The sequence below is a fragment of the Solea solea genome, chromosome 6 (genome assembly GCF_958295425.1).
Source record: "Solea solea chromosome 6, fSolSol10.1, whole genome shotgun sequence".
Classification (NCBI taxonomy): domain Eukaryota; kingdom Metazoa; phylum Chordata; class Actinopteri; order Pleuronectiformes; family Soleidae; genus Solea; species Solea solea.
Genome location: NC_081139.1, coordinates 709,694 through 766,677, shown reverse-complemented (window position 1 = coordinate 766,677; position 56,984 = coordinate 709,694). Strand labels below are relative to the sequence as shown.

General features: G+C 39.9%; 3 protein-coding genes across 5 annotated transcripts; 1 reads left to right on the top strand and 2 right to left on the bottom strand.

Annotated features, from left to right (window-relative positions):
- Positions 1-1,160: 1,160 nt before the first annotated feature.
- Positions 1,161-10,398, top strand: si:dkey-43k4.5 (potassium voltage-gated channel subfamily S member 2). The gene is made up of 10 exons (XM_058632904.1): positions 1,161-1,247; positions 3,803-3,979; positions 4,691-4,824; positions 6,032-6,196; positions 6,268-6,439; positions 7,417-7,500; positions 7,618-7,779; positions 8,505-8,588; positions 9,171-9,263; positions 9,412-10,398. The coding sequence occupies exons 2-10, from the start codon at positions 3,809-3,811 to the stop codon at positions 9,847-9,849; spliced, it is 1,503 nt and encodes a 500-aa protein (XP_058488887.1). The 5' UTR covers positions 1,161-1,247; positions 3,803-3,808; the 3' UTR covers positions 9,850-10,398.
- Positions 10,399-12,167: 1,769 nt separating this feature from the next.
- LOC131460757 (serine/threonine-protein kinase 4-like) lies at positions 12,168-48,877 on the bottom strand. Of its 3 annotated transcripts, none has more exons than XM_058631534.1 (12): positions 48,474-48,877; positions 42,836-42,916; positions 41,637-41,765; positions 40,975-41,089; positions 40,168-40,332; positions 39,412-39,579; positions 38,828-38,965; positions 38,612-38,737; positions 38,158-38,371; positions 25,756-25,907; positions 17,578-17,781; positions 12,168-12,276 (listed from the first exon to the last, which is right to left on the bottom strand). In XM_058631534.1, exons 1-11 carry the CDS (start codon positions 48,515-48,517, stop codon positions 17,623-17,625), a joined length of 1,491 nt encoding a protein of 496 aa, XP_058487517.1. In that variant the 5' UTR covers positions 48,518-48,877; the 3' UTR covers positions 12,168-12,276; positions 17,578-17,622. The 3 variants fall into 3 exon arrangements, with proteins under 3 accessions (XP_058487517.1, XP_058487516.1, XP_058487515.1); XM_058631533.1 differs by lacking the exon at positions 12,168-12,276 and adding an exon at positions 12,848-17,446; XM_058631532.1 differs by lacking the exon at positions 12,168-12,276 and having other exon boundaries at positions 12,848-17,781.
- A 3,397-nt stretch (positions 48,878-52,274) lies between these two features.
- On the bottom strand, positions 52,275-55,193 carry LOC131460328 (cytochrome c oxidase subunit 6C-1). The gene is made up of 4 exons (XM_058630709.1): positions 55,041-55,193; positions 53,421-53,536; positions 53,201-53,333; positions 52,275-52,411 (listed from the first exon to the last, which is right to left on the bottom strand). The coding sequence occupies exons 2-3, from the start codon at positions 53,523-53,525 to the stop codon at positions 53,208-53,210; spliced, it is 231 nt and encodes a 76-aa protein (XP_058486692.1). The 5' UTR covers positions 53,526-53,536; positions 55,041-55,193; the 3' UTR covers positions 52,275-52,411; positions 53,201-53,207.
- Positions 55,194-56,984: the final 1,791 nt, after the last annotated feature.

Genomic DNA, 56,984 nt, shown 5'->3' with positions numbered 1-56,984 from the left:
TTAATTTATTTTACAAATACTAGATTTTAAAATAACTTTGCAGTATTTTTCAAGTACTGGATTTAACTGTAACTTCACATTCTTTTACTGTAATTTCCACTAGTTTTTTTCGTATTTTTATAAACACTGGATTTTACAAATTGTATGACAACTTCACTGTATTTTTTATGAATGCATAATTTAACTTTAACTTCACAGTATTTATTTAGTTGGATTTTATAATAACTGTAATTGGAGCTAACTTAACAGTATTATTTTATTTTTATACAAATACTACATTTTATAATATCTTTTTAGTATTTTTTAAATACTAAAAAAAACTTCACAGTATTTTATGAATACCTAATTTCATTGAAACTTCACAAATACTGGATTTTATAATAACTTTGTAATTGGAACAAACGTGACGGTATTCTGCTTTACATAAATACTGGATTTTTACAAAAAAAAATACTGTCACAGTATTTTCTATTAAACACTTAATTTAACTGTTAACACACACACACACACAGATATATATATATGTATATACGTATATATCATTTCACAATAAAACACAATAATAGAGTTTTCTGAATTATTAGTGATGATGTAACTTTTTTGTGAAATTTACAGTTAGAACCTGCACTTGTAACCTACATTAACAAGCCCTTGTGAGCTGATGCTGAAATGTCTCCATAAGTCAAATGTCCTCACAACGCAGGTGATTTATCAAAGAATGAGTCCTCACACGCAAACCCACGCATGCTCGTAATCCCTGTTGTGACATTGTATATTATTAAACTTTTTATTGACTGTCTGGAGATTAAATTAAATTAAGTGTCGCCCCCCCACCACCACACACACACAGTATTTTGAAAAAGTGATTGTTGGTCACGTGGTCTGGCGAGCTCAATAGACTTCTGAAGGTATGTCTCTGCGGTCACGTGGGTACACGTTCGACCCTGTTCCGGAATGTGACGGAAAAAGCCGAAGGTTTTCTCTGACGCGAAACAAACGGAGGAGAGGAAACACGCGAGTCCAGTGCTGACACAGAGGGACAGACAGAGGACAGAAAGACTCAAAGACTTTCATGATTTTAGATAAAAAAAAAAGAGAAGAAGAAGAAAGGACGCGTGTGTCCCCGCCCCCCGTTTTTATTTCATTGTTTTCATCTGTGAAACTTGAGTTAGAATCATGGGATGAACGTGATTCTGCTGCCGGTGAAGATGATGATGAAGATGATGATGATGTGACAAAACTCGCACGTGAGTATCAATAATATATCAATAAAAACCTGGTTATCAATAGACGTTAAACCAGTATTCACCATGAAAGTGACTCACAATAAGACTTAATGTTTCATCCGGATTTTTTTTTATTTATTTATTTATTTATTTATTTATTTATTTATTTATTTATTTAATAATCCGCACCAGACGATTTTTACTCATTTGTGTAGATTTTCAAATGCTGCCAAAGTCTCTTAAACTTTATTTATGTTTTTAAATCAACAGTTTAGTTAACAGAGTTTCATCCATGTTTTTAACACTTAGTTTATACATTATTTTTTATTTAGTGCATTCATTTAAAATGCAGACTGGAGACACGGAGCATTAGTCATGTTCGATAAATCACTTTTAATGAAATCAGAGTTATAATGCAGTTTCTTGACATTTTCATGAATGATATATGAACTTTAATGTACAACATGTAATATTCTTCATGTAAATGATTTAATATCTTTATATTTGATATCATATACTGTACATAACTGATTCTAGTCTGTTTTTACTCATTCCTCAATTCATCTCTGATTTTATTATAAATACTGTAATTTACTCGATTTGTCACAGTATTTTCATAAATACTGAATTTGAACAGATTTTACACTTCACAGTATTTAAATAAATCCTGGACTTTACACTCATTTGATGTATTTCATTATGGAAAAAAACTATAATATACTATAAATTATTATTTTACCGTTGCTCCGCCTCCTTGTGCTGAATTATAGATCAACTTTATTTGTGTTATGTGCAGAAACAGCAGCAGCAGATCCCTCAGGTCCCAGTATGGCTCCTTTACAGGGGGGGGGCGGAGCAAAGTGTCTCTGCTTTTACTCTTCAATCTGTTATTTATGTTATTTATGTTATTTACTATTTACTTCTCTGGCTGTGTTTCATCCTGAAAGCACTTGTCTGTAATCTTCTTCCTGTTGCTGCAACATATTATAGTAATATATATATATATATATATATATATATATATATATCTTTAAGTATGTGAAATCGGCTCATTTAGCGACATATATATATATATATATATATATCACTTACATTTGTCGTACAAACACGATCAAAGTCACTGCTGCACACACTGGTGCTCTCAGTGGATCACCATGTAAATGTCCTGATTCATCGCACAAACAAACTCTCACACAAATATACCGACACGTGTAGACATGCAACTGGGTCATGTGACCGGGTCATGTGACCACAGATGAGTGCGCTGAAACCTGATTACAGAGCAGCAGCAGCATCAGCAGCAGCAGCAGCAGCAGGAGATGGGTGAAGTCAGGCCGCTGTGCTTAAAACAACATTAAGTCCACATTAGCTTCACACCTGTCTGCCCATTTCCTGCAGTCAGACACTATATATAACATCATTACAGGCACAGTTTACCCGAACCCAGGCACTTAGTGGTCCCTCCTCTGTCCTGTCATGTGATCATATTTACGGCTTCACTCGCGTCGAAAGATGCCTCATAAATTGCCCTCGAAACAAGGCTGGCAGCAGGGAAACAAGGGCAAACTGGTTTCAGACACTTAACCAATAAGTCTGCTTGAGTCTATTCAATGTGAAGAATATGTTTGTTTCTTCACCGGGGGGGGGGGGGGGGGGGGTTTGACTGGAAACTTGGTCACTCTCCCACACCAAAGTCCATAGAGAAAATCAGTGAGACACAGGAGCTGGAGTGGAACAACAATTCCTGTGAGCTGTGATGTTAAATCGTTGATTTTCTTTATGGACTTTGGTGCAGGAGAGTGAGCGTTTACAAACTTCTTTATAAAGTCACTCAAACTTCTGTTTGTGTGGTTCTTAGAGCAGCGTTGACTATGTGTCAGCACATTACACTTCAATCAAAACCCTGAATTATCCCTTTAACGTTGAATTAAAAAAAAAAAAAACAGAGATAATTAGGAATAATCAGAAATGTGAGTTACAATTATGAATAAACAGAAAATGTTTAAAGCAGATGTGGACGATCTGGATTTCAGTTAATTTGGAGAAGTTTCTGGATTCACATGAAGAAGAAAGAACTTTCTTATCAAACCTTGTCCACACAGAAACACACATTTCCCTAAACAATCTGTTTTCTTATCTGTAGAACACCAAAGTAACATTCTTGTTGTTTACATGAAAACAAAAGGGTTTGGGGGTCTGTTTTCAAAACAAGCGTTTCAAAATGCTTCCATGTGGACACAAAGCCGAGCTCGTTTTCATATGTACGGCCCTTTAGTTTACAACAAAAAAGATACCCGAACTATCCCCTTAACGTGAGTAACTTCCACAGAATGTTTTTAATTTGTTTTGAATTGAAAACATCGTCATTTTCATCACAGCTTGAAAACAATGAACTTCATGACTGAAAACAAATAAAGATTCAAGATGCAAAAATCTTTATCATCAAACATTTCATGACAATGCAACATCATTACCGGGAATTCAATTCCCAGTGAAAAATCAGCTCCGCATCATGAATAGATAATACAAACAAAGACAGTGTTCCACTCACATTTGTCGTGTCTCTGCCGACCCAGGTAACCATGGTGACGGAGAGCGTGCCCAGCTGGTTCCACCGGGACTCCGACGAGGGTCTGGTCCACGTGAACGTCGGAGGTCTGAAGAGGAGCCTCTGCTCCAGCACGCTGAAGAAATTCCCCGACACCAGACTGGGAAAACTGCTGGCATGTGACTCAGAGGAAGACATCCTGCAGGTGAGAGGGGGCGGAGTTAAAGGGACGGTTCAGGTATATGAGGTACTGACACACAGTGAGTGCGCCCCCTGTGCCGACAACGTGCAGGTACTGGCAGGCTCGCTCTGAGTGACAACATGGGAACAACAGGATAACCCAATACAATCTAAATTAAACTTTGTAAACCACTCACTATCCCACACCAAAGTCCAGAGAGAAAATCAGTGATTTTAACATCACACACACACACACACACAGGAGTTGTTGATCCACTGCTGAATCCATCACTAAGTTCAAATGTCTTATTTTGTGACTTCAGTGTTTGAAATCCTTCTTTCAGGTTTACATCAGTGACTCAAACTGACCACACGAGGCAGCAGTAGACCAGTAGCTAAAATCACTGATTTTCTTTAAGGACTTTGGTGTGGGAGAGTGAGCAGTTCATAAACTTCAGAAACCAGAGATGAACCAGCAAAAACACTCAACCTCACATAGATTTACATGGCTTCTGTTCAGTGGAGACATTTTCCGCTGACAGCCATGTTTTCACCGAGTGTGTAAGCACCTCATACAACCACATTTAAAATACATGAACTTTACCTTTAAAGCATATTTTGACAGATGACTGACAGATTGTTATGTTTCCATCTCAGCAACCATAGACCATTTACAGTCCTCTTCCTCCTGAAAAGATTTATCATTTATTAATCATTCTCCTCCTCCCTCCTGCAGGTGTGCGATGACTACGACGTGCAACAGAAGGAGTTTTATTTTGACAGGAATCCCGGCCTCTTCCCGTACGTCCTCCACTTTTACCAGACGGGGAAACTCCACATCATGGAGGAGCTGTGCGTCTTCTCCTTCAGGTCAAACTGTCGTTGATCGTCAAACTGTCGTTGATCGTCGAACTGTCGTTGATCGTCAAACTGTCGTTGATCGTCAAACTGTCGTTGATCGTCGAACTGTCATTGATCGTCTAACTGTCGCTGATCGTCAAACTGTCGCTGATCGTCAAACTGTCGTTGATCGCCAAACTGTCGTTGATCGTCAAACTGTCGTTGATCGTCGAACTGTCATTGATCGTCTAACTGTCGCTGATCGTCAAACTGTCGCTGATCGTCAAACTGTCGTTGATCGTCGAACTGTCATTGATCGTCTAACTGTCGCTGATCGTCAAACTGTCGCTGATCCTCAAACTGTCGCTGATCGCCAAACTGTCGTTGATCGTCAAACTGTCGTTGATCGTCGAACTGTCATTGATCGTCTAACTGTCGCTGATCGTCAAACTGTCGCTGATCGCCAAACTGTCGTTGATCGTCAAACTGTCGTTGATCGTCGAACTGTCGTTGATCGTCAAACTATCGTTGATCGTCAAACTATCGTTGATCGTTGAACTTTCGTTGATCGCCGAACTGTCGTTGATCGACGAACTGTCTTTGATTGTTGAACTGCCGTTGATCGTCGAACTGTCGTTGATCGTCGAACTGTCGTTGATCGTCGAACTGTCGTTGATCGACGAACTGTCTTTGATTGTTGAACTGCCGTTGATCGTCGAACTGCCGTTGATCGTCTAACTGTCGTTGATCGTCGAACTGTCGTTGAACTGTCGCTGATTGTTGAACTGTCGTTGATCATTGAACTGTCGTTGATCGTCGAACTATCGTTGATCGTCGAACTGCCGTTGATCGTCGAACTGTCGTTTATTGTTGAACTGTCGTTGATTGTTGGACTGTCGTCAAACTGACATCAAACTGTCGTTGATCGTCAAACTGTCGTTGATTGTTGAACTGTCGTTGATCGTTGAACTGTTGTTGATCGTTGAATTGTCGTTGATCGTTGAATTGTCGTTGATTGTTGGACTGTCGCTGATCGTCGAACTGTCGTTGATTGTTGGACTGTTGTCAAACTGACATCAAACTGTCGTTGATCGTCGAACTGTCGTTGATCGTTGAACTGTCGTTGATTGTTGGACTGTCGTTGATCGTCGAACTGTCGCTGATCGTCGAACTGTCGTTGATTGTTGGACTGTCGTCAAACTGACATCAAACTGTCGTTGACCTGTTGTCTCCACAGTCAGGAGATCGAGTATTGGGGCATCAATGAGTTCTTCCTCGACAGCTGCTGCAGTTACCGTTTCCATGACCGCAAGCTGGAGAGCAGCCGCCATCGCAGCTGGGACGACGAGAGCGACGCCAGCAGCATCGACACATCTGTGGACGAGATCTCTGACTTGAACAGGTGGAACACTGGAGCGCCGGCGTCTCTTTGCGAGTCTGCTCCTAACTTGTCTTAACTGTCTTCCTCCTCAGAGACATGCAGCACTTCCAGAGGGTATGTTGTGGGAACATCAGGAGGTGTTTGTGGCTGACGCTGGAGAATCCCGGTTACTCCATCCCCAGCAAGCTGTTCAGTCTGCTCTCCATCGCTGTGGTGATCACGTCCATCGCCATCATGTGCATCCACAGCATCCCGGAATATCAGGTCTGTACGACTGGACAGTCAAGACAGAACCAAACTAAAATAAAACAGGAAGTTCATGACCTCTTCTCAGAGTCAAATCTCAATACGTGTTTTGTGAAATATCACATTCCCTGACATTTTGATTAGTTTTCTGAAATGTTGTTGTGAGTTTCCTGACCTAAAAAGTCTTGTTTTGCAAAATGTCGCAGTTCGCCGGAAATGTTGCTTTGTTTTGTGTTTGCTTGTTGTTTTTTTCCTGTATGTGGATTTTTGCTAACACAAACAATGAGTTGGGTTCTCTAAAAAGTTCTTGCTTTTTCAGAAGGATTGTGTTATATGAAATGTTGGTTTCCAAAAGAGTTTTTGACATTAAGATAAGATAAGATAATCCTTCATTGTCCCACATGGGGAACATTGGCAGTGTTAAAGCAGCCAACACTCACAAACAGGTAGAAATTTATAAAATTAAATACTATTAAATATTTGCAAGAAACATAAACAATATGACAATAGCTTTGATATTAACAGTTTATATCAGTAAAACAGTACTCTCAGCATGCAGGGCCACCGTACTGGCAGTCATGACATCATGTTTGTTGTCTCTGTAACCATGGAAACTAAAATAGAATAGAATAGAATAGAATAGAATAGAATAGAATAGAATAGAATAGAATAGAAATACTTTATTCATCCCCAAGGGGAAATTGTTTTAACATAGCAGCAATACAAACAAATATTATAAACATAAAATTGAATTTAAACATAAAATGTAAAATGTGCAACAGTGGGGAAAAAAAAAATAGTGCAATAGTAAAGGAATGGCATAAAGGAGTGCAATGGCATACCGTATGTCACGAAGAGAAATGTGCATAGTGCAAATGAGCATTTTTCTGGTTATTGTAAGGTAAACTGTTAACAGCTAATGCTATGTATTTAAAGTTGTATGCAGTGGTTTAATTTGAAAATAAAGTCAAATATTTCATCTCGTTCACTCTCAGACGTTTGACTCTGACGGGAAGCTGATCGAGGACCCGACCATGCAGACCGTGGAGGTTTTCTGCAGCTGCTGGTTCACCTTCGAGGTGAGGACACAAACTGAAAGACTAAAACAGTCTCTTTACAGTTTCTTTATGTGTGTAAGTATTTATTATTCTTTTTGTCTGTGTGTGTGTGTGTGTGTGTGTGTGTGTGTGTGTGAGGTGGTGACGCGGCTGCTCCTCGCTCCAAACAGGAGGAAGTTCTTCCGTCATCCTCTGAACATCATCGACATCGCGTCCGTGGTTCCAATCTACGTCACGCTGATCTTTGACGTGGTGCTGGGCTCCGAGTCTGAACTGGGAGACCTGGGTCGACTCATACAGGTCAGCTGACTTTAGCAACTCGATGACGTGATGTTCGCTCGTCATCAGCGTAGAGAACAAACAACTTTTTTTGAGTTTAAACTCTGATTTTCAAATCTGACTTGATTTTAAAAACGTGGTAGACCACAGACACAAGCAACTTTGTGACACGTTTTTAATCCTGACAAAGCACAGATTAGACGATACGACACAGGACCACACACGAAACGCTCTCAGGGAGGAGATTCCATGGGTTTGGGATCTCACAGAAACTCACAGTGTAAGAATATAAACACTGTCTATAAAACTGTCCAATGACGTTAGAATGGCGTCTGTTAATCCCCTCACTCTACAGGATAATCTGTATGAATCAGACTAAAATCAGAAGTCGGAAGGACCAGATTGGGACCGAAATCTGGCCAATTATCCTCTAGTGTGGGGCGGGGCCTAAGAGAGTGTTTTGATTGGCAAACGCTAATAGTTGCTGCTATGAAAATCCAACATTTCTCAACGTGCAGTAAATCAGAGGAGGTTTTACATTTTATACAAACACATTTTAAGAAGTGGAAAACATGGTGAAACTTCACGGTGAGAAAATCAGCAGCGACTGAAGCAACAGCAGCTTCTTCTGCACATTTCTCTGTGAACGACACTTTACTCCAACATAGTTTTGAGATACATGATCTTTGTTATGATTAAACTTAAACATTGTAAAGTTTGATTTAAACCTGGACTTTTGTCCTCAGGTTTTCAGACTGATGAGGATCTTCAGAGTTCTGAAACTGGCCCGACACTCGACTGGACTGAGGTCACTGGGAGCGACGCTGCGAGTGAGTCCACACACACAGAGTCTGAGTTCCCTGACTTCAGACCATACCAACGTGTCTTCACCTTAAAATGTCAGAATTTACATGATAGGAATTTGATTTTTGTCCCCTTAAGGAAGACAAGTCCCCATGATGTGACTGTGAAAACACATTTAGGTCCCCACAACATGGGTAATACCTGAAACACACACACATCCACACTAGTTTACACAGGTTCTGTTTCCATGAGGACAACTGGTCCTGACAAGGTCAGTGTTTCTGACAGGAAAGAGGTCATTAATGATTTTAAAATGTGGCCTTTGGTCAGTTTTTAGAAAGAAAGAAAGAAAGAAAGACTTTGGACGTGAGAGTGTGTGTGTGTGTGTGTGTGTGTGTGCGTGTGCAGTCCCATGTGTAACAGTGTCAGTGTATCACTTACATCAGCAGAGAGTCAGTGTGTAGTACAGCAGCTCATGTTCCACTCTCATCTATCGTAACAGAATTCACCTGTGTGTATTCTACATATATAAACCATTACCTGAAATATTTATGGTTTCCTCTCCCGTGTCTCTAACGAGGTCTCCTTCCTCCATCTTGTCTCTGCAGCACAGTTACCGTGAGGTGGGCATCCTGCTGCTGTACCTGGCCGTCGGAGTGTCTGTCTTCTCTGGTATCGCTTACACTGCAGAGTATGAAGAGGTGAAATATCAATATTCAGCTAGGTTTATTTATGTAGTCAGCGATGACTTCACTGCTGCTGACGCAGTCACTGTTACTGAAGAAAAACATTAAAACAAGCATTAAGACAAGTTTAAGTAGCGCTCTCTGTCTCTGTGTCTTGTTCCAGGACGTGGGTCTGGACAACATCCCCGCCTGCTGGTGGTGGGGCACCGTCAGCATGACCACTGTCGGCTACGGGGACGTGGTGCCCGTCACGGTGGCGGGGAAGCTGGCGGCCAGCGGCTGCATTCTCAGCGGCACACTGGTGGTGGCGCTGCCCATCACCATCATCTTCAACAAGTTCTCTCACTTCTACAGACGACAGAAAGCTCTGGAGGCGTCGGTGAGGAACAACAACCACAGGGAGACGAGGATGAGCTGCGAGGTGGACGAAGAGGACGAAGAGGAGGAGGAAGTATCAGATGAGGACAGCTGCTGCCTGGACGGGGATGATGATGCAGATTATGAGGATGATGGTGGGGTCATCAATTACAGCTACGTGGAGTATCCGTCACACACGTCAGTGAAGAAGAAGTTAGTGAAGAAGGAGCCGCGTCACCAGTGAGACTGTGTTCACACTGGAAGGTATAATCTGCTCAGACTGGCAAATCTGTTCACACTGGAAGGTATAATCTGCTCAGACTGGCAAATCTGTTCACACTGGAAGATTTAATCTGTTCAGATTGACAAATCTGTGTTCATACAGGAAGACATAATCTGCTCAGATTTGAAAATCTGTTCACTTTGGAAGACATAATCTGCTCAAACTGACAAGTCTGTGTTCACACTGGAAGATATAATCTGCTCAGACTGAGAAGTCTGCGTTCATACTGGAAAATATAATCTGCTGAAACTGGCAAATCTGTGTTTACACTGGAAGACTTAATCTGCTCCGTCTGATAAAGGCTCTTTTCACATTGGAAGATTGAACTGTTAAGACTAATCAAGAGTGCGTTCACACTGGAAGATATAATCTGCTCAGACTGAATGTGACAGATTCTCGTGTCGCTCTGTGATCGGTCTCTGTTGGACTCAAACCTGGAGGAATATAAAGTCGCTGCTTCTCAAACATTAACGTTACACTTGACTCTGAGTTGAGTGCAGCTCTTTCTTTCTGTCGTTTGCTTCCTTTGGCGCGTGCATGTCACTTTGTTCAGACCATGTGAAACTGAGCTGCTGTGAAGTAACATGCATGCTAATGAACTGAAATAAACTGAATAAAAACAAAGATAAAAGTGTGAAAATAAAGTCAGTCTTTGCCATGATCGACACTCTTCATGTTCTCTTTAAACTTCTTTGGTCACATCTTTAAAATTGTTTTTTATGTTGAGGATGCTGCAGCTTCTGAAGGACGAACAGGAAAAACTAAATGATGAAAAGTGAAAACATGAGCCAGTGAAACATGAACTGGTTTGTTTTTATGTCTGAGTGAAATGTCGACATCCTTTTTCGCTCTGTTTCCTGGAGAATTAATCAAACATGTCAAACTGTCATTTCATATCACTGATGATACTCACACACATACACAGTCCACACTTCAACTATTTTCAAACGTATTTCCACAGTTTTCTGTCTTGAAAACTGATGATTCTAAAACTTACCCTCAGATTTATTTTCTGCATTTGAAGCACTGCTGAAATTTGGAATCCTATGCTTGAACCTGAAGTACAAACTAAGATAAAGCCTAAGGTAGAACCCTCTGGTAGAACCTATAGTAGACCCTAAGTTAAAGCCTAAGGTAGAACCCCCTGGTAGAACCTATAGTAGACCCTAAGTTAAAACCTATGCCAGACCCTAAGGACGAACCTCTGGTAGCTGTCCTAGAACATAAGACAGTACCAATGCTAGACCCTAAGGAGAAAACCTATTCTAGACCCTTAGAACCTATGCAAAGCCCTAAGGTAGAACCTATGCTAGGAAATAATATACTGTAGTACCTACGGTAGAGCCAAAGGATAAACCTATAGTAGAGCTCAAGCTAGAATCTATGGTAAAATCAAGGTACACACTATGGTAGAGCCTATCCTAGAAGATGAGATGGTACCAATGCTAGAGCCTACAGTAGAACCTATGCCAGAACATCAGATGGTACCAATGCTAGAGCCTGCAGTAGAACCTATGCCAGAACATCAGATGGTACCAATGCTAGAGCCTGCAATAGAACCTATGCCAGAACATCAGATGGTACCAGTGCTAGAGCCTGCAGTAGAACCTATGCCAGAACATCAGATGGTACCAGTGCTAGAGCCTGCAGTAGAACCTATGCCAGAACATCAGATGGTACCAATGCTAGGGCCTGCAGTAGAACCTATGCTAGACCATAATAAAGTAGCTATGCTAGACCCTAAGGTAGAACCTGTTAGTCTTTAGTTCACATTTAAAGTACCAGGAGTTAAGTTTGTTAATTAAAAACATGGTGGTCTAAAATGGCCATAAACCTTAAGTCCTGTTTCAGTCAGACTAATGTAAACATACATTATGACTTCAATTCATTTGAACAGACTAAACAGTGTTATCACTAACATTAACCTAACCACAATTTAAATCTTGACCAGTTACTCAGAAACTAGGTTGTGCCTCATTAGGACTAGATTTTGGTCTCCATGGGGACTAGTGGTCCTGACTAGGCCAGTGTTTATGACAGAAAACCCACAGTCACTCTGTATTTGGGTGGACAGAAACATCATGTGACCCTCAGTGAAGGAGACAGATCAGATTCATGGTCAGTGGATTAAAAATTAATTCCTTCTATTTTGGCCGACACAACTGTGGACACGGAGAAAAAAAAACAAGAACACGAGGAAGAGGAAGAGGAAGAGGAGCCGAGTCTGGAAAAAAGAAAACGTTTCTGTGTGTGTGTGTGTGTGTGTGTGCGTGTGTGATGGATGTGCCGGGACAGGAGGAGGCTTTTAGAAAACCTCAGTGAGCTCTGTGGTCGAGTCCTGAAGTCAAACCTGATGACCGTCGTCAGTGAAGTGGCTCGAGAACAAGACTCTAGGAGAGATAGAAAGAAGTTTTTACTTACAACTTTTTCTCGCCGTTAAAGTTTTTGCCGCTTTGGTAACCACTCATTCTCCTGCACCAAAGCCCATAGAGAAAACCAGTGATTTTAACATCCAGTGCTCACTCCATCAGAGTTAAACGTGTTATTTTGTGACTTCAGTGTTTCAAATCTCCATTCAGATTTACCTCAGTGACACAAACTGACCACACGAGGCAGCAGTAGACCAGCAGCTCCTGTGTTCCAGCAAGCTAAAATCACTGTTTTTTTCTATGGACTTTGGTGAGGGAGCGATTTACAAACTTAAGTTTCCGGATGAAAAAATACTGCTAATGCAGAGATAAAGCAGCACACATATTTTTAAGATATCGTAGACGTACGAAGGCTTAGATTTTGTTCAGTTGAGATTGGACAGTTCAAAATACACCTGGACGGAGACAAAACAAGGAATCAAGGCAGGAATCTTCTTACTGTGAGGTGCCAGTGTTTACCATCATAATTCATCCTGTAAATGGTGGAATTAAGTGTGAAACTGGGGGGAAAAAAAACACACACAAAAGCCTTAAAAGTTTCCTTAGTTTTTTCTTTATTAGCCGAGCAAACAAAAGAGAATCAAACACACGACCATCAGAGACGTGAAACATAAATGTGACTCACTGCATCCTTTAAGGCAAGTCCTCACACAACCAAGAACAGGAAAATCAATGTTTTTTAAAAAGAGGAAGACGGTGAAAAACAACGACTCCTCGTTCACCTGCGACTCATTTAAACATCAGATCAGATCCAGCAGAAATAAGTCAAAGGTTTTGTTTGTTTTTGTTCAGTTTCACCTCAGTTTAAACCAACTGCTGAAGGCAAACTGTGAAATTAAACAGTGTTAGTAACACATGAGAAACAAGTCCAAGGCTTGTGAGTGATTGATCGAGTATTAATCGACGACTAATCGATTACTCTGGTTTTTCTGTGATTTTCCAGCTTCTTTTATTTATCTTTTGCTTATTTTCTGGTTTCTTTGCTCCAAATGACAAAGAAATCATTAAAAGTGTGAATGTGGACAAAACGAGACATTGGAGAACATCATCTTCTGACATTTTATGGATGGATTAGTGGTTAGTTGTTGTTTGTACACAGTGGCGACTGCTTGTTGTGGTCGTTGACGTTGATTTAAGACCTGCAGGTGAGGGACGGCTTGGACAATTCCCGTTTCATTTAAATTCACTGTGATGTTTCAGCATCTTAAAAAGATCCAGTTTTAACCAAAACCAAAGCGATTGTGACAGAATGATGGACAAACTGTCATGTGACGTTATTTCATGGCTCGTGCAGCTTCTTATTAGGGATGAGCTGACATGATATCGGTCCGATATCGGTCCAAATCACTAGACTGGATATCAGACAGATAAAAATGTGGCAGAAGATGTTTTTTTCCACTTTACGGGAGAAGAACATTTGTTACACAGTTGGAGAATTACGTCTTTGAAACCGCTTCGTAGTTTAAAAGATCAACAATGACTGTAATGGATGGATATCTGTATTGGCAGATACTTGAGTTTGTGATATCAGTCACAAAAAAGCAGTATCGTGCCATCTCTTCTTATCATGTAAATGTGAGCTCAATTTCTCCCCAAGTCTGAAAAGTTTCTTTCCCAAACCTCAAAAAGATCACGTCTTGTTTTGTCCCCAAACCAAAATCAAGCAGTTTTTAAATATTTCTTTACAATATGAAACCAAAGAAACCAGAACATATTCACATTTAGGAAGTTGGAAGCTCAAGAGAACGTGTTTTAATTATTAAAAAACACACACAAATCAATAATTGATTCATCTCAGCAGCCCCTTTAAAGTTAGCAAAAAAATCAAACTACAGTGGCATTAAAAAAAACTCTGTGTTCTCCAGTGATTCCGACTCATGACGAGCACCAAACGGCTCGAGTGTCAAACTAAATAACAATCAGGCTTTTTTCTGCGTTTAGATCACGTGTCGACGCAGTCCGTGACGCAGAAACACACACGTGTAACACAACGAGAGAGAAATGAGTCTAAATTAATCTACAGCATTTTATCTGCATGGATTTTAAAGGGATGATTCAGGATTTTATTTAAGTGAGGTTGTCTGAGGTAGAGGAAAGTGGCCGTGTTTGGGGACAAGAGATCAAACTCATTCTAACTTAATCAAACTTCTTTGTCAACTTAAGTCTATGATATCTTAAGAATAAGCTCATTGCTTTATTTCACTGGTTTCACAGACTTTTCCCACAGGAAACTGAACTTTGTTTTTGTTCTGTCACTGCACACAAGGAGCTGCTGGTCTACGGCGGCCTCCATTAGTAAATCTGTGTTAATGAGGTAAATCTGAAAAAAGGTTTTCAAACACTGAAGTCACAAAATAACATTAATGAGTTCACTGACGGAGGTCATGACATAAACTGATGGTGTGGGAGAGCGAGGTGGTTTACGAAGTCACACAAACGTCAGTTTCATGTTGGAAAAGTTAAATAAAGCAGTGAACATGCAGGGTTATCAAGAATTCATAGACTTAAAATGATAAAATCAGTTTCACTTGTCCCCAGTGTCAGACATGTTTTCACCGACCTCGCGCCGGCGACTTCTCAGCACGTGGAGCAAACGCAGCTACATCAAAAATCCTGAACTCTCCCTTTATCTATAATAATCCATCTGATGTTATTATTATAATTATTATCATCATTATTGATATCCCAGTGAAATTCATCACAATATACAAAAAGAGCCCAGAGTTGCTCATATATATATATATATACACATACATATATATATACTGTATATATATATGTATATGTGTACACACAGACATGACTTTTAATGTGAAGGAGCTCCAGATTATCTACAGTAATCACTCGTCACTATTTGACAGCCCTGAGGAGTTGAATGACCTGAGACGTTTCCTCCCGACTCCCACTGCGTGTGGTCAGGACTAATCTTTTCTCCAGGCTCGCTGTGTAACCACTAAACCTTTGGTAGAAAAATAAATCTGTGTCATCTTCTGTGCTTTCTGGATGAGAGTGGAGATGATATGTCTGGAGCGTCCGAGCGGCTCCGAAAGAGGAATGTTAGAAGTAAAGTTGGATCACGACTGAGCCGACGTCAGCTGAAAGAAAACAATGGCTGAAGCCATGGAGTAAAAAGCTTTGTTGAATCTGTTCCATAAACCTGTCAAACCAGGTCTTTGTTCAGCTCATTGGAAGAAAAACAAGTCGGACAGTGGAGTAAGAACAACATCAAACACAAAGAGTTTCCCGATGATTAAACTGCATCTTGAGATAAAAAAAACAACACACATCTGAATGTAATGAATGAATGAATGACCTCTGACCCGGAGGAACAAAAGCAGCACCAACCTGCCAGCGATCCTCACCGTGAGGGTGTGGTACCAGTTCCTCATTGGTTAGTACCCAAGTATCGAAAATCATCTGGATAAATAGTACCGCAAGCTATATTTATGTTTTATTTGTTCAAACTTCTGTGAAGAACGCAAAGTTCACTAATCTGATTCTGATTCCTTTACAGCTCAAGTTCACGTAACATGATTTCAGAGTTGAGGAATTGTGTCAGAGCAGTAATACGAGGAAAAGAAGGAATGAGGCTAAATTAAGCTTGACTTCATGTCTACAGGTTCAACCGCTGAATTATTGTCATGGAGTAACAAACAAGTCATGAATTCATGTTACCGACTGGGCGGTTGGACCGAGGTGAGACCAGGTTTAACGCTTCTGTTAGCGTCCTGTCGCCGCCATACTATTACCATCACTCGTAGACTGTTTGTGATATCTCGAAAATACTAAAACTCCTGGAAAGCAGAGAAATAGAGTCATTACGGTAGACCCTCTGAACGACCGCCCAATCACAGACAAAGATTCACCGGTGCGTCACATCTTCTCAGTACTTTGATACCTAAACGGTTGAATAACTGTCAGATATGGAAAGTGAAAGTTATCTTAGAGAAAGGAAGCAGAAGAACTCACAGCCATAAAATCCAAATAAATCCAGACGGCCTCATTTTCATGACACGGTTCATTGTGCGTTCCAGTTGTAGTCGGACGTTGGAATTGTACAGTGGTGACTAAACGTTAGTGACGATGCGTCAGCAGTTAAAACACTCTGCTACTTTTACTCTTTCTTTTCACATTAATTCGGTTGTTCACATGCTACTGTTCAAATGTTTATGAGTTAACATTGTTGCTATGCCGCTGAGAGTGTAAAAGTGTTGGTATTTGTAACAATGGCTAACAACGGTTAGCCTGACATACTGTATGTTTGAGTGCTCCAGTGTAAAAAAGAATGCAGCATTATTTAACTTTTACTGTGAAACAATTCTTTGCTTTAAGGTTTTGTGATAATGACAGCAGGCTTGATATTGCAATTTTAGTTTCTGAAGTTTGGCTGCACAGTGAAGAAGAATGTTTTATGTAAAAAAAAAAAAACAGCTATAAAATGGATAGAAAAGGTAGACATGTACTAGATTTATAAAAAAGTTTTATAAACTCAGGAATAGGGCTTGTAACCAGAGGGTTGCCGATTTGAATCCCCACCAGGTCAAGGGCTGTGGTACCCCTGAGCAAGGCACCCAATCCCCATGTGCTAATTGTTAAGTGGACACTCTAAATTGTCCCAAGCCCAGATATATGGGAGGGTTGTGTCAGAAAAGGGCATCCCACGTAGAAAATCTTGACCAAATCAAATCAAATGTGGATAATCCACTGTAGCGACCCCTAAAGAAGGAGAAGCCAAAAGAAAAAAAAAACTTGAACACAAACCTGGTGAAAGTAAAACATGCACAGCAGAATTCCTGGGGTCATTCTTCACACTGACAAACACTGAATTGTGACATAAAAGCACAGTCGTGTGCAGAAACAAACAAATGATTCAATAAATTCAACTGTTTACCCCACAAACCTTTCAAGAGAAGAAAACAAGAAAGAAAACAAAAACTGAGAGGAAGTTAGTGAAGCGTACCTCTAAACTCAACAGTCGGCAGGTAAATGTACCACAAGAGTACAGAGAGAAAGTAGATTAAGAGATTAAGAGGAGTGGAGAGAAACTGATGAATGCAGATCAGCTGACGATATCAAAAAGACGTTCTCCAATGTCGTCTCAGAAAAGGATCGACGGCTTCACTAAAAATCTGTCAGAAAAGAACGTCGGACGTCTTCTCAGTTTCCATTATCTAGACATCACAGCCACCCGTATCGTCTCTCGGACCAGTTTAGAGGCGACTGAAACGTCAGCGCCGCCTTCGAGTGTCAATTCACAAACCTGCTGCGTTGCACAGGTGCTGGTGCGAGGAGCTCGGTGGGCTCCTCAGAAGTTCTGCTGCTGCCGTTTCTTGGCCTCGATGGCGTCCATGATGGGCTGCCTCTTGGCCTGGTAGCGCTGACGGATCTCCTCAATCTCCTGCTCCATCTGAGGGTCCAGGGAGGCGAGTCTCAGCCGCAGCTCCTCCACCGACCACGTGCTGACCTACACAGACACACATGAGGCATCATGTTATTGTTTTTATAGGGTACCTTGCTCAGGGGTAACCCTAGCCCTTTGACCTGGTGGCAACCCTCCAGTTATAAGCCAAGTTCCCTTTCCACTTGGCCATGGGCTGCCCCAAATGTAAGTGCTGATATTATGGCACATTTCCACCGGCTCTAATTAGGTCGCATCTCCACTACAAAAAAAGTACCTACTTAACATGGGCGGAGTCATCACTGCACGGCTGAGTGAAACTGCGGTGACTGTTTTATACGCGACACACACACACAAGTGACTAGTGACTTTACACAAGACTTCTGCAATTGTTGGAGATTAACACACGTTTTTAGGATTGTTCAGTATTTTTAACTGATCTACAGTTCGGCACTGTTCGACTTGATTTCTGTCCACACGTCTCCAGAGTACAGACTCCTACTCCACAGACTACAGCGGCAACGGCCTGTGATGCCGCTCGCGATCAGCGGCGCTGACCCACAATACACCACTCCACTTAAAAAGACTCCTGTTAAATATAGAGGTTTCCCTGGTAGTTGTTGGAGATTAACCCACGTTTTAAGGACAGTTAAGTAGTTTTAAGTGATCTACAGTTCGGCACTGTTCGACTTGATTTCTGTCCACACGTCTCCAGAGTACAGACTCCTACTCCACAGACTACAGCGGCAGCAGTCTGTGATGCCGCTCCCGATCAGCGGCGCTGTCCCTAAATACACCACTCCACTTAAAAAGACTCCTGTTAAATATAGAGGTTTCCCTGGTAGTTGTTGGAGATTAACCCACGTTTTAAGGACAGTTAAGTAGTTTTAAGTGATCTACAGTTCAGTGCTGTTCGGCTTGATTTGTGTGTGGGATGTCTCTTCCTCTGACGGGACTCTGGCCAGTCAGCGGCCGGCAGTCTGACCAATCATTGCATAGTACCTACTACTAAGCACGCTTGGAACCTCGCCGGAGCAGGTACTAAGAATAGTACCTAGTACCAGGGTACTATGCTAGTGGAAACGCTACTTAAACCGTGGCATGGCGAGGCGAGTAGAGCCGGTGGAAATGCGCCATTAGAGAACTGTCTGAAGCTTACGAATACAGAAAATACTACTTGTGTTCAAAGACAAAAAAAATTTCAACTCCTACAATTCTCTGTAATTGCGACTTCATTAAAGTGCTTTAGAAGTAGAGATGGCACAATGCTACTTTTCGTGTCCAAATCGACTGATACCAATAACAGTCCGATTTTTTGACCATTTAAACGAAACAGAGACATAATTCTCCAACTGTGGAACAAATATTCTTCTCCCACAAAGAAATAAACAGCTCACAACATGACTCAGCTATAGCCGTGTTTCCATCGAGTGGAACCGTACTGTAAGGTACACATTTTTTCCATTAGGAATAGTACCAAAAAATTCAGCCGTTTCCATTCTGTTGGCACCCTTCCCTTGGGGTACTAGAGTAACCCCAACTTTCATGGGTTCTAAAATGAAGGTAACTTCCACCCAAGTAGTTACCTGGCCGAAGTGGAGTTTAAAGCGGGATAACGGTGGAGAAAGCTACGTTAAGAGCTCTATCCACGTTCAGTACTTAATGCACTTTGTTCTCTATGTAGTCTGCAATATATTGGTTATCACAGAATCGTTGTATCGTGATATTATTGGTATCGTGGACCGTGTATCACTTATCCTATCGTGAGATACCCTGTGATACCCACCCCTAGTGAAACATGTGATACACAGAATTTTGTGTTTTACATTTTTATCTTAGGTCTTAAGAGTCAGTGTAACTTCAGAACAGGGGCAGTAATCAACAGGAAGTGACCTCAGTGCTGCATATGAAGGTGCAAATCCTTGCGTACTAATAATGACTTCATTTCTGTGTGCACAGATAATCTCATGACTTGAAATCAATCAGCACCGAGTCCATTAAGGACACTTAAGAAAATCTTTAACCACCTAAAAATACTTCACGCATGAACGGCGCGAACTAAGGTGTCTGAAAAGTGAATCTATTTCAGACACTTTCAAATGCTGCAGAGATTGACATTTAGTCTCTCTCTCTGAGTTTCATAGGGACCTGGCTCCTGCTGCAGCTTCTCCCTGGGGGGGGTTTACCCCCCTCTTGCCTTTTACCAGCAGCCCTTCCCTCCCGGGCTATTTATTACCCACAATCAATGGAGCTAAAATAACACTGGCGTCCTGGACCAGTGGACAGAGAACGGACAAAGGTCCTCCAACAGGACGACACCGGGGTCAAAGTAGCCTCCAATCATTTTTTAAACCCCACAACTGTAGGTTTAATCTATGATAGTGTATTAATGAAAATAGTTAGTTTCAATGACGTGAACCTGGATCAGAGCTACGAGTAATAATTATCTGGAATGATTGATCCTCTTGATCCTCTCCAAAACTAAACATAGAAACTTTTTGCTTAGAAATATACATACATTTTGTGTTTACTGCATCATCATTAGATTTTGTTGGACAGCAATTGACGTTTCGTGTTTTGTTAAATTTCAAGTCAATCGTTAAAAATGAATGAATTGATCATCAAATGAAAATGTGTTGTTCTCCAAAAGTCCAAATTTGATTCTGCTTCAGCTCGTTTGTTTGCTTTGAAGATGTTCCCACAGTTTGTGACTGACATTAGACATAATCTAAAAATATTAGTTGCAATTGCAAACATGTTTTACTCAATTTAACATGACCTACCTGAACTTTATTTCCCTTAAAAAAATAAATACAACCCTGAACAATGATAAAGGATGCTGTTTTTTTTTTAAAATGTGGTTTTCGTTCAGGTTTTGTTTTCTTTGAAGAGGTTTTCTCAGATTGTGACTTTTCCTTAACTATCCTGACATTTATATGTCAAATAATCAAAGTATTAAGCCCCTTTTCCACCTATGGTCCCAGCTCACCAACCTTGGCACGTCATGGTTCACTCTGATCAATCAGTGGTCAGCAGTCTGACGACGTCACACCTAGTACCTACTCAGTGCGCTTGGAACCTCGCCAGAGCAGGTACTAGAAAAAGTACCTGGTAGCAGGTACTATCACTAGTGGGAACGCAACTCACCTGTGTTGTGGCGAGGTGAGGCGAGCCGGTGGAAACACGCCAATACACTCAACATAAAAAACCAAACAGAAATGACGTTGTCAACACTGTTGTTGTTAAAACACACAGTAATAAGAAATAGAATATTACTAATAGAAATAGGTATACATTTCTACTACAGGTAACTGTTTCCAGTCGACTGTAGCAGCTGCAGGATTTTGTCTGACGAGTACTTGAACAGAAAAAAACAAAAACACTTTACATTAAACATTTAGCATCGGAGCTAACGGCTGACAAAGAGTCTGCTCTCATGCTCGCTCAGTCTTCCACAAACACACGAGCTGATCTAAAAGAAAACACAAGTGTGAAACTCAAAAACAAAACTGAAATGAACGACGTGAAAGAGCTCAGAGTGGTTGTAAAAAGAGAGAGAGGAGGTATATTGATTGTGGCGGTATATTGATTTTCCTCAGATTATGACTCTATTAGCTGAAAAATGCAAGAAAGTGATTTGAAAAATCTACTTTCACTTCATAAAATACTTATATATTAATTTCCTGTATCCAAGAGACTGTACTTAATCAAACTGTCTGGATCACAGTATGGTCATTGTCATCACTTCCTTTTAGGGCTGCAATAATCAGGGCTCTAAATCACGATACAACAATTCTGTGATAATCAATATTTTGCGAGACAATACATCACAAGGTCCAACTGTAGAAAACAAAACGTTAACGTGAAAAGTTAAAAGTGCAGGATTTCTATTTATTCACAACATAGAGATCTCGTAATGTACTGTAGCTTTCTCCACCATCACCCCGCTGTAAACGCCCTCTTCCTCCGCCAGGTAACTTCCACCCAAGTTTAACCTCATTCATTTGAGCAGTGCCGCCAACAGGAGACATGAAGTAGTGACTCCCGGCGAGTGAAACTGGCTAGTCTCTTTAGAATATATCAATATATATATTGATATACTATATCAATATGAAATAGTCTGTAGGACTGGATCTACAAACGTACTCAGTGCTCCCTCTGTATGGACAATAGAACTGACAACATGTGGCTCATGGAAAGCACAGTAACCAGGTTTGACCATAAGGGCTTAACCTTCTGAGATCATGTGTAAGATAAGGCCTACTGGAGATGAGAGAGAGGGAGGATGAAAGGACACAGGACACAGGAGACACAGAATAAAACCAACAGAGGGGAAGAATATAAATATAGAAAAGAGGAGAAGGTGGAGTGGAGCCAATGAAGGGGATTGGTTGCTCAACTTGCCCTCATTAATAATGAAGGTTAGTGGTTTGTACCACCACGTGTTCAAAGACGCACGGTCAAAGCCCATCAATGAATGAAAGAAAAAGACACTAAATATCAGCGTTTGTCCAGCGATCGTGATCTGACTTTTCTTTTTTTTTACCTTGATAACAAAGCTAAACAACATACCACTTTAACAGAGACTATATAAACTACTGCTTCATTTGTCTATAACGTGTCAATAAACAGGGACCAAAAGATTGGAAATATAACTTGCTTGTTGTACGCATTTGTTGATACAACATATCTACAGCAAAATGTTGTCCTTGTAAATCCAGTTACTTGGACAAGACCATAAGTTGATTGCGATGAATCTTCATTATCCTGATAATCGTAAATAATAAGCATGGAAAAACTTGGCTGCCACCATACACTTCTGTCATATTTGTTTCACAGTGTTTGTGTGTGTAAAGTACCACATGGACTGTTGTTGTCAATAGATATTGCTAAAACAAATGACTAACAATGGCCATCCATGACTTCTCGACTGGAAAGCGGTGAACTCGTGGGTCACGTCGCTCACGGTTCCGACTTCTGATGGGAATGGAACGCAGTATAAACTATAATAACACCAACATCAGGCCTGCCCACGTTTGAAACACAACATTATTTAAATGCAATTTTAAATGTAAAAGACACAGCACCCTCAACACCTTTGCTGCCAACTTTATTATTTTATGATTTCTTGTGGTGACACTAATCACAACAAAGGTAAAAGATGATTAATGGAGCTTTAGCAAAGGAAATGTCTAAAATTAAAATATTTAACAGAGGAGTCTGGTGTATTTAGCGAAGCCGGCGATCGCGAGTGGAATCACAATCCGTTCAGTGACTGTGTCTGACGGAAAAAAGCTGCGATGAGCTTCCTGTCCCAGAAAACTACATTAACAAACACCTGGCAGCAGAATACAAAAATAGCAGAGTAGACAGATCTAAAATTAAACACGGTCGTCAGGACGGCGTCAACAAATAAGATGCCTCAAAGTATTAAAGACCCTGAAGAAATTAGCTTTTTATCCTCACATTTGCAAGTATAATGGAACAATAAATCCTCCTGAGTGAGATTCATGTCTCACCGTCTGAAACTTTTAATGGTGCAAATAAAAATGCACAGTTTTTCACTTCCACTGTTGATGAGATGTGACAAAATCCGACTTTCTTTGCGCAGGTACTGTCTCCATGTCCAGAGACATGTGGACAACAGAAGATATAAAACTCAGATGATGCACTTTTCTCAATTTGATTATTGATTATTTGACACATCCCTTAAGGCCAAGACAAGTTTAAGTGATTAGAATTACATTATGTGTTTACTGTACATTTTGTATTTAATGAAATTGTAACAATCAATCACTTCAGATGTTTGACACTTTGACGTTGCAAAGACTGAGTCCTTGTTTACTGCTGTGCATTGGCTCAAACTGTTTTTTTTTTGTTTTTCTAAAGGTGAACTATTTCTTAGTTCACCTTTAGAAAAACAAAAAATGTACGATCATTAGGACTGCAACATTTTTTTTCAATTACTAAATTAATCAGCAACTATTCTGCTAATAATTTAGCAGAATAGTTCTGCGACTTCCGCTTCTTAAATATTAATAATTTCTTATTTATTTCCTCCTCCATAACCGTGATTAATAATTTTTTAAAGGACATAACTGTAAAACAGTGTTTAATTGTCCTGTGTGTAAAAATATTATTTTAAATTAAGTGTGTTTGTAGCGGTGATAAAAATTCAGAGGTTACATCTTGTTAGCTGCTCCCGTTAGCTCATGTGCTCGAGTTTAGAATATTTGAGTAATCGAGGAATAAATAATACCATGAAATATTCAAAAAGCATTTTTGCTAGAAATGCCAAGGTATTGTTTTCTTTATTAATGATGCAAATAAAAATAAAATTTTTAATAATTTCTACATCATTATTCTCATTTTCATTGGAAAAACATATTTAAAATGATTACTGTGTGATCTTTGTGCAGATTTGTGAGAAACAAAGATGTTCTCTTTCTTTCGTCTGTAGAATAAGATGTGTGTAGATCAAGACAATAATTAATCTAAAATTATATTTTGGCACATATTTTGGCTTTGACAAATATTGCACCTCCTGCGATTTGAATATCGCAGTAGGCCGTGTTGCAATTTCAATAAAATGTCGATTAATTGTTTAGCCATACACAGCGATGGAGTGTAGATGGTAATGTGCAATGTGTGATACAACACATCTGCTACATGTAGTTGTCACAGTGATAAAAGGGACACCTATTGAAAACAACACGTGTGTGTGTGTATTTTCTGCTCTGAATGTATTAAAGATTGTGGGAAACATGAGTGAAAGTCAGGGTCAGCCGGTGGTCACCTGTCACTGTCTGTTAATGTCACATCTTCAAATGAACACTGACACAGATCTGAATCGCGGTAGATGTGTGTCACACACACACACAATTAGACAACAACTAAACACTATTTCCTAACACAGAAATGAACATTTCACAGTGTTTTACCACCACAATAATGATGATGATTCTGCACTTATTTTTTTTTAAATAATCACCACCATCAGCACCTTCTGAACATCTACAGCATGAACAGGCAGTGCTGTGGGCTTGTGAGAGAAACCACCTCACATTTAAAAAGGTCACATATTTAATATTTAATTCCAGCAGCAGCCATTTGTCCTGCTTAAATGTCCTGGAGCGAGACCAACGGCCTCGGCTTTCTAACTCACTGCTGCTGCCGGGAAACGTAAAAGGCACTCAGAGCATTTCTCACCTCGATTTATAACAACAATACAGAGTGGAATTTACTCATGAAAGAAAAGGCTTTAGATAAGGGGTTCTTAAATGTTTTAGGAGGCTGTTCCTGAATTCCTCCACACATGAGAGGTTTCTACAGAGAAGGACCCGGAGATCCAGTCCAACACACCTGAGGAAGTTTTGACCTGGAATTGTTATTTTGAAGTGATAACATTCAACCAATCTATATTATCTGGCTTTACATCAAGCTTGGTTCTTAAACTGGGCTAATCTACTTGACATGGGGCTTTAAGTAGAGCTGGGCAATAAAAATAAAATCTCAGGTTTTCTCATACCAAACAAGTTTAACTTTTATTTTGTTTTTATTTTCCCTTGTGTGAGTTGAACAAAACTTCCCCTTCGGGTTAAAGTGCCACAAAAAAGCAATCCTTCTACTGGCTTTAAACAATATCTTATCTGAAAGACCAGAGCCCAACGGGAGCATCAGCAGTGGAAGTTAAAGAGAAGACCAATTTTCATGAAAAACTAATTAGAAACAAATGCTAATTATTTGATAAATTTGTTAAAATAGAGTGAGAAACAATGGACTTTCCAGTGTCATGGTTTAGTCTGAGTATGATACACAACAACAAAATGTTTGTGTCCTTCTGAGTCTGGTAATGTCAGACTGCTTATGCTTCGGTCAACCAGCTAATGTTAGTTTGGCAACTTCAGCAGTGAGAGGTCAACAGAAAAGAGAGCTGTGGTCACATTAATTGCTTCTTACCATCTCTGTGATCTGTCATGGAGGTTTATACAGCTTCATTATGTTAGTTAATGGCTTCAATATGTATTCCTTGTGACTCACCACTTCAAGGTCTCCTTCACAGGGCAGTTTGCGGTTGTCTGCTTTGTTGTCTCCTCTTCCACCTCCATCATTACGGCCATTGGCCTCCTTCTCTTTCTGCTCAAAGTACTCGAGGAAGGACGGCTTCGCCGGCTGCATCGTCTCGTCTCTCCCTGTAAAACACAGCACCAACGTTTACTTCAAGACAGAAGTGGCACGGGGATGTAAACTCACCCAAGCTGAAATCACATAAGCTGCTTTTACACCTGAATATGTGGACACAAATGTTCTAAAGAGTCTTTGCTGAGATTCTCCTGCCAGCTCCCAACACCCTTTTGGCAGGATAGCAGTGCTGTTCACATCCATAGATGTGTTTTAATACTGACAATATCAGGGAATGTGCTGCAGTGTTAGAGAATGTCATTTGTAATGTGAACTTGGACAGAATCATAATTGAACGGCACACCGTTACCAAGGTGTTCAAAAACATACAAACAACCAAAGCAACAGGCCCAGTCTGCTTTTCTTTTAAAAACCTTTGCAGAAGAACTGTCGCCAGCCTGGCATAAACTATTCCAGCTCTCTATAGACACATACACAGTTCCAAAACTCTGAAAAACATCTATTATTATTCCAGTACCAAAAAAGGCATGTCCCCAAGAGAACAATGACTATCGGCCGGTGGCTATTACCTCTAATGTTTTTAAAACAATGGAGAAGCTTATGATAGAGAAACAAAAAAATCGCACAACACGTGATATCAACAATAATGCACCTCACTCTGAAGCACCTTGATTTTGGTTCTGCTTTTAAACTAATCCAGCCAGATATCATGCTTAGGAAACTAGTTCAGCTAAATGTAAATTCCTTGTTAATCAGGTGGTATCACTCCTTCTTGTCAAAGAGGCCACAGCAGGTGAAGTTTAACTCCGCCCTGTCAGATCCAGCAGTGTGCAGTACTGGCGCCCCCCAGGGGTGTGTCAGTTCACCTTTTTTGTTTACATTGTGTCCTTCTCAGTTTGCTTTCTAAAGAAAGCAATATAAGTGTCCACCAATCTGCAGTGGATAAGTTTATCAATTGGTGCGATTCACACCAACTTCATATTAACACAAGCAAAACTGTGGAAATGCTGACAAATAAAGATACTTTGAACTAATGATTGTTATATAAGAGCAGCTGAATGCTGGTGCGATAAACTGTATGTTATACATTCAATTTACGTATGATCCGATTAGTCCTCAAATCAAAAAAATAGTTGGTGATTAGTCGACTATCAAAATAGTGGTTTGTGGCAGCCCTAGTAAGCTATGAACACGTTTCACCCAGACAGCGTCTCTCTGTGTTTGTCAAAAATGCCAAATGTACAGACATATTCTTGAGTTCCTGTCTGAAAACAACTATATTCTCTTATATAACAAAGACACACAGTAGCACTGAAGCGAAGCCAAACTAACACACCATCCCCCCTGCTGCTTTCCTCACAGGAGGATGCAGGCTTGGCTGAACTCTTGGGCTGGATGAGTTTAGGATCTCTGTACGAGGCAATAAATTGATCTCTGTGATTAAACATGAGGCTTAACGTCTAGAAAATCAATCAACCAACAGCCAATCCAGTGCCCTCAGTGAATTCCCGATTAACTGTTCAATCAGTTTAAGAGCTGGTTTGGCAGAAAAGAACGTCCTCTCAAAGTTTGCGAGATCAATAACACACACCCTGTTAATAATAACAGTGGCACATTTTTAATACTTTAAAGTTCTCCTTGACAGGCTGTCAGTTGATTTTATAAAATTTATAAGGAGCGCTTGATTGGATTAACAGAGGGATTTCAACTCCAGGAACACTAGTTTGACCAGCATGTGTCCGTCTGTAACGGAAATAGCATCGGTACATGCACTGCCTGGCCAAAAATAAAGTTCTTAACTAAGCAAAAGGGTAAGGGGTTGCTGCGGTTGGTCAGGTCTAGGTTCAGCAACATTATGTGACCAAAGAATGAGGTCAGCTGACTACCTGAATATAATGAATGACCAGATTATTCCATCAATGCATTTTTCTCTTCCCTGATGACATGGGCATATTCCAAGATGACAATGCCAGGATTCATCAGGCTCAAATTGTGAAAGAGTGGTTCAGGGAGCATGAGACATGATTTTCACACATGGATTGGCCACCACAGAGTCCAGACCTTAACCCCATTGAGAATCTTTGGATGTGCTGGAGAAGGCTTTGCTCAGTGGCCCGACTCTCCCATCATCAATACAAGATCTTGGTGAAAAATGAATGCAACACTGGACGGAAATAAATCAGTGACATTGCAGTAGCTTATGGAAACAATGCCACAGTGAATGAATGAGTAATCAAAGCTAAAGGCGGTCCAACCATGTGACCCTTTTTTTAAGGTGGCGACTTTTTTTTTGGCCATGCAGTGTATATCAACAAGCAAATCACAATAACGGGCTGCTATGTGTTTCTAGACTTCATTTGCAAAAATCTGCATGGGACTGAAACAGAAAAGGTATTGTGTACATATCTACAATGCTGTCAATCAAAAAGTTTCCTCCTTTGAGACAGTTCCTCCAGTCATCATCATGCATCAGCCCAGCATTCGCTTCCACAGCACCGACTCCCAGAGACACTGATCTTCCCTGATCATATCTTTTACCACATTTGTTCAATCACCGTTAAGCTCACTGCAGTGAAATAAAAGGTATTCTGTGCCGTCTCAGAGATCAATTGATGCGGATCTGACAGTGGTTTTAATGCACCGTGCTGTTATGGGAATATATGAGAAGAAAATCGGGTCAGACAATCTGTGATAAACAGCTGATTCTGAACAAACTAGTCACAGATGCTGTACAGTTTGGAATGGTGAGAATAACTTTAGGCGGGGGGTGGGCTGTGCCCATGACGGTGCAGCGCGACGTCATAGGACAATGAACGACGACATTGAACGCAACAGAAAAGACAACAATGGAGGACATCCAGCAGCTCTTTTCGCTGCTCGGTTTGGGGGTGTTTGTCTCGAGACGTTTTTCTACTCTGGCCCGTGATGAAACAGCAAAAATAACAAATGCCGTGCGAGGAATTGCTGACGAGTATGAACCGCTAAATTAAAACAACGGGCAGATGCCATTACATTGGACAAACTCTTCGTCTGCATCACTAATTTCACCCAGATGGGTCCATGAGTGGAACAAATGACTGAGAGCATCAGCGATGCCCGGCGTTTTGATTCACAACTTTAATAAGCTGTTGTGTTGTTTCCACTCCCACAGGATGTACACAACTGAGAGTGGTCACATTCAGCCACACTGAGAACACAGAGAAAACAGTTTCCATTCTCAACGTTATGGTTTATAAGATTAAACCTCCAACTGTTCATTATGGTTTGTTAAACACAGGTTTTTTTCCCGATTTTCGGCATTATGTTACTCCTAAGCCTTGTTTTAATTTCACAGTTAAGTCTCTGTCAAACCAGTGGATGTGGACAATCTGATGTCACACTAAAAGGATATTTAGATAGACTGGTTTATGTGTGTACTTTTAATTTATTTATGGCTGATAATCAAGTTTAATAAACGGACAAACAATTACTGGAATACAGAGACTGTACCGCAACCATAAGTTTAATATAAAAACTAAGTGTCCATGAGGTGTAGGCGTGACGGATTTTTATTTTTTTAACAATCGCAATAACCTGGAACATTCCTAAACCTCAGAGTAAGCAGTCAGAAGACATGACATCCAAGATGATCCACATTTAGCAGAGTTGAAGCTCAGCCCCTCCAGTTCCCCTGCTGAGCCACAGCTGCTAATTCAGAGAATCTCAAAAGTATCCTTGGGGTGCACTCAGTGTTATCTTTAGCTAAGCGCCCCAAAACACAGACCAGTGTATCTACACGTGATATTAAAGTAAGGGCGGCTCAATGACACTTTTTTTGGTATCCAGTACCAACACCACATCCCTGAGTATTCATTATAGGTGAACAGGTTCATCATTTTTGCTGATTAATCGGCTGCTACAGGACATTTAGCAACCTATGGGCGTCATCAGACCATGGCTGCCTCCATCCACCATGTGGAGAAGCAAATTATATGGAGGCTCCACGGTCCTAGTTGCTAACGGCTTGCAGCACGGCTAGCATAAATGGTGGAACGATTGCGACATGTGCTCTAGGGATGCACGATTAATATCGCCCCTATTTCGACATTGGAAGATATTGGCTTTAAAATGTTTTATCAGATATCGGCAAAAACATCAATATGACTAATAACTACAACAGTAGGCTAAATAGGCTGCTACCTCCTTGACTTCTATTTTTACATTTATTTATGTTGTACAATGAAGTGCATTTATATCAAGTACACAAAATACTAAATGAACTCTGCAGCTGGGCAAAATCTTCATTCTGGTGTTTGGGGAACGGCGATCAACTTTTTTTATAATTTATGGACCAAACAATTGATCAATTAGTTGAGAAACTAAGTAGGTAGCCCTTACTGTAGGTCATTCATTTTCTTTTCTTTTTTTGAGTAATAAAACATTGACCCCAAGTTGGTTACGTTTTATAACAGATTTATATTATGTTGGTTTTTTTTACCTCTGGTATATTCAAAAATATTCCTTGAACTTCACTCATCACAAACTCCAGATCTTTCTTCACCTTGATAGCAAAAAAAAACCTGTGTTGTGTTGTGTAGCTCTATAGTTTGTTTTCATTTAAACACTAAGTGTATTTCAAATATTGTAGCTTAATGATGGATTATTCTGCATTTCTAGTGCCAGGTTCCTCTGCACTGGCTCATGCTGCCAGGAGCCTGGCCTCAGGGCAGTAAGTGTTCCAGGAACCCAGCAGCAGGTTTTCCCAGTTTCCATTATTCAACATAATCGGCTGGAAGTAGGTTGTACTTGTAACAGCCCAGTCTTTGATTTAAGGTTAGTGTGTGGTGTTGTCAGGCAAGTGTGGCCATTATCTGACTGGCCAAAGCTTCTTCCCAAGTGAGCTTCACAGTCCTATAAATTGTGACCCACTGTGCTTGGCTGGTTGCCATGCCAACCCCTGTGGAGAGGCAGGAAAGTCAGTGAGCAGTGTTACTCGCATCTTGCGTGTTTATGCTACTGAATGAACTGTAGATTTTTAATGATACTGTTGTCACACGTTAGGCATCATTATGTAGTTGTACTCGCAGTGAGAAAAGCTTCCTTCTTTCTTTCAGCAAAATGTTCTGCTTTGTAAATCTGTATCAGAAGGATAAAGCCAGTGCCTAACGCCTTTATTGATGATCTACATTTATGTCGCTGAAAAATCCAATAACTTTTGTTTCGTTTTGTGCATTTTACTTTTTTTATTGAAAGTGCTGTTTCATTGCAGACATAAAATGTAGATTGGAGACAGAACATGAGCGTTGTTTTATCACCGGTTACTAAAATTAAGCTATTTTTTTGTATTATTTGTTTTCATTACACCGTTCTATTTTACCAGATGGAGAAAAAAATTAATATATTAGCCAAATAAATCATTGTCTTCAGCTGGTTTCAGTGAAACTGAGAGACGCCTGAAATTAGTGAGTCAGAAAAAGTGGTAGAATAAACTAAGACTACTGAGAAGGTATTACAAAAGAAAGTGCATGAATAATTTTATATTTGACCTTTTCGCTGCCTAATTTAAGTGAATATTATCTATTTTTCCCTCACAGCTTGTTTGAGCAGTGACAAAGGAGTAGGTTTATTTTGGTTGTTATTTAATTAGCTTAGCCACTGCCACACCCACACACACCTTTTCCTAATGAACGGATTCTCGTGATGTTTAGGTCTTGATCAGTTTTCCACATTGTGAGAGCGGAGACTCATCTGAGACTCAGTGATGAGGGACTGGAAATGAACAGTGAGGTCTCAGTGATGTTTTACTGGAACAGCGAAGCTGCAGACAGATTCCATCTTCTCTGCCTCTGACCATCACATCACAAACCACCTCACAGCAGCAACATCACTGCAGGATGTAGACATGTCTGTGCTCACTCTGAATTAAAGAGCATTCGGATTGTTTTCTATGCCGGTGGCTATTTGTAGAAGTTTCCAAGTTTTCTGGCCTCCTGGGGCCAGTGGGAACACCTTGGTTGACATCATATTCAAGGACTTTCCAGGACCAATCCCATCAAATTCAAGGGCTGAATGTGCTTACAAAGCTTAAGATAAGAGGGCAGCCTGTAAGATCTTGGTCAAAATCGTTGTCATTTGTCTTTGGTGAGACAAATGACTCTTGTTTTAACGTTACTCGCTCGCTGTTCTGCATGGAATCTCATGTCAACGGCAGAGGGCGAGACATCGGACAGTCCACAACAACGCAAACAATGTAATTATGACTCCATGTTTTGTCCTGCGTAGGCCTAGTCTACGTACATTAAACAATGCATGGCATGAAACAGTAGGTGGCATCGTAACAATATAAAAACACATTTACCTAACTTTCAACTTCACTTCAACTGCACTTTCAATAATCTGGAATGGGTTTTTTCAAATGGATTTCAAGGACACGTGGGAACCTTGAAGCGTATGCACATCAGCGATGGGAGAATTTATCTAAATATCAACTTCTTTCTTGGACAAAATTCAAGCACTTTCAATGACTCATGTCTATTTAGGGTGACTTTCAAAAACCTTCAAGGGACTTTTTTTTTTACAAAATCCCAAACTTTCAAGGATTTCAAAGACCCATGGAAACCCTGGGTATAAACATTCTTTCTCCTGTAAGCACTGCCTCATCTATCATTTCCAGAGATTCTCCTGCTGTTAAGAACGTAACCTACCTGTGTATGAATGTTCAAACATAATCAATCATTGTAAAGTGTCCTTGAGTGACCTGAAAGGCGCTTTTAAATTAAATTTATTATTATTATTATTATTATTATTATTATTATTATTATTATTATTATTATTATTAACAAAGTCCAGACCTTTATTTTCATTCATTATCTGGAGTTCAGAGTCAGTAAATGGCTGAACTGCTGAAAGTTTTAGTCTTTCAGATAAAACTTGATAATTGGTGAAATTAAAAGAAGAAACTAAACTCATATACATGACTTTGGTGGAAGCATAACGTGGGATTTAGACTTCCAAACACAGCAACGTAAACGCTCCGGTCTCTCCGCAGACTCACACCACAGCTACAGTCTCTAAACACATATCTGAATTTAAGGTGAAGGCCAAACCAGAGTGGACTCAGGAGAGGACTGCCATCTGCTCCTGCAGCTTCCCAAAACAAAATTAAACTTTAATAACATTGAGAGTGAGCTGAGCAGGTACACGGCTATTAAATCACTTTAACTAGAACTCCCACAAAGAGCGTTTTAGAAGATACACTACTGCCTTTAATGAGTGTGTGCAAAAGGAAGAAAATGTATGTTAAAGACGGTAATGGCTGCATCCACGAAGCAAAGCGTTTAAGCATGGGAGGATTAGAGGCTCAAAGAGCCTTGATTTGAATAATTCATTTAAGTCAACATAATGGCTGCTTCTACATTCAAACAACAAAAGGAAAGTTTGAACCGCCTCACTTCACACTGCTGATCGTGCAGCGCAGACAAAAACTGACACACAACTGCTTCTATCTCATACTACAGATTTGTGAGTCCGGACTTTGAACACAAAAAAACAACAACTCACAGTGGGTTTAATGTGGTGAATTTCCATCATTGGTATATTGGTGAATGGAGAAAATCATTCATATTCTCTGTGACTTGAAGGGGAAGCCGGTTTATCTCCAGCAAAGGTCATAAAGTCTATGTATTGAATGTAGACTAGCATCTGGCCAGGTAACCACCCAAGTTTACCCTCATTCATTTGAGCAGCGCCACCGTGAGGAGACAGGAAGTAGTGTTGCCTGGCGAGCGAAACTGGCAAGGAATGTTTGCTTTAGAACGTCTTAATTTGTGAATTAAAATATCGATATTTCACCTGGTGTATCCATTATTATCGTACCACTTGAGGAAGACGATATATCACCAAATCCATATTTTTGACCCACCCTCTAACTGTGATTACGGATGATAAAATGTGATCAGGAACTTCTGTGCAGGGCACTATCTACACGGACGCGGACCAAAACTTACAAACTATATTTTCCTTTAATGTTTTGAAAAAGGTTTCCACGGCATCGTTTCGGAAATTACTTCACACACACGAAAACTCCAAAAACGACTCTCAACGCTTTAGTACATATGCCAAGCCTGTACCTACGTACGCAAGCTGTGTACAATCTTTATTTTAAATAAAGCTTCTTTTTTTTCCCAAAGAAATTACAATGAATAAAATCACAGAAAAGGACAAAGAATGAAGAAAGTCAGAGCAACTACGGAAAAACAAGTTATCATTCATTCAAACTCAAGCCACCGACGACAGAGAGCACGAGAGAGAGGCGGGATTACGACATCAGCACCTTTCCCAAAGTAGCATATTGGTCGTCTACCACCACGGTTCTTAAACTGCGGTACGGTACGCGAGCTTCCTCTGGTGGTACATTGAGGAAGATCAGAAATACTGTTCTGCTGTATCGACCAGGGTATGTGATCAGAGTGGAGCAAAAACAACAAATTAAATAATCATAATCAGAGTCACCTTATCTCTCGCTCCATCTTAAAGGCGACATCGAATGCTTGTATCACACATATATGTTAGTTATGGAGGTCTACTTACATATATTAACTTGTTTTCATGGTCACATATATGTTAGTTATGGAGGTCTACTTACATATATTAACTTGTTTTCATGATTAAAAACCTTCTAATCGCTGCAAACGAGCCGATCAAAATATCTCCTCACTGACGCTCTCGTCAGCCGCGCTGTTTCAGACCAAAACCACACCTGCAGAACGTGGACTGGGTTGTGATTGGCCAGCCAACGAGAGCTTTCCCACTGTCCTGTGATTGGCCAGGTACCTGGAAGTGACGTAATAGATAGGCCAGCTCTCAGATACACAGCTCCACCTCTGGCACGGTGGATGCTCTGCATCTCAGCAGCTACAACGAGAGTAGTTCTTCTTCTTCTGCGGTTGAATGTACGCAACCGGATGTGCCCGGACTAGTGCCCGCACCAGGAGGCGCTACGGTGGTGAGAGGAGTGGTGAGGATTTCTGATGACGACATCAAACTACGGAAGTGCCGATCCGCTTCGCAGAGCCCAGGAAAACAATAAAACCCTATTTTCTCAGCAGTGGCTGAACTGTTGTTCTGAAACTTTAGGGTTTCATAAACGAGGTCATGACGCAGATACACACACAAACGCAGCGTTAATTGGAGCTTCCGGTCTATGTCGCCTTTAATCTCATGTCACTATACCAGTGTGTGAAGTATATGTGAGGAAGAGGAGGATGATGAGTCTATTTACACCGCTGTATTTTAAGGTTGGTGATAATGGTGTTACAGAGAAAGCTTAATATTTCTCAGGTGGTACCGTTTTCTCCCCACGCTGGGACCCGTTTAAAAATGCGTTTTTATGCGGATAAAACTCAGATATCATTTTAAAAAAGAACTTTGCAGAGACTAGTTTTCGAGGCCTTAAGTGCACAGGCTGTCAGAACGTACTGGAAGAAGAACAAGGATCTAATTAACTACATTATTCTTGTTTACGTTTCATTTCAAAATTGTATTTTTTATAGCCAAAATTCCAGCAAGAATTTAAAGCTTTTTTGCAATAAATGCAATAATACCGTGAAACACAAACATTTGGTGAGGTGGCGCGAAATCTAACACTGTATAATCCATCGTTATCTTTAAATATGATTTAATGTATTTGTTTGTTTCATAAAATGTTAGAAAATGTTGATCTGCGTGTCTTTCTATTAACATTTTCTTTGTTACATGGAGCAACGAAACCAGAAAATATTTATCATTTAAGATGAAAAATCTGAGAACTTGTTTCAATTATTCAGAGAAACCAAGATCAGCCTAACTCTCAAAGTATTTCAGTTTGGGGGTTTTTCAGCTCTGTGTGGTTGAAGAGTTTTTGAGGAATACTGTTGACAGACTGATAAGCAGTGAAAAGAAGGTACCAAAAAATGTAAATAAAATTCATTCTCTGTTGATCAACTAACTGATTGATCCACTCATGGTTTCAGTTTAACTGTGATTTGTTCAATAACAGAAGTTTGTTTTTAGTGTCACGTCATCCTGCTGCCAACATGAATATCCTGGTCCATTCAGTGAGACAAAGAGTGAGTGAGTGAGTGAGTGAGGGAGGTTTCAAATGTAGCTTGTAGTGATTGAGATTCAGTGAGCAATCAGTGTGAATTAAAAGTCCTTTTATTATTCCATTCAGAGAGGATCAATATCTGATCTAATACCTAATCTTGATTCTCCGAGGCCCTTCAGCTTCAGACCATGGCCAATTAGTGTTGGACACGCACGCACGCACGCACGCACGCACGCACGCACGCACGCACGCACGCACGCACGCACGCACGCACGCACGCACGCACGCACGCACGCACGCACGCACGCACGCAGGACAGTACTAATTATGGTTAAGGCCACTGTTCTCTGAAGTCATAGAAACCAGACTGTGTGTGTGTGTGTCTTTGTAAGGTCCAAGATAGGTACAAACCTATGTCAACCTTGAGGACATTTTGACATTTTGTCTGCACCCCACAACTTAAAAGGGTTTTTAAAAACAAATAAAAACAAGTTTGAGTGTATGTGTGTGTGTGTGTGTGAGACAGTTCTTGTATTTCTTACCTATTTAGGGCAATTTCTGTCAAACAAAGACATTGTCAGGACCAGTACTCCTCATGGGACCAAACCTGGTTCCTAATGAGGCAGAACCTAATTTCTGAGGAACTGGTTAGGTTATGGTTGTGTTAAGTCTGTCTGGATGAATGGAAGTGTGTAAAGGTGGCCACTGTGTGTTTTTGTGTCTCATACACTTTCATATATTTTCTTGATTAAGTTGTTTGGTCCATAAAACGTAAGAATCTGTTGAAAAATGTTTCCCAAACCAAAAAATGATGACGTTCTCAAATGTCTTGTTTTTGTCCACAAACCAAAAATGATTCAGTTTTAATGATTTCTTTGTGATATGGAGGTCAAGGTATTTAAGGAGGTTGAAAAATCACAGAAATTGTTATATTTAAAGTAAAGACATTCAAACCTGATGAAACCGGTTATCAAAATACTTTGAATTCAGTTGTTGCAGCTCAATAATCACTTTTATACACACAAGTAAAATGAATGTGCTGTCGTGTCTTATTGGGGTTAATTCTTTGTGTATGAAAACAAACGCAGGAAAACACCCACAGACGAGTGAACCGAGTCCAAAAAAGACTCATCCAACGCTTACAACTCCCACACTGCATTAAAAACAGACTCCAACAGACTGATGCAGCACTATCACATCGCTGTCTCTCTGCACAAACTTAATGCACACATTTTAATGTATTCACTATTACATGAAGTAAGATCCTGTCCACTCACAGGACCATTAGTCCGTACAGCTACAGTCATCACATTTACCTGTCCTGTCTCGAGTTTGGTGCTTCATGGGATAAAAGTCTCCGCTCGTTGGAGTCTGTGCTTAAAAACACATTATAATTCTAATGGCTCTTTTAAATGCAGCAAAGACAGGACATGTGAGTGCATGGGCTGACAGTAGCTCCACTGCGCCACTCTGTGGTGGAAAAAAATTGCCACTATAAAAATTTAATTATCAGTTTATTCAAATATGACAATGGTTTACCGTTAAAATGTGAGAGAAGAATGTTTTTAAGTCATAAGTTGTTTGAGTCGTGCTGTTTAATGGTCTTCTGTCTGTAGTTCATGAAGCAGCTCAGTCTCTATCTTCACCTGCGCCCTCTAGTGGTTTGAAAAAAAATACCAGCTGCACTTATTGATGACAGTGAAAATAATATGAGCTTAACTTTGTCTGATTTTCTACATTTGAGGTGGAAAAATTACGAAAGACAAAAAACATTCACTTGTCATTTTGGCTGCTACTTTTTTTTTGGTACTTTTTTATGTGTCATTTTGTGCATTTTGCATCATTTGCAGGCTGTTTATTTATGTCTGTTATTAATGTTTACATTAGGACTGCAACGATTCATTCATTTTTAATCAATTACTGAATGAATCGTCAACTATGACTATAATGGATTAATCTGTGTGTAGGTTTTATTAAACAAGTTAGTTTCTCAGATTTTTTAGCTCCTTAAATGTGAATATTTTCAGGTCTCTTTGCTCCATATCACAAATAAATCATTAAAACTGAATGAGTTTTGTTTGTGGACAAAACGAGAGATTTGTGATCATTGATGTTCCCTGGTTTGACACAAATAAAAAACTTTATAAATCATTATTAAAACCAAAACACGACCTTTCTGTGTAAATTAGATTCCACCATCTTGATTACACTGACTGACTGAGACTGAAGGGACTTACTTTTCATCGTCCCGCCTTCGTCCTCGTCCTCATCGTCGTCAGAGTTGATGACCATGGTGCCCAGCTGTGACTGCATGGTCCCCGTGTCGTCATGCTCGATCATGGTCCGCGCCGTCCCGCTGAGCGAACCCGTTGACGAGCCCACGGCTCGGATGGTTCCGGAGTCTCCTGTCCCCGTCCGCACCATCGTCCCCTGGTCCACCTCATCTTCATCCTGGGGAATGGAAGAAACAGGGACATGTAGTCCTGTTACTGTGATTATCACCTGCAACTGATTCAACTTATATTAAACCAAAAATGTACAAAATCTTGGACAGATCTTTTAAAAATATGCCATTTCCTGTATCCTCAGTGCAAATCTCAAGAGACTATCACAATCATGTGAGACTTGATTGTGATAGTCTCGTCTCGCGCGTGCGGTCTTACTTAATTTTCTAATAATTAATGTTCGTACCGAATTGTCGTCGTCGTCTAGTTCCCTCTGCTCCGCCTCCTCTTGTCTCTTCAGTTTGATCTCCATGGCGTCTGTGATCAGCGCTCGGAGGATGGAGCTGGGTTTGGCTGACTTGATGAACGGATGCTGAAGGAGTGAGGATTTAATACACAATATATAATTATATAATGCAGAACTGTTTTCAGCACATGTGATGGCATGTGAACACATATTAACCTGTAACAGTTGTGTGGCAGTCGCTCTTTTCTCGGGGTTTTTCACCAAACACTGTCCGACAAAGTCCTGAAACGCTTCCGACCAAAGGTCCGGGTTGCGGAACGTGGGCGGAGGGTTGGTCGGGATCATGAAGATGGCCTGGATGAGGAAATGTAAGACAGTACATCCAAGATGGAGGCGATGAGTTCATAAAACAAGGTTTCTACATATGGTTCGTACAGTATGTAATTTTTCTGCATTTCCATTAGGAACAGTACCAAAACAACTGGCCACAAACGTTCCATTTTGTGGTACCCTTACCGCCGTAGTAACAGAGTAATTCTATGGTACAGTATGGGTGGAGCTAAACACATGACACGACAGTCAGCTGACTTGGTGACAGAAACTCTTCACTCCCTTGCGACCGGTGTGTCTTCAACACCCGCAGTCTACACTCATACGAACACCCATGCTACGTATCTGCGGGAACAGCACAAACTCGTCTACCAAGTGAAAGCTACTATTCTCAGTATTCACAGTTCTCATTCTGGAACTGTCACATTCAAACATGCAGCACTTCCTCTTTGATCTCCAAACACACTCACCCTCATCGGGTGGATGTCAGCGTAGGGCGGCTTCCCCTCGGCCATCTCGATCGCCGTTATCCCCAAAGACCAAAGGTCGGCCACGCAGTTGTAGCCGATCTCCTGGATGACTTCAGGAGCCATCCAGAACGGTGTGCCAATGACCGTGTTTCTTTTCGCCATTGTGTCCTGAAGGGGGGAGGAGGGAGGGAGGGAGGGAGGGAGGGATAGGGAGCATCATATTGACCATCAGCAAACCCCAAGTATGTTTACTGATCTTGACATGGTGTCCAATATGACCCTTTAACTTTGAATTACCCTTAAATAAAGAGGTGAAAATGAATTTTTCATATGGTCCATAAAAGGTGAGAAAATCAGTGTGATCTGTGTTTTTCAAACCTCAAAATGACTATTTTAACAGTTTTTTTTTGTCCATAAACCAAAATGATTCCGTTCTTAGAAATATGAGACAAAGAAACCAGGGGGAAAAAAAAAATCAGAAAACACTTTGTAATTATTAAAAAATAAATAGAAAACAAATTGTATTAATACACTTATTTAATGTCTTTATTGTTCCGTTTTATCTCCAGGTTCCGTTTTATCTCCAGTAATGAAAAAAGCACCACAAGTTGTGCTTTGTGAATGAAAGGTACTTTATAAACAAAGCTTATATTATTACTATGAAAGATATTTTATTTTCTCACACCATAAAAAAGGGGTCATTGCAGACTACACATGTGTCTTGACAAGCATTAAAATGATTATTGTTCTTCTTACTGTGAGTTGTCCAGCAACTCCAAAGTCAGCCAGTTTGGCCTGACCCTCCGAGTTGAGCAGGATATTTCCTGCTTTGATGTCTCTGTGGATCTTCCTCATGAAGTGAAGATACTCCAGACCCTTCAGCGTCGACTGCAGGATGGTGGCGATCTCGTCTTCCGTTAACTACGCGACAGACACGCGTTTCACGTCAATGACTGCAAATGCTCACAATCAGCACAAGTATGGTTGTATGTAGGAAATGACATAAAAGTGTCACTGACGGCTACACTTAAAAAAAAATGCACCTAAATAGTCTGTTTGTGTTGCTTTTGTTTTTGTTACTCCCAACACCAAAGTACACACACACACGCGCGCGCGCTGCTGCTGCTGCTGCTGCTGCTGCTGCTGCCTCCATCACTAAGTTCAAACATGTTATTTTGTGACTTCTGCGTTTTAAAATCCTATGTTCAGATTGACCTCAGTGGCACAAACTGACCACACGAGGGCAGCAGTAGACCAGCAGCTCCTGTGTCACCACGAGCTAAACAAAATAAGATGGCAAAAACAATCTCAAGCTGTTGGAGCGTGAGGTCAGTGTCAGTATCTCATTCAACCACATTTAAAAAATGACCTAATCTATTGTTTTAAGCCTCGTCTCAACTGATGGCTTCAGACAAATACATCTGTCGTAACCATTAACATTTACATCTTCTGATGTTGATGAACATGCCGTGTCTCTATGAAATAAAGTAATAAAACACACTCGATGCTCTGTAGACACTGTGTATCTGTGTGTGTGTGTGTGTTTTGTGAGTATTACATTACCGTCTTGTTGCGTATTCTGATGATATCAGACACTGATCCGGCTCCACAGTATTCCATGACGATCCACAGGTCACTGTTTTTGAAGTAGCTGCCATAGTACCTGACCACATGAGGACTGAACACATACAGAATGTGTTTTTCTTTGGTTTGTTAAACTCCTCCAGTCAACAACAGTCGTGTCCTCGTCACGTGTGGAAAATAAACCGTTAACCTTGTTACTAGAAAGTCCTATTTTATTAGAAACAATGTAGATTTCTGTGACTATGTCTCAGTCAATCATGCAGATGCAAAAATAACCATTAATGAATTATTGAAATGATCTGCAACTATTTTGATAATAAATGAATCAGTTTTTTTAAAATAATTATGTTTTCAGATTTTTCAGCTCCTAAAATGTGAATATTTTCTGTTTTATTTGCTCCATACCACATGGTTTGATTTGAGAACGTCATCATTTTGTTTTGTAAACACTGATTTCATTTTTCTGACATTTTGTGGAAAATAATCTTAGCCTGACTTTTCGCCAAAAACAACAGATTTGTTGAACTCAAACCTGGCTGTGGTTTGGAATTTTAAGTTGTGTTTTCTGTGTAGATGTATATTAGTTTTCACTCAGAAATGACTGTAAATTAAAAAGAGCGGCTTCACAAAACTCAAAGTACCTGTTGCACTGCTGCATGATGGAGATTTCCTTGATGATCTCCTGAAGGTCGGACTCCACGGGAACTTGTTTGATGGCTACGATCTCCCCCATCTCTTTGTAGTTGGCTTTAAACACGCTGCCATACGACCTGTGAAGACACACAGGAGGCTTCGATTAAAAAACAACACAAACTTTTAAAATAAAAAACATTTTTTGAGACTCTTGGAGATGAAAAAAAACTATTTGGAACAACACAGAGACATTTTCCAGCGTCCTGGACGGGTCTTTAAGTGATATGCTGCATTCCATTTATGTCGGAACTCAGAGGTGGAAGTGACGTCAGCCCTGAGTTCAGCTGAGGTAAGCCACAGTAATGAAACTACACACACACACACACACACACACACACACACACACACACACACACACACACACACACACACACACACACACACACACACACACACACACACACACACACACACACACACACACACACACACACACACACACACACACACACACACACACACACACACACACACACACACACACACACACACACACACACACACACACACACACACACACACACACACACACACACACACACACACACACACACACACACACACACACACACACACACACACACACACACACACACACACACACACACACACACACATTCTTGTGCAGCATTCTTACTGGGGACACTCATTGACATAAGGAATTCCCTTGCCCCTTAGCTTAACCATCAAAACTTAATGCCTAACACTAAATCTAACCCTAAAACCACGTCTTAAAGCTGAAAAGCTCTTTAAAGTTGTGAGGACCAGAAGATATGTTTGAATTTTGATAACATTTGGATGAATTGTTCAGGCCTAACTATTGGTGCCGACAAGGTCGGAGTTCATGAGAGGAACAAAAGGGTCCTAAAGAGACACGCACAGACAGTCAGAGCGTCAATCAGCCGCTCAGAACAGGAAGTGTGTTGAGACACAGGATATGAAGAGGCAGTGTTTATGTTGACGAGCAGAGGGAGGAGGAGGAGGAGGAGCTTCATGCCAACAGAGAGGAGGAAGAAATGAGGCAGACATTGACATGAGAGATGGAGGGAGGTGCAGATACTGAGTGAGATTAAAAAACAGTGAGGACACACTGACGCTCTGTTTGACTGTACGACTCAGTGACTCAGTGACTCAGTGACTCACTCACCCTTCACCCAGCTTCTCCAGGACATCAAAGACTTCCTCGGGCTGTTTGGTGAGACTGTCCTCACTCAGCTTCTTCAGCTGTCTGTAACCACACACACACACACACACGGGGAGACAGAGAGAGACATGTCAGTGCTGAAGGACGAGGAAGAAACAACAAGGAAATCACAAAGTTACCTTCATTTCTGATTAATCTGCCAATAATTGCGACCAGTTTTCTCAAAACTTGGTACCAACTGTGCAAAACCACTGACCTGTCAAAAAGACACCAATCATTGATTATTTCCACTGTCTTTCACTCTTCTATGAAAACCTCGGCTAATTTAAAATGAAGACATCAAAAGAGAAGTTTACGGAAAGTCCAATTGATGAGATTTTAAGTTCTAATTATGAGATGAAAACTTTAAGAAATGTGTAATTAAAAGTCAATTATGAGATAAAAAGTCAAAAATATGACAAGGGAAGTTGAATTTATAATTATGAGATAAGTCCTAGTTGACACAAAATAAGACATGATTTTTGTAATAAGACGACTTTTGCTTTGCAATTGACTTTAAATGATGACATATAATCTACTATTTATTAGCAAAACTTTTAACGCTTTTAGTCTTTTTATTCTTTTTCTGGCAGAAACAGGCATCCATAAATTTACATGTTCAAATGTGTTGTGTTTTTATAATCCACTCTAACAAATAGTAAAGAGTTCCCTGACAGAATTGTGTCTACTTATTATAATAATAATAATAATAATAATAATAATAATAATAATAATAATAGATAATGTTTACTTCTTTTAAATCGGTATAAATATTGTTGCCTCTCTCATTAATAAAGAGCCTGAAAATGAGTATGATGAAGAACAGATAATATTTTCTTTTAGTTTCCACAGTGTTGAGGTGCAGTGGTAATAAATCTAGCGCATTTTAATAGATTTATCTTTTAAAGAAAGGTGCCGTGAAGAGAAGAAGAAAACTTCAGAGGAGACGAAAATAGACCGAAACAAAAATAGACTCAGACATAGTCATAGTCGAGGAGGATGAGGATGAGGAGGATGATGATCACAGGAAGACAGGTGGAAATATCAAATCCAGAGACCATTCGCTCTTCCTCTGTCCTGTCGCGCCAAGACTGCTAACACTTTACAATAATGCTGCATTAATTAACATCATTCAATGCGGTTATAAGCATTTACTAACAGTTAATTCATGTTTCAACTAAGCATTTTATTAGCGTTATACAGATTGATGAAGTTATTCTGTGAAGCTACAGTTAATGTCAGTAATAACTGTTAACTGTCTGTCCATTCATGTATAATAGCACTAACTTTATTAATGCTCCTTATTGTAAAGTGTAAAACATGCATCCCTTAAGTATAAATGTATGGCAGTACAGAATAAGTCTTACTTTAACTATAATTAAGCATTTCTTAAGCATAATTACCCTTTATTACTGCGACCATTATTGTAAAAAGGGAAACGTGTGGTTGTTTAAGGCTCACAAAAAGGTGTTAATAAAGGTTAGTAAATGCTTTACTGTTGTTAAGGGTTTCTTATTCAATACTTAAATATACAACTGTGTTACCAGTACCTTTATAACACCTTGAATAATGTATGAATTTATACTTTAATCAACTTGAATAACATAGTTAAATGTTTAGTTTGACTTAACAGTAAGCAAACCCAATTACAGCCCTTATTAATGTTACTTAATGTGCCCTTGACTCTCTTAGTTAACTTTTGACTCTCTTAGTTAACTTTTGACTCGCTCAGTTAACTTTCTACTCTTTTTAGTTAACTTTTGACTCTCTTAGTTAACTTTTGACTCTTTTTTAGTTAACTTTCTACTCTTTTTAGTTAACTTTTGACCCTCTTAGTTAACTTTTGACTCTCTTAGTTAACTTTTGACTCTTTTTTAGTTAACTTTCTACTCTTTTTAGTTAACTTTTGACTCTCTTAGTTAACTTTTGACTCTCTTAGTTAACTTTTGACTCTTTTTTAGTTAACTTTCTACTCTTTTTAGTTAACTTTTGACTCTCTTAGTTAACTTTTGACTCTCTTAGTTAACTTTTTACTCTTTTTTAGTTAACTTTCTACTCTTTTTAGTTAACTTTTGACTCTCTTAGTTAACTTTTGACTCATTTTTAGTTAACTTTCTACTATTTTTTAGTTAAGTTTTGACTCCTTTTAGTTAACTTTCTACTCTTTTTAGTTAACCACTGGGGCTGTTGCCCGGTGGCGTGTGAAGAACACGAGGATTATGTTGTTTCTATTTGACTTTCTAATTATTTTTATAAATGTCAAAGTCATTCTTCCTCAAATCATTACATCTGTACAGCTACGTGTAAAAAATGAAAAAAGTCGTCGTCATGGACAGAAAATGGTTGTAAATGACGACGATGGTCAAACTGCAAACGGCGTATGTTTGTCTGTTGAAAAGTGAAGTCTGAATCTTTCGTTAACCTCTCTGGACCAGATTGTATTCGCTTGAATTGGGGACAGGCGGTTCAAGTTCAAACCACAAGCCACAGAGAGACCATTAACCAAGCAGCGACATGTTTATCTGCTGAAGCAGCCCATAATCTGGACTTCTAGGGAACCTCTGTAGTGGCTCAAAGAAGAGAACACACCAAATACCTTCACTGCTAAAATTAAAATGCTCCCTGTTTCCCCTTGGCTTGTTCCTTTCTTATTTTTTGAAGTTCTATTTTAAATGAAGGAACGTAGGCTTCTCTCAGATCTGCGTGGAGCAGCTGCAGAAATCAGAAATCAGTCCAACCCGAGTTAAATTTAAAAAATGAAAACAAAAATGTATAATCTGATAGAACTAGTAAATCTTTTTTCAGTTGAGTACATGTTGGGTCCATAAAAAGTCGATTGGTGTTTATCAAAACTGGAAATGATGACGTGCTCAAATGTCTCGTTTTGTCCACAAACCAAAATGACTCAGTTTTATTGATTTCTTTGTTATGTGGAACAAAGAAACCAGAAAAAATTCACATTTAAGAAGCTAAAAAAAACTTTTTAAATGTTTTGATTAGGAGTGGGAATCACAGGGTCCACGATACCAATAATATCACGATGCAACGGTTCTGTGTTAATCAATATATTGCGAGACAAACAGTCATATAGTGATACATTACATCATACATACATACATTGACCAGGAAACACCAGGATTAAGCTAAATAGGACTCTACCTCCTGGACTTGTATGCTGGCGCCCTCTAAAACTATTATTTTCTTTTACGTTTATTTATTTTGCTCAATGAAGTAAATGTATATCTAGATCTGCTGCAACACGGTATGGGTTATCAGCCCAAGCACTCGTGATATATCACCATATCGGCAAAAATCTTCAATATCGAGCATCCCTACACATTGTCCTTGATCAGTTTGATCATTTTGAAATCCAAATAGGCCGTACTGAAAATGTGTGGGATAATAGTGTGGAGGTTTTAACACGGACAGATAAATGTGATCGGTGCTCTTACATCAGTGTAATGAGGAAACACTGGATGAGAGAGTGTGGACTTGATAACACATGAACACTGTGTGTTTCCCTCACATCCTGCTGACAAGTGGACAGAAAAGGAACAAGTCAGTTCCTGCTGTCAAACAACGCTCACACACACACACACACACACACACACACACACACACACACAGACCAAAAGCATCACATTCAAAGACCCGTTAATCCACTTATTATTCTGATGGTGTTTTCTTATTCTGGCCCAACATCTACAACAGTTTTCAATAAAGTCTCAAACATTTGTAGCTGTTCTCATACAAAGCTGGTCTTGTTGAGACAGACAGAGCAGAAAAACAACGAGCTGCCGCGTTGGCGTACACATTATGTTGTCGTCTGTTGTGTCGCGCTTAATGTTGTTGTTAGTTGTCGTGCACGAGTTGGACGTCACAACGTATCTCACTGACACAGCCATCAAGCTCAGCGCACACACCCTCGCCTACCAAGTAACAGTGCTGTTCTCAGGAGACACGCAAGCCAAACCGAGGGCTTTACCAAACCGTGCTGTACCAAGATGGAAACGCGCCATATGACTAGGGATGGGATGTCACCACTTTTCAAGTACTCGAGTATCTACCCGACATTTTAGCCCATTTATGAACGTATGAAGCTGTTAACAACACATTTGAGCCGAGTCAATTCAAAAGACATAATTCTCCAACTGTGTAACAAATATTGTTCTCCCAAAAAAGAAGAAATAAACAGCCCAAATGACTCAGCTAACATGGTTTTACTGATTTTTATTTACATTTTTACGACCTCTGCGGTGTGAAGCATGTGATTTATAGGATTTCTGGATTGTATCAGATTATACATTTTTATCTGTCTGATATCCGATCCAGTGATGTTGACCAGTATCGGACCGATACCGATTCCTATCCCTACCGATGACCTGGATGACTAAAAAAAAAAAAAAGCTACATTTTTCTCACCACTATTATCCCGCTGTCAGTTAAATCATCAATATTTGATGCCAGTGCATCTCTCTACTCTCTTGAGAAGGGATGATAATATATTGCTGTACCAAAAGTCCGTTTTATACTCCTACATTACCACCATTATCATTATTTAGTTTGAATACAAATACTTTCAGTAAATAAACGAGGGACAACGGACACTTGTCGTCTTGGCTGTGTAGCAACAGTGGGAGCGACCACCAAAGAGTTCTCAAATCTGATGTGACTGCAGAGTCAAGATAAACATCAATGACGGAGAGAATGACTCAAATACTTGGAAAGCAGCTGAGGCGAGATCAACACATGTGGAGTTAAAGCATTTAACTGGATTCAGCCGTGCAAACAAATCCTTTTTACAGATTACCAGTCAAAACAGACTAAGACAACACAGGCACTAACTCTGTGTAAACAACAGATTATAATCTGTTCTGAACTGAGTCACAACTAGAGAAGGTAAATTGAGTGATGGGATGGCAACTGAAGTTAGTTGAAAACTTATCTTTTTAGACAGGCTTTTTACTGAGGGTTGGTTTTAATTTGTGTACGACAACTGTGCGTAGTATGTGCTCTTATTTTTCCTTGCTGTAATATTTTATATATAATTTTACTTAAGTATGTTTTTTAGTAGTACTGTACTTTTAAATTACAGAGCTTCAAAAACTTAATTGTACTATTACTATTATTATTATTACAATAACAATAATAAAAAAAACTTAGGCAGTGAATAATGGGGACAGGTGAATAATGAGGAGAGGTGAATAGTGAGGACAGAGGACAGGTGAATAATGAGGACACAGGACAGGTGAGAAAGTTACAGCATTTGTGACCTTTGACCCATTTAACTGATACATTGTGTGTTTACATATTTTATTTTGTCAGCACTTTTGTAATTTGTAAAGGTTTTCCTTTAATTAAAAAACAATTCATGTGAGATTTGTGCCGCCTTGTCCTTTATGCTTTGTTTTAAAAAAGCAACTTTTTCTACTTTAACAAGAGTACATATTTAGACCAGTACTTTTACTTGTACTAAAATAAAATTCTATTAAAATAGAGATACTTTTACTTGAGTAGAGTATGTTCTGGTTGGTTGGTTTGGTCTTTTTTTCTGAGGCTAACTTCAGAGGATGTCAGGTGAGTGCAGGTGTTGGTCATTTACCTGCGAGGATGGCTCCTCATCTGAACTTTGTCCTTGTTCTCCATGTTGTCTCTGTCTCTGTCTCCTCTCTGTCTCTGTCTCCGTCTCCGTCTCTGTCTTCTCCGTCTGCTCGGACTCGACTCCCGAGTTTCAACGATTCAAACTCACTTGCTAACGCTAGCGGCGACGGCTAACGGCAGTTAGCCCGCTCACAGAAACGCACGCGCGCACACACACGCACTCACAGAAACACACACGCATATATACCGGGTCCGGTCATGGTTCGGTAAGTCGCGTCACTGACGGTGAACCGTCTCCACCCCGGTGCCGTCTCTCCGCCGCCTGCTTCATCCCGGACAAGTTAAGAGCCGTTTGACAAAACGCCGCCACAACACAAGAGTGGAAAAAACCCCGGAAGTGAGGAGGAAGGAGGGCGGTGCAGACAAAGACTGCAGTGCAGGGCCGCCACCGGCGGGGGCGCCAACAGACACACATTTATACCAATACACTGCACGGAATACTAATCATCATAAGAGAGGGATTTTCCTGTTGTTGTATATATTTCATACATTTTTGATTGTTATGTTTATACTGTATATTTTGTTTGTATATTTTTATAACTGTTCATATTTTTCTATAGAGGTCAGAGGTCTCAAACTCACAGCACTCAATTTAATGTTAATATCAAATTATAATGGGAACTAGTACATGACCTCCTCCACCTGTGGCTAGATTATAGACAGCATATAAAACTAAATATGATGGTTAGCTATTTTCATTTTCAGTAAGCAACATTTTATTTTTAATAATTATAATTATACATATGTTCCACCATGTGACCCTTACATGTACTATTACAACAACAACAACAATAATAATAATAGTAATAACTTGTCACTGTCGTAAAATAATAGGTGACCATTTTCAAAAATCAAACATGAAGATGTTGAAGCTCTTTGGAACATTTAAAAACACTTTTCCTGCAGAGGGCGGCGTCACGCCTCTTGGTGTACAGCCTGCTGGAAATTATGAGAAGAAAAAGAAAATCAAACTTTCCATTCTGTGATTTGGATGTCATGGCAACACCTCCCGTGCCTTTGATGTCTGTGGTGGTTTTGGACATGCCTTTGATGTCTTTGATGACCACACGGGAATATAAGATGAGAGAAACTAGTTTCTCACTCAGGCTTCAGATCTCAACAGTGATCATCGAAACATCAACATGGAGCAGAAGAGTTGCTATACAAACGTCTGGATGGAGAAGAAGTGGACGTCCTCCTCCACCTTCAGTGAAGATCCATACCAGACCAAGCAGGGGGGAACCCGTAAGACCATGGTGGAGAGGAAACCAGTACATGAAAACTGGACCAAAATGAAGCTCCAGAAAAGGAGGATGCAGAAGAGGTCTTCACCTCCAACAACAGAGTCTCATGCACCCGAGACACCTGAGGACCAGGCTGTCATTTCCCAAGAGGGCTGTCCACCTCCACATGAGGAGCAAGTTGTTGTGTCCCCAGGGGAGCGTCCACTTTCACACGAGCAGACTGTCCTATCTGAAAAAGTAGCAACACTTTGGAGCTGAGCAGGAAAACTCTGCAGAGCAAGGTGTTAGGTCGACACCATTTGCTTGTGAATAATATTACATAATAATATTACATTACATATGAGTGAAATTTACAAAAAGATTCTGTCATGACTTTTTTTATGCCAATACTGTTGTTTTTGTTGTGTCTAATAAAATCAATATAATTATTATAAGAACCAAATATTTCACATTTACTCTTTCATTTTGAACACAGAAACTAAAGCAGGGATAATTTCTTTACTGGTGTAAAATAAATATAAATAAAAACCAAAATAATGAACACTGAAAAAAACAGCACATAGCAGGGGCTAAATGTTCAATGATGCTGTGGATTTTATTATTTAAAGCACAGCTGGACAGACAACGAAAAAACATTCTCTACTCAGTTTTTTTGCTTTTCCATCAGTGATAGTACCGGGCACCTGGTGCTTTGACGAGGTTCCAAGCGAGCTGAGCCGATACTAAAATGTGACGTGAACAGACTGCCGGCCACTGATTGGTCAGAGAGTGGCGTCACTGGAATAGTCACGAGCGCAACGTCCGACACAAGAATCAAAGCGAACAATGCCGCACTGTAGATCAGTTAAAAAGACTTCAAGTCCCTGAAAACGTGTTAATCTCCAACATTTGGCAAAGGAAATGTCTAAAATGTCAACATTGAACAGTCTGGTGTATTTAGAGACAGCACTGCTGAAAGCCGACGATCGTGAGCCCAATCACGACCCAAGTGGTGTTTTATTCAGTTCAGTGTCTGTGCTCCGGTCATACAGGAAGTACTGAACGACTCTGAGAACAAAACTGATTCTAATGATTCAGTTACACCATAAAACAACTGCTTTACAAGTCACTATTTTGCGTGTTTGTGTCGCGTACAAAACCACGCCATGGCAGTTTCATGCAGCCTTTGCTATGACGACCCCGGCCACATTAAGGAGGTATTAAGAAGACATGGAAAACAACGTGACTGATTTCAAACCGAGTAGAGCTAGAACTGTATAATGGAAAAGCGCCAACAGATGTGCTCCAAATGTGTTGTCTCCTGGTGTTGCATTACTGCCTTCAAATCATTTTCTTTTCTTGGACTGAAACAAATGAACTGAGGGAGAACTGTGACATCACCTGTTCCTAGGAACAGTGTTTCAAAGCCAGCTTCGAGATAAAAGCCTCTCACACAAAGTAACTTCCTAAGGAGTGAATGACCAACAGAGATCTACAGATGACATCAAATTTAGTCCATTTCCCAGAGCAGGTCTAAAGAACATGAAGGTCCAAACAGCTCCATCTGCAGACCGGACAGAGAAGCACGTCTTTTTGTTCCTCGTCAAGGTGCTTGTCCATATCTTCCAGAGGACGAGCACACACTCTGTCCAGATGATGGCACCCATTAACATCAAACGTCTCGTCATGTGCACCATGGAAGAACTCACTGTGGTCGAGGGACAGGTTCCACACCTGGACAAGGCTCAGTCGTTGGCCGAGGATGTCTTCAAAGACCTTCAGGAGACGTATGGAGACAAGCTGAGGTCCATGCTGCTGGATCAGGGTCCGTGCGCAGAGGCCGTCTTCACTCGCTGTCTGCAGAGACACGCCGAGAAGCTTTTTAAGGAGAAAACAAATTTGCCACAATCCGAGTGGCAGCTGTTTGTGATACTGTTCTGTTCAGGTTTCATTATCGGCCTATGTTGGAAAACAATCAATCATTATTCCCCATATTTTTATTGAAGTTTGTCAACTTCTTGAAGCTCTAAAGTTTTTCCTCTGACCTTGTTTTGTGCATACCAGAAATAATTTCCTCATTCTTGTTCTCAGACTGGTTTGTCTGTTCAGGCTGCTGTAGGAACATGGCGGCACAAGATGACGGCCTCTGTAAACCAAGGCCCTCGTCTTAAGTATATATGAAAGTTCTACATTTTAAAACTGAGTGGTTTTCAGGTAATATATATATATATTTTAAAGAAAACAATCAAATTTTGCTTATAATTTGTGCTCGTCTCCATGAACCTAAGACATTGTTCAGACCCTGTATAAAAAAAAGTCCTAATGATCCCACCCATGAAGCCTCCATTTAATACGAGGTGTGAACGGGGTCTCAATTTAAAATCCTGATTTGTCAGGACAAATAAATGTAAATATAAAATATCCCCGAAATCTTGATAGATACCAGGATCCTCGAGTACAACAACACTATAATTTTACTTTGTTGGTAACAATAGAAAACAAAAGAAGACAAAAAGTACTTTACCATTAATAGAATATTTTTTATTTAGAGGAACAAAACAATGTGAAGTTCTCATCTGATCAGTAAATCACATCCATGAGAGCTAGAAGGAACTTCCTCCTCAAGACCAGGAACAAACAAAGGGGAAGAAGAGAGCTGGAACACAGGAAAAAAACAAAACACACAAAAGGTACAATTATTACTTGCAGTTAAAAGGATATTTCAGGTGTTAAGAAGAGTGGTTGCATGAGGTAATGATGCACAGCTGGCGCTAACTTCAGTGGGGACACAAGCAAAACCAGATTGAAGTCACTTAAATAAAGACTCACCACAATCATATCTACATCAGCTTTAGTAGAAATGCACAGGAAATGGCCAAAAAAGGCACGTTCAGTTTTCGGGCGAAACACTTTAAACACCGAAACAGGACGTTGTGATGACGCATGCAAAAACCTTTTTTCCAGTGTTTCCAATGTTTAAATGCACAATAAGTCGCTTTGGATAAAAGCGTCTGCTAAATGACATGTAATGTAATGTCGACTATTTTTTTGTCGAGGTGAGCATGTGTCGATTGTCGGTCGTTTTGCCTCTGTCAATAAGTTGAAATGTGTCGTTTCGTGACTGATGTTTGAAAGCCTTCATTTAGATTCACCTCAGTGACACAAACTGACCACCAGGGCAGCAGTAGACCAGCAGCTCCCGTGCCTTCACGAGCTAAAATCAGTGATTTTCTCTATGGAGTTTGGTGTGGAAGAGAGCGAGTGGTTAACAACTAACTCCACTTTCCTGTTAGGAAAAAACTGCCTGTGTCCCCACGGGCAGCCTTGTTTTACTGAGGCTCATTGACTGATATTGAAATCCAAATTTCAGTTTTTAAAATGAAACATGTGCAAGAAACTGTCGTTTTATCCACTAATTAGAGTCTGCCCACGAAAAAAGACTCACAGTGGCTTTACTCGCCAATAGGCCGCACACTCTCAAAGACGCCGGCTTCCCTCATTCTGTCGAACTCTTTGACGGGGTCGTACGTCTTGTAGAACTCAGCATAGGCCCGTTTCCTGGGGTCTGACACCAGGAACTGAGGGAACAGAAAACAACACGTTCAATGACTGACGGGTGTGTTTTCAGTTTAAAGTGAGGTGTGAACAGGTTGTGTTATGCTCACTTTATATCCATATGCAACCAGGAAAGACGCGGCGAAGGCCATGGGCAGTTGAAACTTCAGGCGCCTGGCCAGCAGTCCTCTCATCAAAGGCTTTGGCAGAGACATGGTGGATTCACCTGTGGGGAGACACAGACGACGCTCAAACATCATGTACAGCCCGTGGAGTCAAATCATGAATGGTCACACACTTCAAGGGCAACCAATATTATCAGTATCAGTGTGGTTTTATCTGTAAGGTCAATCTGATTTTTATTGTGACGAGTAGGTCATCATTAAATATGTTCCCATTCAATTTTGGTAAGAAATTTACCCACAGATGACATCACACAGAATTACCTGTTTTTTTTTACACTGGGCAAAACATCAGGAAATATCAGAATTTGACCGTATTTGTAGTCAATGTCATTGTTTTTAACACACAAATATCCTTCATTTAACATTAAAAAGCCAAAAAAATCAAAAAAAATCAAGGCATTATCTGTATTTTAAGATCACGTAATACGCATCATAAACAGTAGATATAGTAGTGTATTGTCAATCTCGCTCTTTGAGAAACACAAATATCCCAGAAATAAACTTTTCATGAAGAAACAACCTGTGTGCAGCTTAAAATCCACATCTATCTCCTATATACATGTTATTTATCCAGCCCGTGGCCAAGTGGAAAGGGAACTTGACTTGTAACCGGAGGGTCTCCGGTTCAAAATCCCCACCTGGCCAAAAAAAAAGGGCTGGGGTACCCCTGAGCAAGGTACCCAACCCCCAATGCTCCCCGGGCGCTACTCAGTGTGGCATCTTTATTCTAGGATGGGTCAAATGCAGAGGAATACTTTCCCTAAGGGGATTAATAAAATTAAATTCTTAATTCTTAAATTCTTATTATTTATAAGACATCACAGTTCACATGTGTATATCTCAGCAACATCTTGGCAGATATGGTTGAATTGTGTCATGTTTATTTGAGATAGTCATCGTAATGGATCAAAATGTAAGATGATTAGTGAAGTTAATCAAACTTGTGTATGACCAGGGAAAAAAGGACCAAATACATGGACCAAAAGAAAATCCACATCAATTAGCGTCACAGAAAATATCGGTCGACCTCTAATAGAGAATAATTCAACTTGGTTAACTTGTTAAAAGCCTCATGTAAAACTACAACTGGATGTAAATAAACGCATATGAATCAGATTCAACACATAATCTATAATTGTTAACTAATGACGTGAAATTAGCTAAATGTCCGCAGCTGAGGTGCAGGGTCACATTAGCCGGTTCCGGAGTCACGTTCCGGACACGTCCGTTACAAACCTCATTTGTTTGTTTATTTATCATAAAAGGGAATCAAATGTGACACGCAGTCGGCAATATTAAGAAAAACGTCCACATTTAACGTGAAAATAATAGAATAATACACGCCCGCACGAGATAACGTTAGTGAGCTGGGCGAAGCTAACGGCTAACTACACGGTGACAAAAGCAAATAAAAGAGACCAGATAAAGCCACAGCGGTGAAACATACAAGTTATTGTCGAGTTCAAACACTTAGTGGATGATACAATTAATCAAACAATATGATTTTCAACAGGTTTAACGGGGTTTAGGAGGAGAAATACTCACGAGCTTTGACTCACGACCTTCACGTAAAGCGCTAAGTTCTGAGCCGGAAGAACTGATGCTACGGGATCCTCGCAGGGACACAGTGAAAAGGGTGAGCGGAAAAGGCGAAGCGAGGGCAGATCGGGTCAAACGGTGACGAGTCGTCGACACGCACGGACACAATGGTGTAAACAGCAACACTACTAAGGCAATTTAAGACAAAATAATGACGTTTAATGACACAAAAACAACTTATAATGCCTCCCTTCTCGCTTTATTGAACACACATACTTGAAATGTGTGATAACTCCTGTCTTTATTATTTTTTTCACACCCTTCCCTTCTGATTCTATTGATTTACATCCCTAATTTCACTTAATGTTATAATTTAATGTGGTTTCATTAAAAACAAACATTAAAATATATACAAGCATATGAATAGGCTTTTAGCATGGAGAAAACAAACAATAAAATAATAAAACAGTCAAAGCAAAATAAATGTGTAGATATATCAATAATTAATTCCCTGACTTAATTACTCTGCATTTTTCATGAGGAACAGAACATTTAAAATCCACAATAAAACTGCACGTACGCACCTGCAAAACAAATGTGTTGTAGTTACACAATCTGACCACAAGATGGTGGTAAAACACAACAGAACTGAAGTGGCAGCGTTTGATTCAAATGAAAACATTAACAAAATTAACTTCGTTTCTGGAATTTGGCCACAGACTAAGATGAAAATGAGAATAGAAATTCTAATAACATTGTTTATTTTCTTCAAATAAACAAGATTAAACAAATATTTTAAATACTGCACATACATTTAAAATAAGAGAGTAATACAGCAACTTTATTAATTTGACATGTTTTATTATCCAAAATACAACACAAATGTGAGTGTTTTTATTGTGGAGAGGAAAGGCTATTGTACACATATTCAGTTACAAAAAAAAGATGCTTGAACCAGCAAAAAACAAATGAAATGTGTAAATGTTTGCAGTATCATTCAACTCAAAACAATACACAGTGACACAGAAAGTAAATTATAAAAAGCAGTCTGTGTGTTCTGATTCACTCTTTCCTCGTTGATAAAGTGCATTTTCATAAAAGTCACTCAGACACGTGAACAAAAAAACCTGCAGAGAAGCTACAGAATTCATCAACAAAACAATACAATAAATCCCATTTAGACTAATTTGACTAGTGAGCAGGAGAACATAGTGTTATATGTCTGACATTTCTGGATTAGATGGATAAGCAGCAGAAAAAAACAACCTTTTATCTTCTTTTAATCAATTAAAGCTCAATTAAAGCTGGGGTACACAACACATTTTCTTGTTATCATTGATCAATAAATCCATAATAACTTTTCAGCATGATGTAAATGAAGTGATCTGAGAAAGAACTAGACTTCTACTCCTCTGCCCAGCCTTAAAACCAGGTCTTAAGCCCCCCAGAAATCCCCTTAAAGTTGTGAGGACCAAGCTAAATGTTCACATTTTCCCAAAATGTCCTCAATCCCTATAGTTTACATGTTACATTTGTTTGGTCCTCACAAAGATACACTTACAACAACACACACAAACAAACTTGTTTTTATATCTTAATGAGGACACATCATAGACATAATGCATTCCCTAACTCCTTACCTTAACCATCACAACTAAGTATCTAACCCTAACCCTAAAACCAGTTCTTAACCCTGAAAAAGGCGTTTAAAGTCGTGGGGCCCAGACAAAATGTCCCCACAAAGATACGTTTTTTTTGGACCTCACGAAGATATAAACAAGTACAAGTACACACACACACACACACACACACATACATATACATAAACAAACAAAACCAGTCCAGTTTTCACACTGTGGGACCAACTGCTTCACAACCCCCTGGCAAAGACAAAAAGGGCAGTTTTCAGATGATAAAAATGTCAATTAAATGCATCGAATGAAATAAAAA

Bases quoted from the DNA above. Each gene is read 5' to 3' on its own strand.
- LOC131460757 (XM_058631534.1), bottom strand. From the start codon at position 48,517: ATGGAGAACAAGGACAAAGTTCAGATGAGGAGCCATCCTCGCAG. The intron at 38,966-39,411 runs GTGAGTGTGTTT...TTCCTCATCCAG, and splicing joins CTGACATCCACCCGATGAGG to GCCATCTTCATGATCCCGAC. The intron at 17,782-25,755 runs GTGAGTCACAAG...GTGTCTGTGTAG, and splicing joins GTGAAGGAGACCTTGAAGTG to GTCAGCACGTGGTCGGTGGA.
- LOC131460328 (XM_058630709.1), bottom strand. From the start codon at position 53,525: ATGTCTCTGCCAAAGCCTTTGATGAGAGGACTGCTGGCCAGGCGCCTG. The intron at 53,334-53,420 runs GTGAGCATAACA...CTGTTCCCTCAG, and splicing joins TGGTTGCATATGGATATAAA to TTCCTGGTGTCAGACCCCAG.
- si:dkey-43k4.5 (XM_058632904.1), top strand. From the start codon at position 3,809: ATGGTGACGGAGAGCGTGCCCAGCTGGTTCCACCGGGACTCCGACGAG. The intron at 3,980-4,690 runs GTGAGAGGGGGC...TCCCTCCTGCAG, and splicing joins CAGAGGAAGACATCCTGCAG to GTGTGCGATGACTACGACGT. The intron at 6,197-6,267 runs GTGGAACACTGG...CTTCCTCCTCAG, and splicing joins GAGATCTCTGACTTGAACAG to AGACATGCAGCACTTCCAGA.